Genomic DNA, 72,089 nt, shown 5'->3' on the forward strand with positions numbered 1-72,089 from the left:
ACACCCTGAAGGCTTCAGTTTGACATTAACTTTTAGTCCTGATATAAGCTCGCCCAGGATTGCTGCGTTTGGCACAATCAAATTTAAAATAGTGCAGCCTCCTTCGAAAGGAAACGCATATCAGAGGCAGAGACAAAGCACAAGCAGAGGAAATCCTGAGGCAGCAACTCATCCAAAACTCAGTCATCTGCAGTATCCTGTCTTATTTTCAGTGTAACCTTCTGGGCACAGATTGGCCTTATCAGTCACCTACATGCCCACCAGAACTCTCCCACCCACCGCGGGTGATGAGCATGGTCATCTTTCCCTGTAAGCCCGAATAGGAATAGGAGAGAAGACAATTCTGCAGCCGTGCCCCAGCCTCCTCCCAGAGGGAAAGGGGGACAAAATTCTGTTCGATCGTATGTGGTTCTGGTTCATAAAATGGATACGTCGAAAGGCTCAAAAGTGCGAAAATGATTTACAAAGCTGCCATCAAAATTGAAAGGATGGAACTATCAGGGACGATGGAGAAGTCTTTATCTGGGAAAAGAGAAGATAGAAAGGAGACCCACTATTAGAGGTTTTTAGAGTTGTCAACGGAGGTTGGGAGGGTGGTTGCTAGGGTGAATGTCTGAACAAAGGATGTTTCCACTTGTGAGTGAGTCCAGAACGAGGAAATATAAGATCAGTGATAACAGATGAACTAAATAATCTCTGAGGAATTTCTTCACAGAGAGACAATGAAACTCACTGCCATGGGGAGTGGCTGAGGGACGTGGACAAGATGTAGTCAAAGAGAAGCTTGCTGTACACACCACGAGATAAGGGGAGGGGTGGGTTTCAAAGTGATTATTTCTTTTTAATCATTCACGGGAGGTGACATCATTGGAAAACTCATCCCTAATTGACCTGGAAAAGGCGGTAGTGAGCTGCCTTCTTGAACACAGTAAGAAGTCTTACAACACCAGGTTAAAATGCAACAGGTTTGTTTCAAATACGAGCTTTCGGAGCACTGAGGAAGGAGCTTAAAACAAACCTGTTGGACTTTAACCTGGTGTTGTAAGACTTCTTACTGTGCTCACCCCAGTCCAACGCCGGCATCTCCACATCATGCCTTCTTGAAGGCAATGGATTTGGATTTGTTTATTGTCATGTGTGCCGACGTACCAGTGAAAAGTATTTACCTGCGAGCAGCTCAAACAGATCATTAAGTACATGAAAAGAAAAGAAAAAGAAAATACATAATAGGGCAATACAAGGTACACAATGTAAATACATAGACACCGGTATTGGGTGAAGCATACAGGAGTGTCGTATTAATCAGGTCAGTCCATAAGAGGGTCGTTTAGGAGTCTGGAAACTATGGGGAAGAAGCAATGGAGTGGCTTCCTCCACCATTTTAGGAGATGGTTCTGAGTAAACCACATCGCATATAAGCCAAGCTGGCTAAAGGCAGCAGATTTGCTTCCCAAGGGTTATCAGTGAACCAGGAGGATTTACTTTAACATTTTGTTGGGTTTTTTTTGTGAGGGCCACAAAGAATCCAGCAGGAATTTGTAGAAAGTAACTTTGTTTACAACAATATGTACACAGGGCCAGTAGTTCACTATCGGTTCCCTCTCTAGCTGGTACCGCACTGGCCAGTTCTATTTAGACAGCTGCACTGCCAATGATTACCCCCCCCCCTGCCCACCCCGCTCCATCAGTGGAGGGGGGGGGGGGGGGGGGGAGCTCATATTACGCAAGGATTCATTGGGGAACCAATTGTTCCCAGCCAATAGGATCCAGGCTATAACAGTTTTGCTTAAGCAAATTTAAACTCATGTCACCAGATATAGCTGAGTCCTCTGCATCGCAAGTCCAGTAACTTAACCACTATCCTAATACACTCTCTCACTTAGGTAAAACCCCATATGAAATGTAATATCAGCATAGAGCAGTTGGGGAGAATGGCCACTTTCTGGGTTGCACATTCAAAGCCTTAAGAAAGTAACACAAAGGATCTCTGTCACTCAAATGTCGAAAATAGGGCTGAGATTATGCTGCATTCAGTATGACTGTACATGCTGGTGATTTCTTAACCTTTATAAAGCGTTTTCTTCAGTCCCCTTTTGAAAGTTGAATCTGCTTCCACGCCCTCTCAGGCAGCATGTTCCAGATCACAGCAGTTTGCCCAGCAAAATTGCAACTTTATTCTTTGCTAGTGAGTTTAAATCAAAGGGGCCGGATTTTCAGCAACCCCGCCTCAAAGAGAGTTTTTGCACTTCCGGCCTGCCATTGGCCGACGGCAGGATCTTTCACTTCCATCGCTATAAATGGGGTCTCCCGTTGTTCGCACCCTCTGACACCGGGGAAACCATGGCAGCGGATCACCATCGGCAGCACCGGACGATCCCACAGACGGGAAGGGCCGTCAAAATCCCACTCTACGTCTCTGACTATCGACCCTTATGCCAATGAAAACACTCTTTCATTATTTACTGTGTCAAATGCAGGCGATAACGGTGTTATTACTGCTGGAGTTGCGGGTTACACACACAATCCAACAGTCCTCCCAGTCAGGAAAAAAACAATTTGCTCCAGTATTCTTATTTCCCAGTTTTTATTCCCCTCCTGGAGATGGCCATTGGAAAGGGGGGGCAAGTAAATTAGAGTGTGTTGTGGATTGTGGAGTTCAGCCACTGGCATGAGAATGAAAGTTGCCACAGTTCCCCGAGGACAATAGGCTGCTCTCCCCTTTGAGAGCTGACTGGTGGTGAATTAACCTGAGGGTTGCCACATCTCAGGCGAGGGGGCGAGGTTGAGAAGGCGGGGCCTTCATGGATAACCCCCAGCCAGTACGAGAATCGAACCCACGTTGTTGGCATCGCTCCGCATCACAAACCAACTGTCCAGCCAACTGAGCTAAACAACGAGTGAACATTTGCCAGGCGCTCACTGTCTCAGCCCAGGTATGAAGCAGGGACATTTGGACGGCAGACCCTCTACCGTCTCCAGAGTAGGAACGCAAAGAAAGAAGATTTTTAAATGTAGGTTAAGCAAAGCAAGATCTGCCTTTTTTTTCAAAGCGTAACCCTGAGTACATGCAGATTGGGAGAGGTACGATTGCGGTTTGAGTCATTGAAACAATGACTGTGCTCACGTCGCTGCGGCAACTGCCCAGCACTGAGATCGTGTACAAGCTTTAAAGGTTCACCGTTCAGAAGCTGAATCTCTCACACAAGAAATTAAATTTAGCAACAGAAATCGACCTGCCAGCGGAAAAATTGAGACCCAGATTTTAAAAAAATTACAGTATGAGAAACCCCAGGCCGTGAACACAGCAAATGCCATGAAAGACTGAGAATTCCCTTAATAGAATGAAAGATTAAAAAGATGAAATTACGTACCTTTATCAGCCGTATTATTGCGTCAAGTTTAACCAAAATGCCAGCTGGAAAGCTCATGGGTTAGTGGTGCCTTCCGTTTTGACACTCCATCCCATTTTCCTCTCCATTGCAACTCCAATGTATCTCCATTTGTTTCATAGTTCACATTTATGCCACCCAAGTGCCAGCAATGACCACCTCCATGCATTGTTTAAAGGAGACCTCAGCTAGAGCAGTGATGGGCAACCTAGACAAGTGAGTGGGTTGTATGAGTGGCCCTCCTTCCCCTCAGCGGGCTGCAAGATTGAAATCCGGCATGTCAGCTTACTATCACCCTTGAATAAGAGCGAATACGTTTAGTACACGCTGAACATTTCATAACAAGTTGTAAAAGATGCTTAATCATTCATATATTAATAGAACCATCATCCACTTCAAGTGGTAAGACCAATGGTATATTTACGCTTGATTGGAGCACGGCTCTCACTGTCAATGTTGTCCTCACATCACTTGCTTTACATGCATATCACTTCAGTTATACTGGTAGGAAAATAAATAACCAGATGGAAACTGGCGGAATGCGGTAATTCTACCTCTGGACGAAAATCAACAATATCTCTTGAGGGCCGCATTCATAAGCCTGATGAGCCACATGTGGCTTCTGAGCTACAGGTTGCCCATCACTAAGCTGGAGGGTTGCAAAGATACACTTTGGGGTGGAATCTCCTCTATGGGAGCAGAGTTCCCGATGTGGCAGAGAATCGAGTGTTGGATAAAAAAGGGAGCATCGCTTTGGAGCGAAGCTCAATGTTTATAAACATCTGGCTATGATTGTCAGGTTGCCCCCACATCAAAAGTAGCCAAGTGCAGGGCAGCACGGTAGCACAGTAGGTTAGCCCTGCCACCTCACGGCGCCGAGGTCCCGGGTTCGATCCCAGCTCTGTGTCACTGTCTGTGTGGAGTTTGCACATTCCCCCCCCACCGTGTTTGCGTGGGTTTCTCCCCCACAACCCAAAGATGTGCAGGCTAGGGGGATTGGCCACACTAAATTGCCCCTTAATTTGAAAAAATGATTTGGGTACTCTAAATTTATTTTTTTAAAGTAGCTAACTGCTTTCTGCTGAGAATAAGGGGATGTGAAAGCACTTATCCCCTAGATTTTATAAACATTTCCATTAGCTTTCCAGCAGGATAGTGAGATGCATTCAAACATGAAGGGAAAATGAAAATAAACATTCCAGACACCTGACTGTCTGGAATCTATAACCCTATCAGTTACAGCCTACTAAAAGCTATTTATTTTTGAAAGTGAGTAGAAGCCTCACAGATCAAAGGATCGGAGGGGGTGTAAAGCCCCTGTTTTGGCTGTCTATGAAATAACAGCTGGTGGTTTCAACACTTCTGTCTGAGGTAGCAGGTGTAAGGGACTGGTGAGTGAACAGGCAGTGATTTTTTACTGTTTCTCCCTGGACTACTCTTTAGCTTCTGGGGAGGGGTGACAGTTGGGGGCGGGAGGGTGGTCTCTGATATGGGGGTCTCTAATTATTTATTTATATGACAGACATCATAGGATCAAGACCAGGGCCGGGATTCTCCCCTAACCAGTGGGACGGGGGTCCCGGCGTGTTGGAGTGGCGTTAACCACTCCGGCATCGGGCCACCCCAAAGGTGCGGAAGACTCCTCACCTTTGGGCAGCACGGTAGCATGGTGGTTAGCATAAATGCTTCACAGCTCCAGGGTCCCAGGTTCGGTTCCCGGCTGGGTCACTGTCTGTGCGGAGTCTGCACGTCCTCCCCGTGTGTGCGTGTGTTTCCCCGGGTGCTCCGGTTTCCTCCCACAGTCCAAAGATGTACGGGTTAGGTGGATTGGCCATGCTAAATTGCCCGTAGTGTCCTTTAAAGTAAGGTTGGGGGGTTGTTGGGTTACGGGTATAGGGTGGATACGTGGGTTTGAGTAGGGTGATCATTGCTCGGCACAACATCGAGGGCTGAAGGGCCTGTGTTCTGTGCTGTACTGTTCTATGTTCTATGTTTACGGGCCAAGCCCTCACATTCAGGTGCTAGGCCCGCGCCAGAGTGGTTCCCACTCCGCTGGCTGGCGTGAACGGCCTTTGGCGCCACGCCAGCCGGGGCCGAAAGTACTTCGCCGGCCGGCGTAAGTCTGCGCATGCGCCGGAGCGTCAGCGGCTGCTGACGTCATACCGGCGCATGCGCAGGGGAGGGGGTCTCTTCCGCCTCTGCCATAGTGAAGACCATGGCGAAGGTGGAAGAAAAAGAGTGCCACCATGGCACAGGCCCGCCCGCCAATCAGTGGACCTCGATCGCGGGCCAGGCCACCGTGGGGGCACCCCCCGGGGTCAGATTGGCCACGCCCAGGACCCCGCAGTCCGCCCGCGCTGCCAATCCCGCCGGTCAAGTTGTTTAATCCACGCTGGCGGGAGAGGCCTGTCAGCGGCAGGACTTCGGCCCATCGTGGGCCAGAGAATGGCTGCGGGGGACCCGCTGACTGCCGCGGGGTGCCCACCGACCGGCGCGGCGCGATTCCCGCTGAATCTCGGGGGGCAGAGAATTTGGGACACGGCGGGGACGGGATTAACGCCGGCCCCGGGCAATTCTCTGACCCAGCGGGGGGTCGGAGAATCCCGCCCCTGGAAAGTAAACTCACCATCGCAAAGAATGAATACCGTACACGTAGGGAGGTTGTGTTGGCTTTGGAGGGGCCAGAGCCTCCTACCCAAGGTCAACACCTCCACCCCATCCCCATAACCCCATAACCCAGTAACCCCACCCAACACTAAGGGCAATTTATCATGGCCAATCCACCTAACCTGCACATCTTTGGACTGTGGGAGGAAACCGGAGCACCCAGAGTAAACCCACGCACACACGGGGAGAACGTACAGACTCCACACAGACAGTGACCCAAGCCGGAATCGAACCTGGGACCCTGGAGCTGTGAAGCGATTGTGCTATCCACAATGCTACCGTTCCAGGGTTTTGATACAGTGACAGTAATGGTGCGTGGCTGGGAGGGGGTGGTGATCCCATGCGCCTGGTAGGTGGTAGAGGTTACGGGTCTAGAACATGCTATCAAAGGAGATTGGTGCATTGCTACAGTGCTCTACTTGTAGATGGTATGCAGTGGTGCCACTGTGAGTCAGTGGAGAAGGGAGTGAATTTTTAAAGTAGAGGATGCGGTGCTGGTTTGCCCTGGATGGTATCCAGATCCTTGAATGCCACGAGAGACACATTCATCCTTGCAATGGGAGAGTATTCCATCAAACTTCTGACTTCTGTCTTTTAGATGATGGACATGTTTTGGGGAAACAGCAGTGAGTTACTCCCCTAAGAATTTTCAGTGTCTGATCTGCTCTTGTAGTCGGAGTATTTATAAATCTGGTCCAGTTCAATTTCTGATCAATGGTTATCTCCTACGATGTTCGTAGTGAAGGCTCAGTGATGGCAATGCCATTGAATGTCAAGGGAGATGGTGAGATTCTCTCCTGTTGGAGGTGGTCATTGCTGGCACTTGGGTGGCATGAATGATCAATTGTGAGGACAGGTTGCAAACTTGGTTTGAGATTTCCTTGAGGTTAGAAAGCTGAGGGATGATCTAATTGCGGTGCTCAAAATGGTAAAGGTGCACAATAAGATAAAGGGATACAGAGGCGATCTTGTGGCGCAGCGGGTAGCACCACTACCTCTGAGACAGAAGCTCCAGGTTCAAGTCCCACCCCGGGACCTGAAGGTCAAGGAAGGTGCGTTCATCACGCAGTCAAACAGGCAGAATCCTTCCACACATGCCAAAGGCTGGTGGTAAGAGTGAGAGAGACTCCTGGTCAGCCAGGCTTGATGTGGAGAGGCTTCCCTCAAGCTAAAAGCCTCCAGCGGCAAACTGCCGACCTGTTCCAGGAATTACAAGCCACGGAAACCACACAAACGTCTGCCTTAGTTCACCATCAGGTGCGGGAAGAGAACTGGAGAGAGCTTCGGAGAAAGAAAATCATCTTTCAGGGGAATCCAAATACAGTGAGTATAATCGTCAAATCAGAGCTCGTAGGAGCAGCACATTCTCACACAAATGGCCGGAATTGGTCATTCAAAGATCATGGCTGCTGGATCAATCAATAAAATTCAATGCGGAGATTGATCTATTTTTGTTGGATCAGGGAATGAGGAACATGAATCATTGGGTAAGCTGAATTCAATTATTGATCACCCATGATCTGACTGAATGGCACAGTAAGCTTGACCAGTTAAATGGTCAGCTTCCATTCCTGTAGTCGAGGACACATCTTTCAGATGGGGCAGGCCCGCAGTTGGAAATGAAGGGTTGACTTTTCATCCCAGGGGCCTGATCTGAACGCCAGGCTGAATCCCGACTCTGCAGCTCGCAAGGCCAATGGGAGGGCCCAAGGCTCCGGGCGGCCTGTTGGCCTTCCATCAAAGGTGGGCTCTGTTGCAGGAAAGCAAGAGGGCATCTCAAGTTGGAGGAACCCTCAAAATGCTTGCAGATGGTAAAAAATATACTGTGGCCACAGTCACCAGTTTATCATTGGAGAGGGGGAGCCCCGCTGCAGGATGGCCTATGCATCTGGATTAGTCTGAAGGTTCTGGTGCTCACAGTCCAGTCTATCAATCATGCTACCTTGCAGGATATACCTCTGCTGGAGTTCCCAGGTAGCTGCCGCTCTCGTCCTTCCAGATGGTAGTGGTCGTGGGTTTGGAAGGAGCTGGGAAAGGAATCTTGGTGAGTTCCTGCAGTGCATCTTGTTGATGGTACACACGGCTGCCATTGTTTGCCGGTGGTGGAGGGATTGAATGTTTGCCAAATAGGTGGACTGCTATATCCTGCACTGAGGACCAACCCTGGCAGGTTGGGGTGGGGCCCTGTGATGTCTCTTCCGGTCATTCCCCCCCCCCCCCCCCCCCCCCAGCACTCCCCACTTCTGCTAGGCCCGTGACCATCCTTGGGTCACGGTCACTGCTGCTGGCCATCCTCGCAGCTGGGGCCTGAGCTTATTTTAAATGCTCCAGAACTCTCCGAAGCACACCTCAAGATGGAGGTGGATTCATGTTGTGTCGAAGGCGGGTGGGGCTGCCTTCCTGCTGAAGCTGCAGGCATTCTGATTGGGCCACCTTCCCCGCCATCTTGAACTGGGCAGGCCTGCAGGTGTTAGCTTGATTGTGTGCTTCCCAGGCAGGTCGCTCAGGCAGGCTGGCGGAAGGCAGAGCGAGGGACGGGACGTGGAAATAGTCCTAACTCAGGCGTCATAACCAAACAGAAGGATCTGCCTTCATGGAGCTGGTACAGGACCAATGTGCCCAGTGGTCATCTTCAGAGCCGTTCGATTCTATCTCGCAGCACTGGACCTGCGCAGGGCACATTGCCGCACCTGCAATCATTTCAGCAGTAAGCGTCATTTTTTTTGGTTTTGAAGTGAATGAAAAGATGTTGAACTCCTTCTGGGAGATGCAAAGTAGAGATTTCAGACCAAAGTGATTGAAGACTGAATGCTCTGCAGTGGGCTGCAGCTGGCTGACTCGTTGTGATGCTGACCTCACAATGAGGAAAGTTATGTGGCTTGCACTGTCATATCCTGTGGGTTTTCTGCTCTGGCTTGTACCTACTTTCCTCATTGTGAGGTTCCAAACAGCACATGTCATCAGCAAACTGCCTCTTCAGGTAAGCAGCAAAACTACTCTTCTGTGATCGCTAACTATGTGGTATTAACGGTTATCATCCTTTAAATTTCTCTGAGAACTGACTGGATTCTTTACAATGTCTCTTAGAGCTAACCCCAGCATGAATGACCGAACAGCAGCAGCCAGTGGCAAAGAAAGGCAAATAGGAAGGGACTAACATGCTATTATATATATATATATTTTAATTCCAGCCCTTTCGAAACTGCTTGCTTTGTTCTGTGAAAGGTCGCTTAAATTCAACGACGATTTTCACAACTTGAAGACAAGTTGGGTTCTAAGTATTTTGGGGGGGTTGCAGTGCACATTTTTACAATAAAGCAGTTCAATGTGAATTTGAGTAATAAGAAAATAATGGAAAAGCAGAGTCTGTGGCAGACTGCCCATTGTGGACAAGGAGAGCGGAGGGGGCTATAATGAGTCAAAATATGAAGGCGTGGGTTACATAAACTAGACCAAACGCTCAAGTACAGAAGGTGAAGTGGTTATTTAATTGAGGCGTTTAAAATTATTGAAGGAGTTGATGAAGTAGATCCCGAGAAACTGTTTTCCCTGCGGGAATCCAGCACAAGAAGTTCAATTTTAACATTTGAGACAGGCCATTCAAGGGCGACTCCCGGATGCGCTTTCACTGCCTGAAAGGGCAGTGGGGGTAAATTCAACCTTGCATTTTGAAAGATAATCAGATAAACCCCCAAGGGAGGTGGGTGGGTGGGTGGGGGGAGGAGGGGGTGGGATTTCACGGCTACAGGGAAACATCAGGGGAGTAGCACTGACTAACTTACTCTTTCAGAGTGCTGACACGGGCTCAGCAGGCCGAATGGCCTCCTTCGATGCTGCGACCATTCTCTGATTCTGTGACATGAAAAGAAAAGGCTAGAAATACTCAACATGTCAGGCAGCATCGGTGGAGAGGGAAACAGAGTTCGATCTGTGATCTTTCAATGTTTCGCTTTTCTATGATAGAATCAAACTTAGATGAGAGGAGGGCAAAGGCATGGTAGCTAAATTTACAGATGATGTAAAGATAGGTAGGAAAATGTGTTGCGAAGTGGACATAAGGGATTTGCAAACAGGCATCCATAGAATGGAATCCACAGAATCCCTACAGTGCAGAAGGAGGCCTTTCAGTCCATCGAGTCTGCTCCGGCCCTCCAAAATAGCACTCTGCCCAGGTCCATTTTTTCCTCCTATGTCCATAACCCCAGACATTTAGCATGGCCAATCCATCTAACCTACACGTTTGGACAGTGGGAGGAAACCGGAGCACCCGGAGGAAACCCACGCAGACACGGGGAGTCCACACAGACAGTCACCCAAGGCTTGCATCGAACCTGGGTCCCTGCCACTGTGAGGTAGCGGTGCTAAAGAAGTGAAATTATTCACCTTGGCAAGAAGAATACAAAAAGCAGAGTATTACTTAAACTGAGAATAACTGCAAAATTCCAAATTGCAGAGGGATCTAGGTGTTCTCGTGCATGAGTCGCAAAGAGTTAGCATGCAGGTACAGCAAGTAATTAAGTAGGCAAATGGAATGCTATCCTTTAGAACAAGGGGACAGGCAGTGGCAAAGTGATGTTGTCACTGGGTTCGAATCCCACCATGGCATATGGTGAAATTTTAATTCAATAAAAATCTGGAATTAAAAGTCTAATGATGGCCATGAGGCCATTGTTTATTGTCGTAAAAACCCATCTGGTTCACTAATGCCCTTTAGGGAAGGAAATCTGCCATCCTTACCTGGCCTGTATGTGACTTCAGATCCACAGTAATGTTCTCTGAAAATGGCCTAGCCACCCAGTTCAAGGGTATTTAGGGATGGGCAACAAATGCTGGACCCGCCAGCCACACCCATATCACCATAATAAATAAAAAGAAAAACTGAACATAAAAATAAAGATGGTTCAGTATCTAGGCAACTGATGAGACCACATCTCGAATACTGTGTGCAGTTTTGGTGAAATGAAATGAAAATCGCTTATTGTCGCAGGTAGACTTCAAATGAAGTTACTGTGCAAAGCCCCTAGTCGCCACATTCAGGCGCCTGTCCAGGGAGGCTGTTACGGGAATTGAACCGTGCTGCTGGCCTGCCTTGGTCTGCTTTCAAAGTCAGCGATTTAGTCCTGTGCTAAACCAGCCCCTTATTTAACGTCCTTATTTAATGTGTTGGGGGCAGTTCAGAGGAGGTTTATTAGATTGATATCAGGAAAGGTTGGGCAGACCCGTTTGTTTCCACTGGAGATTTGAAAAATGAGGAGGAAATTGATTGAAGCATTTAAGATCCTGAACAGTATTGGCAAGGTGGACGTGGAAAGGATGTTTTCCTCTTGTTGGTGAGTGCTGGGGGCAATGTTTTAAAATTAGGGGTCACCCTTTTCGGAGAATATTTTCCTCTGAGGGTTGAGCAACTGGAACTCTGTCTCAGAAGGCAATGGAGGAGGGGGGGGGGAGGGGTCACTGAATATTTTTAAGGTGGAAGGCAGATAGATTCTTGTTAGAAAAGGGAATCAAAGTTCATCAGGGGTTGAGGGGAATGTAGAACTTAAAACACAAACAGATCACTGATCTTATTAGATGCTATTTCATACGTTTGTCAATTTATTTTGTTTGATTATTTCCAAGTAGATGTACCGCTGACTTAGGTCAAATTTTACAAAGCTCTGGTCGCTGTATTACAAAAGGCTATAGAGAAGCTGGAGAAAGTACTCAAAGAACGTTTAGAAATTAGGCCAGGAAAGATTTTCAGGAAAGATTGACAGGTTGCAACACATTTCTCTGGAGAAGAAAAGATTGAGAAGCAACCTGATAGACTGTTTGAAATTATAGAGGAGATAGACACAGAAAATATTTCCATTTCGATCGGATTCCAAAACCATAAAACTTAATTACTTTTAAAACTGCAATGGAACTTTCCATTAATGGAGAACCCTCTTTACTCAAAGGCTAGCAGAATGTGATACTCGTGGAGTGGCTGAGGTGATTCGCGTAGATAGTAAGGGAAAGCCAGATTTACGCATATGAGGCTGATGAGTATTGACTAATGCGCTGATGGGGTGAGGTGACGTGAGGTGGGAGGGACCTCATATGCCACACAAATTTCAGCATACATCTGGGCCAAATGACCTGTTACTGTACTGCGGAATTCTATGGGTGGGATTTTACAGCTCTTCCAGCCAGGGCATCTTCCGGTCCCACTGAAGGTGACCACCCCCCCCCCCCACGGGTGGGACGAGCGAGCCACCCAAAGTGCCATAAACACCAGCGGGACTTAAAGATCCTGTTGACAGCCACCTCCGGCACCAGAAACCATGCCATGGCGAGGCGGGGCCGAGAAAACCCTACCCTGTGCAAAAAGGGTCATTCTGCTATGCTCAATAATAATGAGAGCTTGCATTTATAAAGTGCCCCTAATGTGGCAAAATATTCTGATGCCCCCCATAGGCACGTAATCAGACAAGAGAAACTGAGCCACATAAGTAGACATTAGGACAGATCACCAAAAGCTTGATCAGATTTTAAGGAGCAAGTGAAAGCAGGAGAGGAAACTAGCGGAAAAGAACGTGAAGAAAGAAATTCCGGAGCTCAGGACCAAGACAGCTGTAGGCACAGCTAGCAATTAAGAGGGTGATGAAAATCGAAGAAGTATATGACGCCAGAATTGGAGGGGTGGGGCGATGGGTGCAGTTGTTGTGAGGCTGTATAGTTGGTGGAGGTAAGAAGAATAAAGAAGTTGTAACGTCCTGGAGGGATTTGAAAACAAGGATGAAATATTGCTCAGCTGTTCTCTCAAGCTAGGAAGGCAAAAAGCAACAGAATAAAGAAGTGCAGAGAGAATAGGAATTCAGTGAAGGGAAAAAGCGCAGAGGAGCAACACGTTACTGGAATGCATGTGTATTAATGTGCGCTGTGCTTACAATAAGTTTGATAAGTTGGAGGCTGAAAGTTATATGAGGTAGTTTATGTGATGCAGTAGCTGCAACAGAGACTTAAATGTGCTCAAACATGGTCAGGTGGAGGAATTAAAACAAAATTGGCAGAAGTGAACTAATTTGCCTAATATAGACTGGGGTATGAAACATATAAAGGGCAAGGACGATGAAGAATTTGTGAAATAAACACAGGAAAACCTTCTTACCCCAGGGGTAGTGAAGTATATTGCAGTGTGCAAGGATCTGGATAACGGTGAGCATAATATAAATTTGTTTTAAAGTAGTTATCGGAAGAAAAATCAAAGATGAAAATGCTTGACTGAAAGAGAGATGGTATTAATTGTTTGAAAAGGGATCTAGCACAGATGGACTGGAAACAAACATGGTTAGGGAAGATGTAAAAAATAAGCAATGGCAGATCTACGAGACAGACGTATTTCAGATACAAACCAAACAAGTACCCAGAAGAGGGACGTTGGGTCATTCAAAAACAGAGCTCACTGTTTGATGAAGGATATACAGGTTAAACTAAAACTGAAAACAAAAATTTTTTTTGACAAATTTTGGGTACAGAATACCGTCAAAAACCAGGCAGAATGCAAATAGTGCAAAGGAAAATATATAACTGCAAAAAAGGCAGACAGAAGATTATGAGGTGACATGAAGGGGAGCTGAATAATGTTTTGATCAATGTATAGAAAATAAAATAATGATTAAAGGAACATTGGAATCAATTAGGGACAAAACAATAAGCAGAATGTTGACTTTGCATCCGTCTTCACAAAAGCGAATGAAGACTATTGGGAAGTAGAGACATTGTATTGGATAAAATAGCTAGCAGGAAGTGCCTGCTGTGTCTCAGTTGGTAGCACTGTTGTCTCTGAGTCACAAAGTTCTACATTCAGAACCTGAACACCTGTTCAAGGTTGAATACAAATATCAAGGTAATGTTGGGCACTGAGAGTACATTACAACAGTGACAATTGTTACAATTCTGAAGTTTGTAAAATGTTGCATTTTGGGACTGCAACTTTAAATTTGGGGTAACTGAAGGGGGTTCATGATATCTGCCTAACAATGCGCTTGGGTGGTTTGATTGTTAGAGATCAAATGGATGCTTACATTGTTGTTACTGAGAAGGAGTTGCAAGGTAATTATGCTTGGAGATACTGGCTGCAGTCTCTGAGTTTACAATTCATAAACTCTGAATCTCCCAAAGTCCCAAAACGTTGTCGAAGGTATTAGGCTGTAAACAGTTATGCTGTAAAACTATCAATTTTCATTTAAAAAAGTTGAGGTTAAGGATAGCTAATCAGCATCTACCTGAAGGAAAGGTTAATGTGTTTCACATTATCGTGGGGAAAAGGGCAAAGAAAACCACTTTTTGAGATTAGGTTACAGGCTTCCCTAAAAATGAATGACTCTCAGACAGGCAGCGACTTCCTGTGCAGTCAGCAAAGGGAAACACTGTTCAGCTTTGCAAGTTACCTCAGCCAGATATGGGAGGGAAACAGTCTCTTGTTGAAGAGACGCATCCAGCAGCTTTCTAAGGAGTCCAGGAAATTTGTCCTGGCTGGGCCAGGGGGAAGAAGAATCATTAGAACAAGTTTTACTGGTAGTGGTGGATTTAAGAAACTCCTGAGACTGTCTAAAATTAGTACTCCATGAAATAGGCATATGCAAATCCATTGGAAACTGGGAGCAACAATGGAATATTTTCCGTAAGGAATTTTACGTAATTTTATTTAATTTTTTGTAATTTTATGGCGAGTGCATAGTGCACACAGTGCAATGATCCTTTTAGTAGTTAAAAGAATAAGTTGCTTACAAAAAGAAAATAGTGTTTAGTCAATGGTGCTTTTTTAGTCATTTGAAAATGAAAATCGCTTATTGTCACGAGTAGGCTTCAATGAAGTTACTGTGAAAAGCCCCTAGTCGCCACATTCCGCCGCCTGTTCGGGGATCGAACCGTGCTGCTGGCCTGCTTGGTCTGCTTTAAAAGCCAGCGATTTAGCCGAGTGAGCTAAACCAGCCCCATTGTTGCAGTAAATGTTTTAAAATGTTAAATCTTGCCGTGGATGTGTCATTCTTTCAGCTAGTAGCGGGAAGATTGGATCTCTTTTGAAAAGATATTAGTCTTCAAATGTACTGCCCTGGCTATAAAGTGCTCAGATATCTGTATAAAGGCAGGACTTTGTTTTAATAAATTGTTGTGGGGCGGGCGGGTCACTCAAAGGTAATAAGCCACTCGGTCGACAGGAATGGGATGCATGTTAGGTAATGTAACACACAACGGACATCTTTGAAAAATAGCAACACTTAGAATTAAAGGGATGTTTATAACTTCAAGAGACATTTGATAAAGTATCACACAACGGACATCTTTGAACAATAATAATGCTTAGAATTAAAGGGATGTTTACAACTTGGATATGTATTAGTCAAAAGGTGCAGTGCAGAAACAAATAGATACTTTACAAGCTGCAACAATTTACACAGTTGAGCTCCCCCAGGGTCATAATTTGAATCATAGCTTTTATTATTAAATATCTCTTTTTGTCAGCCACTAAATGTTTGCCCCTGCTCCCTCTCTGTCTCTCCGTGATATCAGGGTCCTTAAATCTTTCTTTATCCAGGGATGCTGCTGAGAATTTTCAGCAGTTTCTGTTTGTTTTTCCTTTATTCATTTCCTGTGGGTGTAGGCATAGCTGGCTGGCCCAGCATTTGTTGCCCATCCCTAATTGCCCCAGAACTGAATGGCTTGCTAGGCCATTTCAGAGGGGCAGTTAAGAGTCAACCACATTGTTGGGGTCTGGAGCCACATGTAGGCCAGACCAGAGAAAGGGTGGCAGATTTCCTTCCCTAAAGGACATTGGTCAACCGGATAGGTTTTTATGGCAATCGATGATAATTCCATGGTCACCGTTACTGAGACTAGTTTATATTCTAAATTTTATTAATTGAGCTTGAATTGCACCAGCTGTTGTGGTTGGGTATCTCCCCCACCCCCTCCCCAAGAGAATTAGCCAATTAGCCTGGCAGCTCAGACCCTTCAGCATAACTATATAATACCTCCATACTCCCAGAACGCCTTGAATCACTGCAATTCGCATACCGTCGCAACCATGGACTTTTGAACCATAATCTTCCCATGAACTTAATGATCTGTTGAGCTGCTCACAGAAAATTACTTTTCCCTTCACCTCGGTACACGTGACAATAAACAAATCCAATCCAATCCAATCCAAATCAGTGATGAAGGACCAGTGTTTTCCAATGAGGAGATGCACATTTCAAAAGTTAATCTTTTCTTTCCCTTTTTCTCAAGCAAGGCACGGTAGCACAGTGGTTAGCACAGTTGCTTCACAGCTCCAGGGTCCCAGGTTTGATTCTCGGCTTGGGTCACTGTCTGTGTAGAGTTTGCGCTTTCTCCCCGTGTCTGCGTGGATTTCCTCTGGGTTTCCTCCCACAGTCCAAAGATGTGCAGGTTAGGTGGATTGGCCATGCTAAATTGCACCTTAGTGTCCAAAAAGGTTGGTGGCGTTACTGGGTTACGGGGATAGGGTGGAGGTGTGGGTTTCAGTAGGGTGCTCTTCCCAAGGGTCGGTGCAGACTCGATGGGCCGAATGGTCTACATCTGGGGTGAAATTCTCCGACCCCCAGCAGGGTCGGAGAATCGCCTGGGGGCGCCTAAAGTCCCGCCCCAGCCGTGGCAGAGATTCTCCGCCACCCAGGAAGTGGCGGCAGCGGAATCTCGCCACTCCGATCGGAGAGGCCCCTGTGGTGATTCTCCGGCCCGGATGGGCCGAAGTCCCGCCGCTGGGAGGCCTCTCCCGCCGCCGAGGTTTAAACCACCTCTGGAACGGTGGGCTCAGCGGCGCGAGCAGGCCCCCGGGGGGCGGGGGGCGATCGAACCCCGGGGGGTGCCCCCACGGTGGCCTGGCCCGCGGTCGGGGCCCCCCGCTCAGACTCCGGGCCAGTGGCCTGGCTGCTCTATGTTCTTCCGCGACCGCCACGGCCTCCGCCATGGCGGAGGCGGAAGAGAACCCTACACGCGCATGCGCCGACAGTGACGTCAGCGGCCAGCTGCCACTGACGTCACTGCCGGCGCATGCGCGGAACGCGAAAGCCTTTTGGCCAGCCCCGCTGCCGGGGGCGCCGGTTTTTTGCGCCGGTCTTCTGGTGGCAACTGCTCCGGCGCGGGGCTGGCCCCCAAAGGTGGGGAGAATTCCCCACCTTTGGGGAGGCGCGACCCCTGAGTTGTTGGCGCCACTCCCCTACTCCGGCACCCTCCGTCACGCCGGGTAGGGGAGAATGCCGCCCCTGGACTGTAAATTCTGTGATTCTAAGTGTCATACAAGTCTCTGGGTGCGATTTCCTGTATCTTCCCACTGGTGGGATTTTCCAGACCCACCAAAGGCGACCCGTTCCCCCCCCCCCACCGTCCCCACCGTGAAAGGTTCCCAGATGGCGGGACGGCCAAGCCATGCAAAACACCGTATACATTGGCAGGATGGGAAGATTATACTGGAGGCCAACGACGAGCCACCCGAAGACACGATGCACGGAAGGGCGGGGAAATCCTGCCCTTTGCATGGGAAGGTTTATACTGTTGAGACTTAAGCACATAGAACATAGAACATAGAACAGTACAGCACAGAACAGGCCCTTCGGCCCTCGCTGTTGTGCCGAGCAATGATCACCCTACTCAAACCCACGTATCCACCCTATACCCGTAACCCAACAACACCCCCTTAACCTTACTTTTAGGACACTACGGGCAATTTAGCATGGCCAATCCACCTAACCCGCACATCTTTGGACTGTGGGAGGAAACTGGAGCACCCGGAGGAAATTCATGCACACACGGGGAGGACGTGCAGACTCCACACAGACAGTGACCCAGCCGGGAACCGAACCTGGGACCCTGGAGCTGTGAAGCATTTATGCTAACCACCATGCTACCGTGCTGCCCCTATGATCTACGCTGACACTTCAGTGCAATATTGATGGAGTGTTGCCCTGTGGTAATCATTAATGATATTGATAATTATTATTAATTTTAGAACGAGAGCTCAGAGTGAAGATCTTTAAAGTTGAACAACGTGTCTCATCAGGTAACCTTTCAGTCGATGGGAGGATGACAAGAAGACTATGAGGTAATTCAAACTTTTCGTTGAATGCAAAGAGAAAAATAAAAGTTTTAGAAATTTAAAAATGGTGCCTTGATCTCTTCCTGCACAGGTGCATGGAGCTCGTTAATTCAGAAAGTGGGACGAAGTGCGGCCTCGGTGGGGCGCTCCTCACCCCATCCCAGAAATGAAGCAGAGTCCCATTTAATAGCGGGGTCATTGCCGGTGCTGCAAGCCCCAGGAAACACCCAGCTAAGCGCGCCTGACATGGAACGCTGTATCATTTCCGTTAAATCACACTCTTGAGCATTGCTGGCAAGGTGACCATTTGTTACCCATCACTAATTGAGTAAACCCTTTGAGCTGCTATGTTGAGTTGCTGTGGTCCATGTGGTGGCGTTGTATGTACAAACTGCTGTTTGGGAGGGAGTTCCAGGATTTTGACCTAATGATAAATGATATAATTCCAATGTGTATGATGGGGAGGGGAACTTGCAGATCCAATGTGCCCACTTTCCTTGCCCTTCCAAGCGGTGGAGGCCACGGGTTTAGGTGTTGCTGTCATAGCATCCCTGGAGAGTTCCTGCAGAGCATCGTGTAAGTGGTGCACACATAGTGCAATGGTGGTGGAGGGAGTGAATGTTCAAGAGCATGGATGGGATGCTATTCAAGCGGGATGCTTTGATCTGGATGGTGTTGAGTTGCATTCATCCCAGCAACTTTGTTTGTGCTCTGAGAGTCATTATGGTCTAGCATGCACCATCTCAGAGGCTGCTGAAAGCAGATTCAGTAGTAATATTCAAAAGGGAATAGGATAAATACTCGAGTAAGACTTTATGTTTACTAGTTTGAGCAGTCATACTGAATACTGGTCATGCTCAATCTCAAACCGATACTTCAGTAGAACTCTCAGTATTTATCACTAAAATGCTTTCAGGTCTATTTTCAATAGTCTAATGCCATCATTGACAGAGATTTAAAATGTTAGTCTGCAGCTCAGAAACCATTCAGCCCCAATATGTATGCTCCACATGAGCATTTTTCCCCACATTAATGACCTCTTCCCATCCTATCCGTGTATCATCCTGGTCCTTTCTCTCACACAAACCTCAATTGCATTTGCTCCATTGCCTACAAATATCTCACAGTAACCACTTTCATATTTCCCTGTGTCAGGAAATTCTTTATTCAATCAGTTGCTGGCTACCTTCTTTGTCTGCTCCCTTGCTCTGAGCCGACTAACAAGTGGGAAACTCTGGGTTGAATCTCGTCAGCCACACAGAGTTTGCTTTGGAGGTAGGGAGGATGGGGAATTTCAGAAGGTCGCAGGTCAGCTCAGTTCCCTGACCCCACAGCCGGGGCCACTTTTACCTTGACTGATTTTAGAAAACGTCAGCTGTGTCTTGAGGCACGTTCGGCACTGCCCACTTCCACTGACGTCTGAGCCCACATCTCCTGCAGGGGTGGCCAGTTGCCCACGGCCTCTGGTGCTCCGATTGGCTGGATTGTCTGTGCAGGATCCTGGGCAAGACTTTCCCCAAGACACCTCTATCATAGATTCACAGCATCATACATAGCAGCAGGAAGCTACTCAGTCTATCCTTCCTGTTCCAACTTCTGAAAAGATCCAAAAGACTCTCCTGTCATTTAACTTTTTAATCCGAGGTCTGATTCCCTTTTTTAAAAATTGCTTGTTCTTTGTGTGGCAAAATAAATTAAATTGCAGCTGTTGGATGTTGGTTGTTGGGGCAGGGGGGCAGTGATGCACATGATACCCACATGCTTTGCAAATAAATGATAAATGACTGCCAACACAAGATACTTAATGCTGATCAGAAGATGAAAGGGAGATGAACATCTTATCTGCCAGGGTCGTTAGATGTCAGATCACTTACCGCACCAGGAAACAATCATTTACAGTAGACAGGATGTAAAGTGTTATATTGCCAAGTCAGCCTGATTTAAAACCCATGCTGAATGTGTCTGTGTACGTCTTTGTGTGTCACTGTGCAGAGCTGTGTTTTCCAGCTCCTTGGCATAACTGAGTAGTATAGTAAGAAGTCTTACAGCACCAGGTTAAAGTCCAACAGGTTTGTTTTGAATCACTAGCATTCGGAGCACTGCTGCTTCCTCAGGTGAATGGACAGGTAGGTTTCAGAAACATATATGTAGACAAAGTCAATGATGCGAGACGATACTTTGAATGCGAGTCTTTGCAGGTAATTAAGTCTTTGCAGGTCCAGATGGAACAGGTTAAAGAGGTGTCTCAAGCCAGGACAGTTGGTAAGATTTCACAAGCCCAGGCCAGATGGTGGGGGTGAATGTAATGCGACATGAACCCAAGGTCCCAGTTGAGGCTGCACTCAAGTGTACGGAACTTAGCTATAACTTGGCTATCCAACGCCGGCATATCATAGGGTGATCATAGGGTGATCATTGCTCGGCACAACATCGAGGGCCGAAGGGCCTGTTCTGTACTGTACTGTTCTATGTTCTATCTCGACATCATAACTGATAGTGGCATTGAGATTTGACCAAGTATGGGAGTAAAACAAAAGAGACTTTAACCAACTGGAATAAAACAGCACGGGAAACGTAACTACTGAGGGAACAACATTGCTATATTCCACGGAAATCAAATCTAATATTTCCCTTTTCTGCTGTCACTTGACTCTGCTGTGGACTGCAGTCAGTATACCCCCACTCTGCAGGGCAGACTTTAGCCATGATGCAGAACCTCACATCTAAATGAGCTGCCCATGGAAATAATGGATGCATTGGTTGTCACCTTCCAAAATTCTGTAGATTCTAGAACTGTCCTAGTAGATTGGAGGGAGAAAACAGGGAATTATGAATTGGTTAGCTTACCATCAGCTGGAAGGAAAATGCTAGAGTCTATTATAAAGGATGTGATAATTGGACACTTCGAAAATATCAATGGGATTAGACTAAATCAACATAGATTTACAAAAGGGAAACCATGTTCGACAAACCCACTGGAGTTTTTTGAGGATTTAATGAGTAGAATAGATACGGGAGAACCGGCGGATGTGGTTTACATAGTTTACATAGAATTTACAGTGCCGAAGAAGGCCATTCGGCCCATCGAGTCTGCACCGGCTCTTGGAAAGAGCACCCTACCCCCTACCCAAGGTCAACATCTCCACCCTATCCCCATAACCCAGTAACCCCACCCAACACTAAGGGCAATTTTGGACACTGAGGGAAATTTATCATGGCCAATCCACCTAGCCCGCACATCTTTGGACTGTGGGAGGAAACCGGAGCACCCGGAGGAAACCCACGCACACACGGGGAGGATGTGCAGACTCCGCACAGACAGTGACCCAAACTGGAATCGAACCTGGGACCCTGGAGCTGTGAAGCGATTGTGCTATCCACAATGCTACCGTGCTGCCCCGTGGTGCATTGGATTTTCAGAAAGCTTTTGATAAAGCCCCACATAAGAGGTTAGTGTGCAAAATTAAAGTATATGGGATAATGGGCAATACATTGGCATGGATTGAGAATTGGTTAGCAGAGAGCAAACAGATGGTAGGGTATAAATGGATCTTTTTGGAGGTACAGGCGGTGAATAGTTGAGTCCATCAGGGATCAGAGCTTAAATCCCAGCTATTCACAATATAGATCAATGATATCGAAGAGGGAACCAAATGTAATATTTCCAATTCTGTTGACACGCGACTTAGTGGGACTGTAAGTGGTGAGGAGGATGTTATGAGGCTTTGCAGTAATTCAGACAAGTTGGGCGGGATTTACTGGCTGTTCACGCCGGCGGGAAATTCCGGTCCCATGCCGGTGGGAAATTCCGGTCCACAGGTTTCCCGTGGAATAAACCTAAGCAGCAGTCAATAATTTAGCAACTAGATTTGAGCTTTTGATGGATAGGTTTTTATTGAAACTATTGGTTTTAAGTGTGATTAACTTGTATTCAGTTTCTTAGTATAACTAACTCTAACTTTTACTCGCTGCAGTTCAAAGATAGGCCATTGTGATTCCTCAAGTGACCTGTGAGACTCGTGGTGATATCGACATGGAAACCAACGCAACAAACCTGACGTTGGACAGTGAGACCCTGGAGATGCTGGCCAGCAATGTGATCAAAGTCACCCTTCCCACCATTTACGTAGCAGTCATCCTCATCAGCCTGCCTGGCAACGGCATCTCCCTCTGGCTGCTTTGCTTCCGCACACGACCAAAGACGCCTTTAGTCGTCTTCATGATCAATCTGACCATCGCTGACATCTTGCTGTCCTTTTTCCTCCCCTTTCAGATTGCTTACCACTTGAATGACAATAACTGGGCTTTTGGCAAGAGCCTCTGTACATTCCTCACCACCTTGTTTTACGCCAACATGTATTGCTCCATTTTGACCATGACTTGCATCAGTGTTGAGCGCTATGTTGGGGTGGCGTACCCAATATGGTACAAGCAAGGGTGGAACAGATGGCATGCTGTGACAGTCTGTTGTGGGATTTGGACAGTTTTAATCATTGTTTTATTACCCTTAGAGTACAGTGATTTAACGTTTGAAGTTAAGCAGCTCAACATTACGACTTGCTTTGATGTTCTTAAAAGAAACATGCTTCCCAACACAGAAGCCTGGGGATTGTTCCTCTTCACCCTATTTGTGCTCCTCTTCCTGATCCCATTTACGATTACTGTCATATGTTACACTCTGGTAATCCTAAAGCTGTCCCAAACCTCTCACAAAGAGCACAGTGAGAAGAAGAGAAGAGCTGTTTATTTAGCCGCTACTGTGCTCTTGGTTTTTGTCACATGCTATGCCCCCAACAACATAACTCTCCTGATTCACATTATATGGAGACTTCAGTTCAACTCAGGGTGCTACACAGCATACAAGTTGACCCTGTCGCTCAGCTGTTTAAACAGTTGTCTCAACCCATTTGTTTTCTTTTTCGCGTCAACAGAGTTCCAAAAACATTTTCACCGTTTAATAGGTCGGAGACAGTCGTACAGTCAAAGGACAACTGTAGAGTATTCGACTACAAAATCCGTCTCCTTTCAGAGGTAGTAAAATGCCCAGTTGTACCAAGGGACCAAATCCAATGTTCAGGAAAACCCCCCAAAGGATCTCCGCGATGACCTATAGATTGCACCCCACCTGTAACTGCATAGGGCATGAAGGCTGGGAAAGACCTTGGTCTACATTCAGTTAGTCCATCTGAATCAGGATAGTCCTCCATTGCACTCTAACTGGTTTCAGCTTCAAGGATTAAGGAGGGAAAGATGAGGTAGGATTTTGTTTTTTGATTGATGGCATCTCCTGGAAAGCTTCTCTCACAATGTTGTGAACAGGATTAAAATTGGATCTGGGCTCCATGATGAATAATCTGACAATATTTACTGTCTAGGTTCACTTACGTAGAATGGATACTTGGGTGAAAGATAAGCTCATATGTTCTGAAAGTGATTACGTTAGTGCAACGCCAAAAGGAAATTAATGTTATTGGCAGGAAAACTCTGGCCGTTTGTTGGCGGCAGAGGCATTCTCTGGTCTCCCCGGTACCGCGTCCCCTACCCATGGGTTTCCCGATGGCATGCGGTAGCTTTAGTGGGAATTCCCATTGACAGCAGCAGGAGCAGATAATCCCACCGCCAGTAGGCAGCATGCCGCCCCCTGCCACTGAGACACACGCCGCTGGGAGGCCAGAGAAATGAAATGAAATGAAAATCGCTTATTGTCACGAGTAGGCTTCACTGAGGTTACTGTGAAAAGCCCCTAGTCGCCACATTCCGGCGCCTGTTCGGGGAGGCTGGTACGGGAATTGAACCGTGCTGCTGGCCTGCCTTGGTCTGCTTTAAAAGCCAGCGATTTAGCCCAGTGTGCTAAACCAGCCCCTGCCATCGTCTTTTATTGGCTGGTGCAGGTATTAACTTCGCTAGTTTGGTACCATCAATTCTGAAGGTCTCATCGCACTAAAGAGCGTGAGGCCAACATTGAGGAGAGCTGCATCATCAGAGGTTAATTTTTTACTCATGGACGTTTACAGCATAGACGGAGGGCATTCAGCCCATCTTTCCCTGCCAGTCAACAAAGATCTGACAACACTTAATCCCATTTTCCAGCACTTGGTCCACACAACAGTACCAGCTGCTCAGTTCTCCTGCACACTGGGGTCGGTCTCAATGGTCAATCCGATAACAAAGTCCTCTGTGCACATCTGAGCAATTAACCAAATAGCTCCAACCACTGCAACCCCAACGGTTCCCTCGCTCTTGCTTTATGGCTTTTTTGCTCTGGTCTTGTGCCATATAAGGCCAAACCTGCGTTCAGTTTGTTTTAATTGCTTTTTCAAATGACATCACTGTTCATCTCCACGTGTTCTTCAGATGCGCCCGGGCGCAACGACATTTGAAGGTCATACTTGAGGTACCATAGTCAGCATGACTCCTCCTTGCTATCTCCAACACCATTGGTGGGTGTAGAGCTGGGTGAAAGCGACACATGTGCTGGCCCCTCCACGAAGCTCAGTCTGTTTATCTTCCCTGATACGAGCCCACCCACAGTTTTTCTTTTTGCAGAACTTGTTGATTCTATAAAAGCTGTCACTTGACTAAATTAACCATCATGCTTTGTGCTTTGAGCCGACAGTTCAGTGCAGTTCTTTACCTATCTCCATTCTGTATCTTTCTTTTATCTCGACGTTCCATGTTGCCACCATGAGACCTACTCCACACGCAGGGTTAAACCACAATCAGTCTTCATTAATTAATATAAAATAAATAAGAAAATGGTTACCTAGTTAAAAGTGATTGTACATTAAAAAGGTATGTTGGCTTACACTGCCCATCCTTAAATGCCCTTACTAAATCATTAATGAGCCGTCGTCCAATGTGAAGGGACCATCATAGTGCCGTTAGATAGGAACTTCCAATTGTAAATGTGTTATGACTGTTATAAATAGAACATGACCATGCCAGTCTTGTGACACCACATATTTTTCACATGTCAGTTGAGTTTATCTAATGCATGATTTCACCAACCGTGTGCCGTCAGAGGACTCACGTGGATATATTAACAATAATAATCTTTATTAGTGCCACAAGTACGCTTACATTAGCACAGCAATGAGGTAACTGTGAAAATTATAACATGTGTTTTCTTTTATTACAATATTGAATGTGATTTTTTTTTGGAAAGGATGAGGAAGTGGTTAGATATTGTGAAACTCACGTTTAGTAGGAGATGAGGCCGTGCACCATCATATGCTGGGTGGGTCTTTCTGAGGGACACACAGGACTAAGAGGCCTCAAGTAACATCTATTCATTATGTGATCAAAATCAAAGCTGAGAGACAAAACAATCTCTGTGACATTGGTTAGATGACAGCTATTATCTCCCCTACACACCGCTGGCCCGCCACTCTCCTTTCTCCCCACAACCCCTCATGCTCCCAACGCTCTTGGGATATTTCACAATTTGTTCGTGACTCTATTTCTTACATTTTCGCAATTGAAAGAAACTGTTGGAAGTATCGTGCGCAGTTGAGCAACTGGAAGTTAAGTGGGTTTGGATGGTGGGGAATGATTTAGAAATATGTAGAATTTATCAAACACAAACAGGTCACTTGTCCAAGTGTTGCGTGTTCGATGCTTCACACAAGCCTCTTCGTCGAACTGTATCAGCATAACCTTCTATTTGTTTCTCCCTCATGTTTTACCCAGCTCCACCTTTACCAATACCCATGTCACTTGCTTCAACTGTTTCATGTGATAGCACGTCATGAATTCCAACCCTGGGTAAATTTGGAGCTTTGATGATTATGGCAAATGACTTGCATGGCATCCTGTGAATCCCTACACTTCTTGAAGGTGGTATGATTTGCGGGCCAAATGCTGCAAGTTTGCGTTAAATGTACTAAATCTAAGCTGCAGACAAATTCAAGGTTTAGCGGGATTAGGATGCGAGGAGGCGTGTCTGAAGCTTAAACAATGGAATATAGACCAGTTGGGCCCAATACACTGCTTCTGTGTTCGAAGTGCAATGCAACTATATGTAACTTGCCCTTTGATCGTATACTCTACTGCCTTATTTGGAATTAGCTGGCATTACCATATAGCACAAATGAGTGTGTAACTTGCCTCATCCACTGTTTACTGTAAATGATGTTTTTATTGTGTTTGCATTTTTATGTGTTGTTTACAGATTTCTCCTGCTGCTCATTGTAAACGAGGCAGAACCTTTGAGTCCTCTCAGGCATCATTAAATCATTGTAAAATAAAATTTTTGATGAAAGTTTGGTGCTATATTTTAATGCGTTGCATTATTTGTGAACTTTTGCTAATGTCAATTTATGCTGATGTTATGGTACCCAGACAAGACCCCAACAATGTTTCAACTTGTAAACTGTGAGTAAAGGATGCTTTGCTCCAGGGCTGGTACCACTGACAACTGGGGGTCTTTTATATTGAAACAAACTTTATTATTAACACAGGATTAACCCCATTGACATCCAAGAAAAAAAAGCAGTTGTTGAATTGACAGTTAAACAGTTCTTACAAAAAATAAGGAACATTTTTGAGCTTGCTTTACCATCCTCTTCTAAAATGTCACTTCAGCAAAATCCATACACACAGGTCAAATGCCACTTATAAAGTTGACACTCAGTGTTTTACAGATTTATTCACAAAGTCCTTGGGAGAGAAGCTTTCAGAAGTCAGTCTGAGAAACACACATCTTTTCCTCAAGACCCAGAGCAGAACTTTAAAAATGAAACTAACTGCGGGCACAGGGCAGGGCTGAAAGCGAAACTAAAAAACAGGCGCAGCCCCTCCCATGAGGGTGATCACAGCCCACCTAGCTTTTAACCCTTTAATCACAACTTTAACAGACATATAGGACGCAATTCTCCCCTCGGGAGACTAAGTGCAGACACCGGAGTGAAAACCTGAGTGTTTCACTCTGGCGTCAGATGCCGCTCCCAGCCCCATATACTCCCGCCCCCGGGGGGATAGGAGCGGCGCCGCAACATTTACGCGCACCGGGCCTTAACGCCGCGTAAAAGCAGCGCCACGTAAATGACGCGGCCAATGCCGCGTAAATGACATCACCGCGCATGCGCGGTTGCCGTCCACCCCGCGGCTGCCCCGCAAGAAGATGTTGGAAGGAGGATGTCCTCCTTCAGAGAGGCCGGCCCACCGATCAGTGGGCACCGATTGCGGGCCAGACCCCTTTTGAGGCCCCCCCGGTGCAAGAACGCCCCTCCCCCTCCCACAGACCGCCCCCCCCCCCCAGCATTCCCGCGCTGTTCCCGCCGGCAGTGACCAGGTATGGACGGCGACGGCGGGAACCTGTCGTGTTGGGCAGGGCGCTTGGCCCAACCAGGCCGGAGAATCGCCGCTCGCCCGTTACAAGCAGCTATTCTCCCAGCGGCCAGTCGTGAATCTCGCCGCGCCGGTTTGGGGGGGGGCGGTTGGGGGAATCGCGTGCGGGTGCCGGGGCGGCATGACGGCACTCACTTGGCGCCCCAGCGATTCTCCCACCCGGCGTGGGGGGCGAGAATTCCGCCCATAATCTGGATATCTTAACCTAAGTTCTTTCAATAGCATTACTGTAACAGGCGCACAATACGGTATATATATCAAAATGGCCTACACTTGTCACAGTTGGAGTATTAATGACACCCAGTGTTAATGTGTATGTAAACATGTATAATGTGTTGTGTTGCACAGTATGCCATGGAGAGATTGGACCAGAGTCTTCCCTCAGAGTGAGGGAGGTGAAGAGCTCTCCTATGGTGTAACATTGCAACGTATATGCGCAGATTTACTTTTCTCCATTTCTACCAAAAGTGAAGATTACTCACTCTCAACCAGGCCAAGTTGGCTGAGATGCTGGGTAAAGTTGCAGTGAATCCTAGCGAGAATCAGGATACTTGTTAATTAGCTTAACAAATGCATGAAAATAAAAGTGAACTGTCTCAAGAGGGACCCAGAAACATCAAATAAAAATTGGAATCCACTGTGTGAAATAATGAACTGGAAATTCGCTGCCCTGGTTGTCAACAATCTGGGAACATAACACAACCATGTATGACCTTGACCGCTCCAACGTCCAAACTGATAAGTATTGCCTTTGGTGAGAGAGAGAATGACTGGTCTCCATGGCGATGCAGTCACAATCATACCTCTCTAGCAGAAGGCTGCGGGGATGATGCGTCACTGCAGAAACCTGAGCAGGAAATCTGAGCTATCTCTCCAGCGCAGTACTAAAGAGGAGCTGCACTGTCAGGAGTGCCGTCTTTCAAGTGGGACACGAAACTGAGGCCTTGCCTGCCCTCTTGGGGGGGGGATGAAAAAAGCCCTCGGCATTTTTGGGCAGGTTCTCCTGAGACAATATTTCTGTCTCAACCAACATCATTAAAATATATTAACTGGTCATTATTGTTGTATGTGCTGTGCACAAGTTGTCTGCAACATTCCTGACGTTTACATCAGTGATTAAACTGCAGAAGTACTCCCACCAGAAGTGCTTTAAAATGTCCAGCGGTCATAATAGGTGGAATGTAAATGCAGGCTTTTCCTTCTCTGTACCATGGATTGTGAGACTGCAAATGAAGCTAATACCTTGAGTTATAAACCCTTCCCCATTCCCTCTCTGCTTTGGCAGCAAATATGGTAATCATCTCTTAATCAGGTACCCACCTAGGTACCTCAGCTAAAAATTTATCGAATGTTAAGGTGCTAATGCCCCTCCATCACCACAATATTTTGCATAGAATTACATAGGATTTACAGCACACAAACCAACCATTAATTGTGTTCAATGGTTTGGTGTTTGATTGTGGTTGTCCATTGAATCATCACTGTGCTGTCCGTCAAACCTGTAGGTGTAGTGAGAGAAAATGAAACAAGCAGACATTTTAAAAACATTGTAGTGAACTTCCTGTTCACCTCCAGTGCGTCACCTCTGCATATCTCTGAGGCGCAAAGCACAATTCCATTCATTGCAACTTGTCTCTGTCAGCCCTTATCCTCCACACGAGCCTCCTTCCACCTCTCTTTTGTCTGACCATATCCAAAAATTTTAGAATGTTTTCTCACTCACAGGCTCAGCTAATCTCCGGATAAATGCACCTCTGCCATTCATCTCAACTATTCAATGTTTCGTAACCTCATTTTCTTTGGGAAAAGAAATGCATCCCGAATTCCCTGTTATGTATGTTTTGGAATACTAAATTGCTCGACCTCCTCAAGTACTGGCAGTTCAAAGGGCTTTAGTTCACGAGATCAGAATTAGAAGGGAGAAAATGCTAAGAACGTTGACCCATCTCTGAGATTCCCGTAGTGGCCGAAGGTTTGGTTTACCTCAATAAAACATTTAAATTATTAATGTAGTTCCCAGACATCGAATAAGCTAAAAGTAGCTTATAAACGATGCACTTTCGTGGTGGGACCACCAAGTGTGGACACCATCAGAGGTGTCATCGCTGGTCAATCTGTTATTATTAACTTCTACAGACAAATGATTCACAAGATTTTCAGAAGCAGGTTTACGATCATTTATTCAGGCATATGCAGGGAGAGATACCTCAACAAGCAAGGACCCTGAACCAACTCAATTGTTTGCAAATAAAATGATATTTTTTTTTAACACTTGCACAGTCATTGTTTAAAGTTTGGATCTAGAATTGCCTATAAACAAGCACTTTCACCTACCCTTGCAGGCACCTTTTATCTTGGTATTTGTCTATTGTCACATCGGAAAGTCATCACCTTCTGTTCGTTGCTGCTGAAGCTCGCAGTCCTTGCAGCTGCACATTCTGCTAACTTGTGCTTTAATGTTTACAAGGATAAATTAGAATTTTTAAACAATCTGTAACCCCTTTTCTGTTATTTTATTAATACTCAAACCCAATTCTTAAATCGTACAAAAATCTTAACCTGTACTACTTATTTTCCCCTTACAGATGCATCAATTATTCATGTTGTCACAGAGTCAAAAGAGCTGTTTTGAAGGTTATAGATAGTTAATTTAAATTTCTGTTTGGAACATCCCTGGTATGCTTCTTTTCCATGGAGATGGGTTACAAGGAACTGACCTTTCGTGCAGGATTTATCTCTGTGTTTATCTCACAGAGACAAGGAGTTCAGCCTGGGAAAAGCAGAGAGAGAGAGAGAAATAGTAAGGTGTCTGTGGACTGGTAGCGAAAGGGTTATCAGAAACCAGGGGTATTTCTGATGTGGAATCACAAACAAGGGTGCAGTGATGCTTGAGCTAGAGTGAGCCTTTTTCCTCGGATGGTGATGTCCAGCACGAGGGGACATAGCTTTAAATTGAGGGGAGATAGATATAGGACAGATGACAGAGGTAGATTCTTTACTCAGAGATTAGTAAGGGCGTGGAATGCCCTGCCTGCAACAGTAGTGGACTCACCGACACTAAACGCATTCAAATGGTCATTGGATAGGCATATGGGCGATAAGGGAATAGTGTAGAGGGGCTTTAGAGGGGTTTCACAGGTCGGCGCAACATCGAGGGCCGAAGGGCCTGTACTGCGCTGTAATGTTCTATGTTCTATGTCCACGATCATGAAATGTTAAAGAGTGGTGGAAGGTCGTTTAGCTGCAGGCTAGTGGAAGGACCCTAAGAGAACGCATACCGCAATGATAACAAGAACACTGAAGAGATTCAAAGTGAATTCCTGAGTGCTGTGGCACTTTGGTGTGGTCTCAGGCTGTGAAGGAATCGTCAAGAGCCTAATAAGTAGGCAAATACTTTCTAGGGGGATGTCAAAGTGTAATGGGAAAGGTTCAGTTGAGGATTTCAGTTTTAAGTATAAGTTATTGTTTTATTTTAAAGCACCATTGATAACCCAAGTTAGCGTTTAGGTCATAGCGTTTTGCGCTGTTTGAATCCTGTTTTGTAAAATCATTTGTTTAAATCATGGAATCTTGTGGCTTCATCCTTTCAATAAATAACAGGGAATTCAATTTTCTCTTTAAATGTGAATGGTCTCTACAGGGACCATACAGTGACTATCTTACATTGATGATGCCGAATTTTGGTCACTCCTTGAAGTGGAAACATGATTCTGACATTTGCTCCATCAAACCGCTTCATAATCTTAAACGTCTCCATCAGGTCACCTCTCAGCCATTGCTCTTTCAGAGAGAAGACCCTGAGACAGTTAGGTCTTTACTCCGGAGAATAACTTCAGTCCTGGCGCCATAATTTTAGCTGGCAAATAATTTCCTCTCAGGGGAGTGCATTGAATTCCCTGACCACCCTTTCTTCAGCACCTTCAGGCATTTTTGCTATCAAGTCGGAATAATATGCTCACGGGCGCAATTCCCCCAAAGGGAGACAAACAGCCGACGCCGGAGTGAAACCGGAGTGTTTCACTCCGGTGTCGGAGGCCGCTCCTCGCCCCCTATTCTCCCCCCCCCCCCCCCCCCCAGGGGGCTAGGAGCGGCGGCGCATGAATTCCGAGCGCCCGGCCTTGACGCTTGCGTCAAAGCGGCGCGCCGGGAATGACGCGACCGGTGGTGCCTAAGTGACGTCACCCGCGCATGCGCGGTTGCCGTCTTCCCCTCCGCTGCCCCGCAAGACATAACGGCTTGATCTTGCGGGGCGGCGGAGGGAAAAGTGTGCGTCTTTTAGAGATGCCGGTCCGATGATCGGTGGGCACCGATCGCGGGCCAGACATCTCCTGAGCACACCTGTGGTGCTCGATCCTCCCTCTGCTCCCCACAAGCCCCACACACAGCGGTCGCGCACTGTTCACGCCGGCAGCGACCAGGTGTGGTTGCTGCCGGCGTGAACTGGTCGGGTTCGGCAGGCCGCTCGGCCCAAACGGGCCGGAGAATTCCCGGTCGCCGTGAGAAACAGCGAGCGCCGATTCTCCAAGCGACATGTCGCAAAACGCAACACGCCATTTGGGTGGGGGGGGTGGGAGATTCGCAAAGGGTGCCAGGGCGGCATGGCGTGATTCATCTGGCCCTCCCGCGATTCTCCCACCTGGCATGGGGTGCGGAGAATCGCGCCCCACATTTCCCACTGCCTCATGAAGTGTGTACACAGCAGTAAAATTTACTTCTTTATATGGAGTAAACACAACAAAAAAGTCTGAGGTTGCTACCTCGATTTGAATGAAGGCATTGGCCTCTTCACATATCTCTGCACAGGATTCACAAATAGCATCACCAAGTATCGAAATAAACAAATACTTGACCTTGCTGGTCAAAGGAAAGTTAACTAACTTGTTTCATGTGTCCATTGATGGCCAGTGTGATTGCCCTTTTAAGCAGTGCTTGGATTGGATTGGATTGGATTGGATTTGTTTATTGTCACGTGTCCCGAGGTACAGTGAAAAGTATTTTTCTGCGTGCAGCTCAACTGATCATTAAGTACATGAAAAGAAAAGGAAATAAAAGGAAATACACAATAGGGCAACACAAGGTATACAATGTAACTACATAAGCACCGGCATTGGATGAAGCATACAGGGTGTAGCGTTAATGAGGTCAGTCCATAAGAGGGTCATTTGGGAGTCTGGTAACAGTGGGGGAGAAGTTGTTTTTGAATCTGTTCGTGCGTGTTCTCAGACTTCTGTATCTCCTGCCCGATGGAAGAAGTTGGAAGAGTGAATAAGTCGGGTGGGAGGGGTCTTTGATTATGCTGCCCGCTTTCCCCAGGCAGCGGGTGGTGTAGATGGAGTCAATGGATGGGAAGTAGGTTTGTGTAATGGACTGGGCAGTGTTCACGACTCTCTGATGAATGTGCTTTTTGCACATTCAGTTGCTGAAGGGTAAATCAAATCACATTTTCCTTGATTTAACAAAACAAAATCAAAGTATGTTCTGGGTTGGATTAGTGGGGTCGTTAGCATGGGAACGACCCGGCTATCTAATGGCACTTTGTTGCTATTCCGGGAGAAGTGCCGTTGTGCCTGGTCCCCGTTTCTGGGGATCAGTGTTAAACGGTCCATGGCCGGGGTATCCTCGGCGAGATCATGACGGATGGCCTTCTGATCCAGTGTAGACATGGCGAAGTGGGCTTTTAAGCTAACTTAGCGGCAAGTCTGGATCCCACCCATAATGGTCAAGACGTCTCGCGAGATGTAGTTAGACCTCGCAAGGTATAACGATCATTGGGAATCTCCAAAGAGGCCCCTTGCGGGATCTACCAGCCGCGTCCCATCCGATTCCGGCCGGATGAGGCCGGTGAATCACGCCCAATGTGATGATACAGAACACAGAGAACTTAGCAAACGTGAAACCAATACAGAGGGAGTTAAACAACTGCATGTGTTTTCAACTGGCCACCCTACTTTCTAAATGTGTGTGAGTTAGATTCATCTAACGCAAAATGTACATTGTTGTGGTCTATCAAATGTGGTGAGCGACAGGCAGGCATGAATCTATGTTTACACACTCCCAGGAATTGGCACCATGCCCGGTTCGACATGTCTAATCTCACATTTCCCTCTTCATCACGTGAGTTAAACTTGTTCTCATTCGCTCCCGTGATCACCGGACATTTACTCCATTCTGCTGCCCCACTATGCAGGAGAGCAGTTGGCTCCAAAAATGGTCCCTCTGTCATTGTTATTCTAGGAAGTCTTCCAACACCAGGTTAAGGTCCAACAGGTTTGTTTCATACATGAGCTCAAACACGAGCTTTCGGAGCACTGCTCCTTCCTCAGTGCTTCGAAAGCTTGTGTTTGAAACAAACCTGTTGGACTTTAACCTGGTGTTGTAAGACTTCTTACTGTGCTCACCCCAGTCCAACGCCAGCATCTCCACATCATTGTTATTCTAGAAAGGCCTCCAGATTGTGAAAGGGGCGGTTCCCAAAGCTAATCCAACCACCTCATGGAGTCATAGATGTTTACAACATGTAAACAGGCCCATTGGCCCAGCTGGTCCATGCCGCCCAGTTTCTATCACTTAGCTCGTCCCACTGGCCTGCATTTGGCCCATATCCCTCCATACCCACCCTGCCAATGTAACTGTCTAACTGCTTTTTAAAGGACAAAATTGTACCCGCCTCTACCACTGCCTCTGGCAGCCCGTTCCAGATGCTCACAACCCTCTGCGTGAAAATGTTTCCCCTCTGGTCTCTCTTGTATCTCTCCTCTCTCACCTTAAACCGATGCCCTCTAGTTCTAGACTCCTCTACCTTTGGGAAAAGATATCGACTATCTACCTTATCTATGCCCCTCATTATTTTATAGACCTCTATAAGATCACCCCTGAGCCTCCTATGCTTCAGGCAAAATAGTCCCAGCCTATCCAGCCTCTCGTTATAACTCAGACCATCAAATCCTGGTAGCATCCTCGCAAATCTCTTCTGCACTCTTTCTAGTTTAACAATATCCTTCCTATAATAGGGTGACCAGAACTGAACACAGTATTCCATGTGTGGTCTTATCAATGTCTTGTACAACTTCAACAAGATGTCCGAACATATTCAATATTCTGACCAATAAAACCTAGCATGCTGAATGCCTTCTCCACCACCCTGTCCACCTGCGACTCCACCTTCAAAGAGCTATGAACCTGTTCCCCTAGATATCTTTGTTCTACAACTCTCCCCAACTCCCTACCATTAACTGAGTAGGTCCTGTCCTGATTTGATCGAGCAAAATGCATCACCTCACATTTATCCAAACTAAACAGAAATTGAACAGAAGCCAGCCTGCAATCAACAGGGCCTTTCCTCTTTACTTTAACAACAACAGCCAGCCCCTTAAGAACTGAGAGTTTTGGTCCTTCTCCCCAATCTCATGGGATGATAAATATCGCTCAGAGAGATTAGGTAAATGATTTTACCCCCGCAGAAGGTGATGAAGAAGTTTATCCTCTATCACCACAAACATAACGGAGATTTTTGCTAATAAATCAGAATTTTTATTTATTTATTCTTGGAACGTGGGCCTCTCTGGCTGAGCCAGCATTTATTACTCATCTCTTATTGTCCTCGACCTGATAACATGCTCACTTTATGGAACACCGTAGATTGCAATCACACCAACCGAGAGGGAAAGAAAGTTGGAAGAAGAATCACCATATGACACAATCATTGCAAATCTATTTCTAATAATTTTTTTCGATTAATCTTTATTCTCACAAATTAACGTTGCAATGAAGTCCCGAAAGGCATGTTTTTTTAGGTGAATAGTATTTTCTGAATTCTCCCTCTGTGTACTTGAACAGGCGCCGGAGTGTGGTGACTAGGGGATTTTCACAGAAACTTCATTGCAGTGTTAATGTAAGCTACTTGTGACAATAATAAAGATTATTATTATAAGTTACTGTTAAAATCCCCTAGTCGCCACACACCGGCGCCTGTTCAGGTACACTGAGGGAGAATTCAGAATGTCCAATTCATCTAACAGCACGTCTTTCGGGACTTGTGGGAGGAAACCGGAGCACCCGGAGGAAACCGACGCAGACACAGGGAGAATATGTAGACTCCACACTGACAATGGCCCAAGCCGGGAATCAAACCTAGGACCCCGGTGCTGTGAAGCAACAGTGCTAACCACTCTGCTACTGTGCCGCCCAGGACGGTATTACACAGCATCACTGGCAGAAGTCATTTGCCCACCCAATGTTGGAGCTGGGCTAAAATACCTGAAGAGTGAGAAATCAGGTCCACTTCTACACTTGTCACTTGCTTAACTTGGAGGGTTGAGACGTGATGCTTAATCCCTTAATCCTTCACATGGATTGTGGAATACCCTTATCCCAGAGCAGAGGTTTACATTCAGACATTTACATATTAATGATCCTGCTATTGGGATGAGGGAGTTGGATTTGGCAACGTAAACGTGGGCAGAGAGCACAAGTCTTTGGTGCTCCTATAATCTAAACTAACACGGCAGACTAGGCACCTATCCCAGGAATAAGTAACTGTAGAAACAGACAAAAGTCTGCCTTAGTGCTCTACTAGGTGCGGGATGCGAACAAAGAAGTATCTAAAAGAAACATGCAGCAAATATATGTACTTGCCAAATGACTTTCAATACAGACAAGCGTGAGGTATGATATTTTGCTTGGAAGTCTATATAATGCTTTGGTAATAAAAGCCGAATTGGGGTAGCAGCAGAAAAGGATCTAGAGGTACAGATACACCATTCACTAAAAGGAGTGATGCAGGTTAATAATGCCATTAAAAAGGACTGGAATTCATTTCTAGAAGGCTAGACTTAAAAAGCAGAGAAGTTATGTTTGGCTGGCAATGAACATTGATGAGACCTTTCAGTACAGTTCTGGCCTTCATATTTTAACAAGGATCCAATGGAGAAGATGAAAAAATGATTCCAAGGATTACAACCAAAAAATACATATTGCGAAAGACTGAGCGAACTCGAGCTCTTTTCTCAAGAAATGAGAAGTTTAAGGGAGTGACCTGATAGCGATCTTTAAAATTATGACAGGAATTGGATGGCAAGCGAGCTTCCTGGCCAGTAATTGGCCAGCTCGTCAACCATTGTATCAGACGTCAGACGCCTGCACAATATGCAGGGTGGGAAATCTGAAATGCGCCAAACATCAGGGTCTTATAATCCATTTCAGGGTGTCAGCTTGGATTTTGTGCTCTGGTCCTTGGAGTGAGGCATGAACCAGAAACAACATGGGCAACGTTTTCCGGCCATTCCCAATCCCGTGACCGCAAACCCTGGATGCACGTTTCCTGGCAGCGGTGGGTGCATGCAACGGGGAACCTCGTTCACAGTGGCAGGGCCAGAGGATCACGTCGCTGGAAATGGCAGGCTGCCTCTGTTGCAACTAAACACGCGGCGGGGGGGGTCACAGGAAATCTCACCCTATGTCTCAGAGATTCTTTCATCGCAGGAACATCAGAATGGACCAGCTGAGGCACATGATCTGTTCCTGTAATGTATCTCACTGTATCTCTATACAAATAGCATAAGTGTGTAGCAGTGATTCTCTGTGGCAGGTCCAGCCTGTACATGGATCACAATATCTTGAGAAACTTTGAGATATAGTTGAGAGAAATCATTAATTCTCTCTGTCCCAATAAGTTAGTTACTTTGGCCAAGTAGCTGAAAACAGATGCAAAATGGATGCCACGCTAATCAGACATATCTGTTCAAAAGTCTGGATTTAGCACACAGTTTTGGTTCAAATTACTGATTACCATCATTTGGATTTGCCTGGATCTGCTAAGCGAGGCCTTTCCAGATTTCATACTCAAGCTTAACGGAGCAGTATATGTTGGTACTCTGGCTGGCACACAGCGGCAGGTTTATAGGGCAATTCAGGGACTGAGAGAGAGAGAGATAAACCAGGTTCGTGGACATGGCACTGGAGATCCTAGAGAAGGAGGTCCAGAGAAAGATAAATTTTGGCAGTGGTGAAAGGTGCCACCTCCCCCTTCTTGCCCTCCTGTCCCACCCTCCGCATGTCCTCCTCCCATTCCTTGCCCAGGCCAACTCTAACAAGGTAGCAATGTTCAGACACTTGGTGACGCCTATAAAGATTTCCGATAAGGTGGAATACCACAGCACTTACTCTTCTGAGGGGAATTTCTCAGGAGGTTTGTGGAAGAACGTTGTTGAGGTGTGGGTGAAGAGTGTATCAGAAAGTCTCCCTGTGTCTCAGAGGGTGCTCTTCACAACTCCACTAGTTAGTGAACCTGAAATGGTGAGGATTTCTTTAAATGTAACTTGAAACTAATATCAACATCTAGTTTACTCCCAAATAGCTAGTCATTATTTGCAGATGACATCAGGACAAATGCTAGCTCCCAAAATGTGTGCAACCTCTTCAATGAGGGCTAGCAACTAATTAATTGACAATGAACCTGTCATGGGGCCTCACGGTAGCATGGTGGTTAGCATCAATGCTTCACAGCTCCAGGGTCCCAGGTTCGATTCCCGGCTGGGTCACTGTCTGTGTGGAGTCTGCACGTCCTCCCCGTGTGTGCGTGGGTTTCCTCCGGGTGCTCCGGTTTCCTCCCACAGTCCAAAGATGTGCGGGTTAGGTGGATTGGCCATGCTAAATTGCCCGTAGTGTAAGGTTAATGGGGGGATTGTTGGGTTACGGGTATACGGGCTACGTGGGTTTAAGTAGGGTGATCATTGCTCGGCACAACATCGAGGGCCGAAGGGCCTGTTCTGTGCTGTACTGTTCTATATTCTATAACGCCTTTGTGAGCTTCCCTGTCGTTGTTACCAGTGAAGGCTTCAGTAAGGTGGTCTCTTGCACCAAACATTGGCTGAACTGGCTTCTCAGCTTGGCCATCTCGGAGGATCATTAGTGCCTGAATTGTAACTTAAATGGAAATCGCTTATTGTCACAAGTAAGCTTCAAATGAAGTTACTGTGAAAAGCCCCGAATCGCCACATTCCGGTGTCATCCCTGTCGAATCCTCAGCATAGAAGATGGACACTTGGTCCAACTTAATTATGTTGGTGCCTCACAAAAGCTGTCACAGGTCATGGGATTAGGAGTAGGCCATTGAGCCTGCTCTGCCATTCAATTAGATCATGGCTAATCATCGACCTCAATGCCACTTTCCCATGCTATCTCCATATCCCCTGATGTCATTAGTCTCCAGAAATCGACCTTGAATATATTCAATGATTGAATGTCCACAGCCCTTTGAGATAGAGAATTCCAAAGGCTCACCACCACCTGAGTGAAGAAATTCCTCCTCACTGTAGTGATATACATATACATAGTAATGCATATAGTTAGATATATGACCTCCGACCAGTAGGTGGAGACAGAGATCCACCAGGTGACTCCACAGAACCCGGGGAGAGTTGGTAGTAAGTAGTACTACAGGACAATCACATTAGAAATAGCTCCAGGAGAATTCACTTATTCGTTACCGTTTGTATATTTTGTTAGTTATCTTTCCACATGTTCATTTTGTTGATAAACTATCTCACTAGTCAAAAAACTAGATGTTGTGTGTGCATCTTTACCATGGCCACAGCACAGAACGTAACACTCACCTCAGTCTTAAATGGCCTTCCCCTTATCCTGAGAAGATGTCCTCTGGTTTTAGACCCATCAGCCAGGGGGGAGCATCATGTCTATATCCTCTGTGTCACACCCTGTAAAAATCTTGTGAGTTTTAATGAGGTCATCCCTCATTCTTCGAAACGCTCGGGCACATAGACCCAGTCTTCCCAATACCTCCTCATGAGGCAACCCTGCCAAGCCTGGGATTAATCTGGTGAATCTCCATTGCACTCCCTCTGTGACAAATATATTCTTCATTAAGATAAGGAGACCAAAACAGTGCACAAAATTCCAGGTGAGTTCCCAACAAGGCACTGTATAACTGTAACAAAACATCTTTACTCCTCTACTCAAATCCATTGTGATAAAGGTCATTATGCCATTTGATTTCCTCATTGCTTTCTGCACCTGCATAGCATCTTTTAATGAGTCATGAACAAGGGAACCTACATTTCTTTTAATATCAACACTTCCCAACCTCTTACCATTTAAGAAATAATCTGCCTTGCTATTTTTGGTACAAAAGTGAATAGTTTTACACGTATTCACCTTCTGGTCCATCTGTCATGTTTTGGCCCATTAATTTAGCCTGCCCAAGTCATCTTGAAGCCTCCTTGTAAGTTCGCCCCCCCCCCCCCCCCCCCCCCACCCCACATCCCCCAATTTGGTATCATCAGCATATAGATTGTGGTCAGCTGTGGCCTATCACTGATCTTTGCGGAACCGCACTGTTATATTACCACAATTTTATTCCAGAATGGTCCGATGCAGTGTTGACAAAGAATATACCAATCCAAAGATTGAAACAAAACGAATTTATTATTACACTACTAATTAAATGGAGTTCGCACACTCGACTGAGCTGTAGATGATAATAAATGATATTGAATCTGTCTTACAGTACTCGATATTCTATATAGTCACTAACTACACTATGATATAACCTCATGCTATTTATCTCGAATTAACATTCAATCTGCTCTGACTTCTCACCATGCTTCTCTTCATACACCTTCTTCCAGCATCTCCCAGAATTCCCTGAGAGTGTCTTAAACACAGTGAATTACTAATGCCCCCTAGTATTTGGTTTACACAGAGATGTTATTATTAACCCTTCACTAACCTGACTATATCCACATCATTACACGCACCAGTAACAGCCTGCCATCCTGAGGCTGATCCATTTATTCCTGCTTTCTGTTTGCCAGCCAATTCCCAATCCGTACGCGTATATTTCGCCTGATTCTGTGTGCTCTAGTTTAATTTACTAACCTCCTGTGTGGGGCCTTCTCAAAAGCCATCTGAAAATACAAATACACCACATCCACTGGTTCTCCTTTACCAATGCTACCAGCAATATCCTCAGCAAACTCCAACACGTTTGTCAAACATGATTTCTCTTTCATAAACCCCATGTTGACTCTGCCCAATTTTACCATTAATTTCCAAACGTCCAGGTATCACACCCTTTATAATAGATTCTAACATTGTCACTACTGCTGACATCAAACTAACAGGTCTGTAGTTCTCCATTCTCCCTTTCCCTCCCTTCTTAAATAGCGAGGTTACATTTGCTACTGAATTGGTGGTTGATATACAGACTTGCCAAGCAATAACCTGCTCACTGACGCTTGGGTTGGGTACAGCCAGTACCGTTCAGCTCCTGACCTTTGTTCAAACATGGAAAAAAGATGTGAATTCCAGAGGTGAGGCGAGAGTGACTTCGCCGGACATCAATGTCGCCATTGGCCGCGCGTGGCATCAAGGAGCCCTGGCAAGGCTGCAGTCAATGGAAATCACGAGGGATAATAATCCCTTTGCCGGAGTCATACCTGTCACAAAAGGAAGATGGTTATAGTTATGGAACACGCGGAGGAAACCCACGTTGACACGGGGAGAAAGTGCAAACTCCACACAGGCAGTCACCTGAGGCCGGAATTGAACCCGGGTCCATGGTGCTGTGAGGCAGCAGTGCTAACCACTGCACCACCGTGCCAGAGTTATTGAAGGTCAATCTGTGACGGAGAGCCTTCAGCCACGCTTTTGAAAACAAGCATACCCTCATCTACATGCAGCCACTGCACCTCACTGCTGGCAAGTCCTATACTGCTTGTTTATGTTTTCCTGTCCAAAAGCTGCACATGTGCAGATCTCCATGGCTGGGAGACACCATGGTCATGGTTATTCTTGAAAGTGTTTTATTAACTTATGGTACCGTTAAACTTTTATTTAGGTTCATTCTGTGTTTTATGTACATCCACAATCCCAATGGTTAATTTGCACGTGATTACATTGGTGTAAGACTTTTTTTATTGTTTGTGTCTTGGATTCTTCCATGTGTCGGGAAATGTTCTGATTGGTAGAAAGGGGATTGTTTTTACATTGGCCACAGAGACAGTAGCTCATATCTATACAGATTATTATTATTATTACTGACAAAGTGCTTGTTTTTGTGTTTAATTAACATTGTTTATTTTGGTCCGTCAAAACGTCTTTTGTGGTATATTGTAAACTTCTGTGCATTGATTGTGGAGTATAAGTAATCACATTTGCATGAAGGTGTCATTGTGTGCTTTGCCATTATCAGTATATACATATAATTTTTAGCCGACCTTGGCTTGGGTGTGATATTTGGTGGCAGTGGCTGGTTAGCAAGCTGTAGAGTACTCCGATCCTGTAGAGGTAGGCCGGGGCTGCACTCTGGCAAAGGCTGGCCTGCAAAGGATGAAGATGAGGACTGGCACACGCTGGAAGGAGACCCAGCGGAGCTTCGAGAAAGACCAAAGGTTGGAAGGAGCCACTCTGAGAAGGGTGCGCCGCTGCCTTTGCTTCGGGTGCCCATCGCTGCCCAGAAGGACAGAGAAGGGGGGACTGACGGAAGAACTTGGGGGCTGGAAGAGAGCAATGATGCCAGGCCCCACTTTGTCCGCCATGGCCTGAGACCCCCAAGCCGCACCATCACGCGGTGCGGTCTGCGACAGTGATAGTCCACGGTGCACCCCCCCCCCCCACCCCCAACCCCCCCCCCCCCCCCCCCCCCCCCCCCCCCCCCCACACACACACACCAGCACCATGACAACGCAGTCTGAGGAACTCAACTTCAATTCCAGTTCAGCCAGACATGCCGCGCAGGAGGCTGAACAGAGGACACTACAAACGTCCGACCGGAAGGAACCAAAGATGTTTGCCTTCAAGGCAGGAGAAGACATTGAGAATCATCTTCTCAGCTTTGACCGTTAGGCTAAGAACTTGAGTTGACTAGAGACAGAGTGGACCTGCCCTGGGTTCCATTGCTTTCTGGCAAGACGTTGGAGGCCTATTAGCGATCGATAAGGATCAGTCCAACAGCCAGCCTGACTTCAGGGAAGCTGTTAGCCAAAATCCACATTTCAGCTGAGACATATCAATTGCGATTCGGATTGTCCACCATACCAGCAGAAAAGACTACCCGAAGAGAACTACACCCATTTGTAGGGATTGTATCACAGGTGGATTAAGCCAGAGGAGCTGTCCAAAGAGAAGATTGGAGGAGAAAATTATCTTGTAGCAGTTTTTTCAGTTCTTCCTGTGGATAAGCAGACATGGGTGAAAGAGAACAGGCCCAAAAATGGGCTCTAGGCAGCTAGGTTGGAGCAGTAGTATTTGGATCCACGTCGGCACACACCCTGATCCTACCATCAGTGTACAGGCCAGCCAAAGACAAAGAAGCTAATACCAAATCACTGGGCAACAGGGCTAAGAGGGACAGCTCTAATATCAGAAATGCTGAACCGCTCTGTTTCTACTGCCAGCAGGAAGGCCAAAAGGCCTTTGTGTGCTTCCTTGAGAACCAAAAATATCCAGTTTTGCTATGTATGTGCCTCGTGATGGTGAGGGAAGCACGCTAGCACAGTGGTTAGCACTGTTGCTTCACAGCGCCAGGTTCGATTCCCGGCTTGGGTCATTGTCTGTGCGGAGTCTGCACTTTCTCCCTGTGTCTGCGTGTGTTTCCACCGGGTGCTCCGGTTTCCTCCCACAAGTCTTGAAAGAAGTGCTGTTAGGTGAATTGAACTTTCTGAATTCTCCCTCTGTGTAGCCGAACAGGCGACGAGGGGATTTTCACAGCAACTTCATTGCAGTGTTAATGTATGCCTACTTGTGACACTAATAAAGGTTATTACGTTGATGTGGGAAAAAAATAACATCGATCCTGTTGAGTTCTTAGTGAATGTTAATGGGAAGACTGTTACTGTACTACATTCAGCTGAGGAAGGAGCAGTGCTCCGAAAGCTCATGTTTGAAATAAACCTGTTGGACTTTAACCTGGTGTTGTAAGACTTCTTACTGTACTGCACTACTTGACACATGTTACAGATCCCAACTTTGATTACAGTCATTATGCCCTCATATAATATGTACAGAGATTACTGTTGCTGTCCATGACCAAGCTTTTCTGTTAAGCATTGCTGTGGTGGAAAATGTACCTCGTGAGCTTGTTCTGGGCAGAGACTTTCCTATCCTGCATGAACTGTTGCGAAGAGAGACACGGGTTGAAGTGCCCCCCCCCCCCCCCCCTCTCAGTGTCATTCGGTGATTTGAAGTGTGCTACCCTGTTACTACTTGCTCACAAACTAAAGTAGGCTTACAACCCTTACCAGATATGTGGGACAGCTTGTTTGAGGCCCAGAAAATCCTGACAACAACGCCCCCTAGAGAAATGAGGGGTCTCACCTCCTGTTGAGATTAAATGTTGACTCCTGGCCAATACCTTCAGACATACGACAGGTCCAACAGTCTGATTCCTCATTAGCACCATTACTTAAGAGGGCAGGGAGTGGGGAGCTTGCACATTCTCCCCGTGTCTGCGTGGGCTTCCTCCGAGTGCTCCGGTTTCCTCCCACAGTCCAAAGATGTGCAAGTTAGGTGGATTGGCCATGATAGATTGCCCCTTAGTGTCCAAAGATGTGCAGGTTCGGATTTGGGTTTAGGATTTGAATTTGGGTTAATTGTTACGTGTACCAAGGTACAGGGAAAAGTAGTCTTCTGCGTGCAGTCCAGACAAATGTTTTATACATGAAAACACAAAGGACATATGGCAGATACACATGTAAATGCATAGACACAAACATCGGGTGAGGTTACGGGGGAGTGAACCTGGGTAGGGTGCTCATCAGAGCATCGGTGCAGGCTTGATGGGCCGAATGGTCTCTTTCTACTGTCGCAATTCCATGGTTTAATTGGATCAGACTGATAAGCACGGCAGGGGCGGATTCTTGGTTGTGGGGGTGGGTAGGGGGGAGGGGTATTCTGTATGTAGAGGGGGTAAAGATCAAATGCTGTGATGAACTGACCTCTTGTAGACCACTCATCCCACAGCTAGCACATACCACACCATGGGCAGTTCATCTGGGTCAGGAGAAAACTCACCAGAGGGTCAGTTCACATTTCTTTTGGTTTCACCAACATTAAGTCGTCCTCACATACTGCGAAAAATGGCAACAGTGCCAGAAGACAAGTGCTGTCCAGAAGGTTGACAAAGCTCCACTTATCCCCCTGCCAATGATCTCCACTCCTTTCCAATGCCTCGTGATGGGCATAGTTAGTCCATTGGAGAATATCAATACATCCATATATGGTCATGCAACCCCATTCATAGAATCAGAGAATTTACAGTGCAGAAGGAAGCCATTCGGCCCATCAAGTCTGCACAGGTCCTTGGAAACGGTTTACGCCCACACCTCCATCCTATCTCTGTAACCCAGTAACCCCACCTAACCTTTAGGACACTAAGGGGCAATTTAGCATGACCAATCCACCTAACCTCCACATCTTTGAACACTAAGGGCTAATTTATCATGGCCAATCCACCTAACCTGCGCATCTTTGGTTATGGGAGGAAACCGGAGCACCCGGAGGAAACTCACGCAGACACGGGGAGAATGTGCAGACTCCACGTACACAGTCCCCTGAGGCCAGAACTGAACCCCGGTCCCTGGAGCTGTGGGGCAGCAGTGATAACCACTGTGCCACTGTGCCACACATCGGCTTTTCCCCCCTGCTCAATGCCACATGCAAACTCATCAGTGCCCCACTCTAGCTGTTCTTTCATTACAGATCAGGGAACCAACTTCAATTCCAAGTTGATGAATCATCTTGCCCACCAGCTGGGCATCAGAACCGTCCTCATACCATCCTCAGATGGACTTGTTGAGTGCTCTAACAGGACCCTGAAGAGCATGGTCCAAACGTTTGTGTCTGACACACAGAAGGATTGGGATAAGTGGCTGCCATCTATATTATTCACCTCCTGGGAGGTGCCACTTGCGTCCACCAAGCTTTCCCCTTTCACGCTGCTTTCTGGGCGGACTGTCCAGGGGCCCCTCAACTTGCTGCGTTCAAACTGGGATGGCAAAGGCACACCACAGAAGTGTGAAGTCCTATTTCCTGAGCATGAGAGCCTGGTTGGAGCAATACCATGAGGAAACTCAGGAGAACCTCCAGAAGGCCCAGCAGTCACAGAGAAGGTGGTATGATCGGCATACCTGTATGCTGACAGGTATCAGCATACCTGATCAAAAGGTACTGCTACCCTCATCCACCAGCAAGCTCCTCGCAAAGTGGCAAGGACCCTGTCAGATAACAAAGGGGTGGATTTGGTTGTTTACGAGGTTGAGCACCCAGACAAAGGTAAAACAAGGCAGGTTTAACACGTCAATCTCCTGAAGGAGTGGAAGGAGAGAGAACCGATACCTGCATAGCCCTGATGGTGTGCCAGGTGGAGGGCGATTATATAAAATGTTTAGCCCACATCATTCTCACCCAAGCCAAGGGTGTGACACAGTCATCTCAGTCCTGGACATCACTGCAGTAGTTCCTCAGGGTAGTATCCTAGGCTCAACCATCTTCATCTGCTTCATCAATGACCTTCCTTCCATCATAAGGTCAGAAGTGGAGGGGCGGGATTCTCCAACCCCCCGCCGGGTCGGAGAATCTCCGGGGGGCGGCGTGAATTCCGAACCTGCCGGCCACCGAATTCTCCGGCACCGGAGATTCGGCGGGAGCGGGAATCGCGCCGTGCCGGTCAGCGGCCGCTCGCAGCGGCCCCACCCGGCGATTCTCCAGCCCACGATGGGCCGAAGTCCCGCTGGTTCTTTGCCAGTCCCGCCGGTGTAGATTAGACTAGGTCCCTTACCGGTGGGACCTGGTGGCGCGGGCGGGCTCCGGGGTCCTGGGGGGCGCGGGGCGATCTGGCCCCGAGGGGTGCTCCCACGGTGGCCTGGCCCGCGATCGGGGCCCACCGATCCGCGGGCGGGCCTGTGCCGTGGGGGCACTCTTTTCCTACGCGTCGGCCGTGTCAGCCTCTGTGATGGCTGACACTTAGGTGAACCCCCCCCCCTCCCTCCTGCGCATATGCTGGGATGACTTCAGCAGCCGCTGACGCTCCCGCGCATGCGCGGACCCGCGCCGGCCGGCAGAATCCCTTTGGCCCCGGCTGGCGTGGCTAAAACGCCTTCCACACTGGCTGACAGGGCGCAAACCACTCCGCCGCCGGCCTAGCCCCTGAAGGTGCCGGGTACGGGAGAATCCAGCCCGAGATATTTGCTGATGATTGGACAATGTTCAGCATCATTCAATCCATGTCCGATTGCAGCAGGTCCTGGACAATATCCAGGCTTGGGCTAAAAAATCACAAGTAACATTCATGCCACAAAACTGGTATGCAACGACCGTCTCCAGCAAGGGAGAATCTAACCATCTACCCTTGATATTCAATGGGACTATCATCACTGAAACCCCCACGATCAACATCCTGCAGGTTACCATTGACCAGAAACTGAATTAGATTACCCATATAAATACCATCGGCGGGATTCTTCGTTTCAGAGACTTTGATGCCGGAACAGAATCAGTAGACTTCTACGACAGCAAAATTGGCGCCGGTCCCCACTTCTGGAAATGTTAATGGACACCAGGTGCCACGTGGAACACGAGCGATTCCAATGAAAAATGGTGTCGAATTCACCGGAGTTGTGATTAGCACTCGAGAGGCTGACAAGCTGCAGCTGTATATTGGCACTCCACTCCCCACACACACAATGATCCCAGCAAACAAAATGGCGGCTGTTTGCCTTGCGGGCTAGAGCAATGGTGCTCCGTGCCCGTCCACCCAAACCCCATGGCCCACTTCCTGGCCACCCCCCATTATTCTCCCAGGCCCTGGTAGAAGCCCCCCCCCCCCGGCCAGCGGCTCAACTGTCAGCAAACTATGGCGATGTTGGACACTTACCGTACCCCCTCCCCCTTAGCAGCTACGGCACCTGTTTCCCGATTTTTGAAACCGCAAGTGAATCCCACCTTCGGTAATTCCCCCTGGCAGGGGCGGAGCATTGCAGAGGCCCTGGAGAATAGCGGTCCACTATTCCTATGGCAACAGCGGTTACTGTACGTGCAGAGTAGAATGCACTGACGCCTCTGTCGAGGCACCGGAGTATGGCATTCTGTCGGGCGCCCGGCGCCGGCCATGATTTTCACCTCATGCGCCATTTTTCAACCAAACGCGTTTCCCAATTCCTGTGGCGGCCGACAGACAATCGCGCCCCATGGCTACAAGAAAGAGCAGGTCAGAGGCTAGGAATCCTGCAGTAAGTAACTCACCTCCTGACTCCCCAAAGCCTACCCACAATATGCAATGCACAAGTCAGGAGGGTGATGGAATACTCTCCACTTGCCTGGATGAGTGCAGCTCTAACAACACTCAAGAAGCTCAGTGCTTTCAAGACAAAACAATACTTTTAATTGGCACCCCATTCATAAATATTCCCTCTCGCCATTGCCGACACACAGCAGCGACAGCGTGTACCATCTACAAGATGCACAGCAGGAATTCACCAAGGCCCCTTTTGACAGCATCTTTTAAACCCACGATCATTACCACCGAGAAGGACCAGAGCAGTAGGATTTTCTGTGTGAAGACCCCGGTTGTAAAAAGTGAAAGTGACTTACCAGACAGCATTCTACAGCCCGCAGGTTCTGGTTGAAGACCTCCATTAGAAGATCATTGGCTACAAAGACCACCACCTCAGCAGCAATGAACCATTACACGCCTTTTAACCTGTTATTTTCAATTATTTCCCTACCCCCACCGTATGTTTGTCTTGTTTTTTCAGGGTGAAGGTTTCCCTCCAAGTCACTCACCATCCTGACTTGGATGTTGCTTCACTGTCACTGGATGAAAATCCTGCAACACCTTCCCTAACAGCACTGTGTGTGTGCGGATATATCAGAGACTGCAGCGATTGAAGAAAGCAACTCAGAGATGGGTAATAAATGCTGTCCTAGCCAGCGACAGCCACATCCCTTGAATTAATTTTTGATAAGCCACTCTGTGACATCCTTGACCCTGGCATCAAGAAGGCAACATACATGGCGATAAACATGGGGGCAGCACGGTAGCATTGTGGATAGCACAATCGCTTCACAGCTCCAGGGTCCCAGGTTCGATTCCGGCTTGGGTCACTGTCTGTGCGGAGTCTGCACTTCCTCCCCGTGTGTTCGTGGGTTTCCTCCAGGTGCTCCGGTTTCCTCCCACAGTCCAAAGATGTGCACGTTAGGTGGATTGGCCATGATAAATTGCCCTTAGTGTCCAAAATTGCCCTTAGTGTTGGGTGGGGTTATTGGGTTATGGGGATAGGGTGGAGGTGTTGACCTTGGGTAGGGTGCTCTTTCCAAGAGCCGGTGCAGACTCGATGGGCTGAATGGCCTCCTTCTGCACTGTAAATTCTATGATACCATCTGGAGTTATGTCTATGACCACAGAAACGTCTGTATCTTCTTTTAACTAACAAATCCCCTACCACCTCTACTCTTCCCCTCTTCTCCTTCCCTTTTGTACAGCTGAGCCACCCGTGGTGCCAGGAACTTGGCACTGATTGGACTCCTCTGAAGAACCAACACTCTCACCAGTATCGAAATGGAAAACCACTTAACCAGCAGGACGCTAGGATATGCCTGGACGACCTTCCTGGTTCTCTTGGACGGCCTAATGTTCAGCTGTTTCCTTTCTGCTTCCAGGCTATAACCTTCTGGTGTGACCACCTCTCTGAACATGCTATCCACATGGCTGTCAGCCACACGGATGGACCGCAGTGACTCCAGCTGGAGATCTGGAGCTCAGGTTTTTTGCAGTTGGTGACACGTCCAATGAGTCCGACTTGCCGACTCTGCGTCCATACCCCATCAATTCCACAGACCTCGGGTCATGCTCTGGGGGCCCGGGTTCAAATCCCACCATGGCAGACGGTGAAAGTTGAATTCAATAAAAATATGGAATAAAATGTCAAATCTTGAATCCCTACACTGAAGGAGGCCATTTGGCCCATTGCATCTGCACCGACTCTCTGAAAGCGCACCCTACCAAGGCCCACGCTCCCACCCTATCCCTGTAAGCCACCTAAACCTTTGGACACTAAGCTGCAATTTATCATGGCTAATCCACCTAAGCTGCACATCTTTGTACTGTGGGAGGAAACCGGAGCACCCGGAGGAAACGCACAGACGGGGAGAACGGACACACAGACAGCCACCTGAGGTCGGAATCGAACCCGGGTCCCTGGCGCTGTGAAGCAGCAAGGCTAACCACTGTGCCACCCTGTTAACCATGAAACCATTGTCGATTATTGTAAAAGCCCATCTGGTTCACTAATGTCCTTTAGGGAAGGAAACCTACTGCCTTACCTGGTCTAGCCTACATGTGACTCCAGACTCACAGCAATGTGGTTGACACGTAATTGCCCTCTGAAATGGCCGAGCAAGCCACTCAATTCAAGGGTAGTTAGGGATGGGCAATAAATGCTGGCCCAGCCAGTGATGCTGGCATCCCATGAATGAACATTAAAAAAATTATTTTCTGAGGAGCTGAAGTGAAAGTGGTAGGAGGAGCTGGGGGGAGAGATAGAGGAGGGCCTTTAGAGTTGAGTAGAGTCAACGTGACCTCAACATGTGCCAGGCTCAGCCTGATTCAATTCAAGGTCATTCACCGGGCTCACATGACAGTGGCCCGGATGAGCAGATTCTTTGGGTTGGAAGACAGATGCTCAAAATGTGCGGGAGGACCAGTGAACCATGTCCACAGGTTCTGGGCATGTCCAAAGCTGAGGGGATTTTGGCAGGGATTTGCAGACGTAATTTCCAAAGTATTAAAAACAAGGCTGGCATTAGGTCCAGAGGTGGCGATTTGTGGGGTGTCGCTGGATCCAGGAATCCAGGTGGAGAAAGAGGCAGACGTCCTGGCCTTTGCTTCCCTGGTGGTCCGGCAGCGGATATTACTAGCATGGAGGGACTCAAGGCCCCCGAAGTCGGAGACCTGGCTATCGGACATGGCTAGCTTTCTCTGTCTGGAAAAAAATTAAGTTCGCCTTGAGAGTGTCACTGTTTGGGTTCGCCCGGTGATGGCAACCATTCATCAACTTCTTCTCGGAGAATTAATCATCAGCGGGAGGGGGTGAGGGGGTCAGGTTAGCATTGGTTAGGGGGTTAATTAATGGTGGGACCTGTTGGGGCAGGAGGTAGTATTTGCACTATGTTTATATTTTCATTTACATTGTTTATATTGCTGCTGTTACAATGCCAAAAAAACCCTCAATAAAATGATTATTAAAAAAAATATATTTTCTCTTTTCTGGCAGAGAAGATTAAGAGGTGGTCCACCTGATTAATTCCTGGGATGGCAGGATTGTTGTATAAAGAGAGATTGAGGAGACTGGATGTATAATCTCTCGAATTTTGGAGAATGAGGTGGGACATAAGTAAAAGTGGTGCGAGGGTAGATTTTTACACTTTCAGGGTGATTGGAATCTGGGACGGACTCCGTGCGAAACGTTCAATTCTATTCAAAAGGAAATCGGAAAATGAAGGTGTTACACACCCTGGGCGAGTGCACAGCCATATTCCAGACCCACAGACCCCAGAGTCCCAACACAAGTGAATTAACCAATAACTTGTGTATTTTCCCGAGATCTTTAACCCTTGACTGCACCAATGAGTTACAGATACCAGGGGCGGGATTCTCCAATCCCCCGTCGGGTCGGAGAATCGCCCGCGGCCGATGTCAATCCCGCCCCGCCGTGTCCCAATTCTCCGCCACCCGGGATTCGGCGGGGGAGGGAATCGCGCTGCGCCGGTCGGCGGACCCCCCGCGGCGATTCTCTGGCCCGCGATGTGCCGAAGTCCAGCCGCTGACAAGCCCCTCCCGCTGGCATGGATGAAACCACCTACCATACCAGCAGGATTGGCGGCGCGGGCGGGCGCTGGGGTCCTGGGGGGGGGGGGTGATTTGACCCCGGGGGGGTGCCCCCACGGTGGCCTGGCCTGCGATCGGGGCCCACCGATCAGCGGGCGGGCCTGTGCCGTGGGGGCACTCTTTTTATTCCGGCTTCGCCATGGTCTTCACCATGGCGGAGGCGGAAGAGACCCCATCCCCTGCGCATGCGCCGGGATGACGTCAGCAGCCGCTGACGCTCAGGCGCATGCGCGGACTTACGCTGGCCGGCGGAGTCCTTTAGGTCCTGGCTGGTGTGGTGCCAAAGGCCGTTCATGCCAGCCGGCGGAGTGGGAACCACTCCGGCGTGGACCTAGCCCCTCAATGTGAGGGCGTGGCCCCTAAAGGTGCGGAGGCCTGACGCTGGAATGGTTCACGCCATTCCAACACGCCGGGAGAATCCCGGCCCAGATTTAATACTAAAACATTGAAAAAAATGTTTATTTGTAACAGGGAAAGCTATTAATATATAATGGTCAGAATGGAACAATCGTCAGCTCATCTAACTACTCCGCAAAACCCGTCCCACCCTCCACCCAGAAGACAACACACAAGACAAATATAAGGTAGGGGTAGGGAAATGATTGGAAATAACAGGGATTAAAAGGCGTGAGGTGGTACGTTGCTGCCGAGGTAGTGGTCTTTGTAGCCAACTATCTTCGAATGGAGGTCTTCAACCAGAACCTGCAGGCTGTAGAATTCTCTCAGGTAAGTCGCTTTCACTTATAACAATCGGGGTCTTCACACTGAGAATTCCCTCCTCTGAGGAGTGTGTAATTCTAGCCTCCATCCACCAGGTGGACTATCAGCCTCACTGAGTGAAAACTACAGTTCTCTGCATGAGGGTTTGAAGTGGGCTTTTGAACAGCCTCTCTCCTTGTTCTGAACCCAACGGTGAGAGAGAATGTAGAGCACTGATTTCCCAGTTCTCAATCAGGATCAAAATGTCTACTTGCCGACAGTTCCTCTCAGAGATCACTTTCACAGGCTAGCTGGAGGTATTTAAATCACCTGATCTCCATACAGAGTTTTTACACTTCCACCGACCTGGCTGCAGACATTTAAGGCAGAGGTTGCTTCCCCAGGCTGGTTGAAAGCATTCCAATCACCCGGCCGAGAGCTGATAGAGAGAGCCTTGACTGGCTATGTGCTGCTTCCTAGGATTTCACAGAAATGAAGACAAAATGAAAATGAAATGAAATGAAAATGAAAATGAAAATTGCTTATTGTCACAAGTAGGCTTCAACTGAAGTGACTATGAAAAGACCCTAGTCGCCACATTCCGGCGCCTGTTCAGGAAGGCTGGTATGGGAATTGAACTGTGCTGCTGGCCCGCCTCGGTCTGCTTTCAAAGCCAGCGATTTAGCCCCGTGCTAAACCAGCCCCAGCTGGCCTGGGTTTTCCAGAATCTTCCAGCAACTCTCTGACAAGCTCGTCCAATCCCAAATGAGAACAAAAGATGTCCCACAGTTCCAGAGGCACCCATTGGCTGCTTTCGAAGTCCATCAAAATGACAACACAGGCTATGCCTCAGAGCAACAAGCGGATATCTGAGACCAAGGGTGCATCCAGATTTACATATTTAAGTGAGATGTTAGTTTCACTAAAATACGTCTAGGCCGGACTCTCCCAAGGCCCGGGATCGAATGCTCTCACCTGGGAGACTTCACCATGTCGCCATTTGGCACTAGTTTCCACAAACTTGGACCAGGCACAACCTCACTTGGAGGGGACTCCCAGATGATTGGAGTACTCCGGTTGGTTGGGCTCTGGGCAGGGTGGTACCCTGGCACTCTCGATGCAACCTGGGCAGCTTGGCACTGCCAGCCTGCCACCCAATTGGCACTGCCAGGATTGAATGGGCACTGCCAGGGTGCCAGGCTGTTGGTGCCAAGGTGCCGGACACCAGTTTTCCCATGGTGGGGATCGAGCCTGGGGGTGACCTGTCCTTATGAGGTGCGGTGAAGTGGGGGGGGGGGGGGCTCAAGAACCCCCAATCGGTAAGTTGGGGAGTTGGGGGAGTCCGGACGCCATGGTGGAAGAGATCAAGGCGGCATTTTAAAAAGGTGTAATTTGAATTCAATTAAAATAATAATCATTTTTTTATTGAAAAAATATTATTACTAAAATCTGGAATCAAATGATGACCATGAAACAATTGTCCATCCGGCTCACTAATGTCCTGCAGGGAAGGAAATCGCTCTGTGCTTACATGGTCTGGCCGAAATGTGACTCCAGACCCAAAGAATGGGGTTGAATCTTAACTGTCCTCTGAGATGACCTAACAAGTCACTCAGTTCATGGGTAATTAGAAATAAATGCTGGCAGCGACACCCACGACTCATGCATGAACAAAGAAAAGTGAGTACCAGACTCAACATGAAGAGATGTGGAAACTTTTGCTGGTGTGAATGATGCAAAGGAAAGTTGCGGCTTTGAAGCATTTAATGGCTGAAACAGATGTTATATTGAAAGATCAGCAGTCCTGCACACTATGCAGGTATATTGTTAAACTTGTTATAGCTGGATAAAGCAATGCAGTTATGAAAAATGGCATCTGATTAAAAATAGGACTGTCTGTGATTTGCAAAACAGAATTGGCCGGTAAGAACATTGATATGGATACTTGAGCCCCACATCATAGAATCATAGCAAAGTGACAGCACAGAAGGAGTACATTCAGTCCATCTTGTCCATGCCTGCCCAAGGACACCCAGGTGCCCTTTCTAATCCCACCTTCCTGCACCCGGTCCTTAGCCCTGTATCTTACTGCACTTAAGATGCAAATACAGGATCATCTGGTATATTTCCCCTGGTGTGGGGAATCACAAAATGCAAATGAATTTACACTTAGTCAGTAAATATAATGATTATCTTGAACAGGAGCTTCAACCCTGACCAGTAAAAAATGTTTGGCGTTCCCGACTACGAAATGAATGGGAGTTTTACTGTATCTATCATGTGTTTGCATTTGATGACCCAGTTTAATGGAATTTCTGAATAACCTGGTAAAAATGACATAAGGAGTCACTGTATCATTTTCTGTCGATTGGAAGCTTCAGTTCAAGCAAGGTCAGATTTTTATCGTTCAGACACTACAGCTTATTCATCGTCTGTGATGACTTATCAGACCTTTATCTGGTAGTTGATCAGTTCTGAAGCCAGCATTTTAGTTTCGGCACCCGGTGCATCATTCGAATCCTGAATGTTGTGAGCATAGATGTTGAACAATGTTTCCTGTCTGGAATTGTGGAACCGTGCTGAAATATATTGGCTGCAATGTGTGAACTCCAAAGAAATTTTCCAAAACCAGCCTCTCCAGTAGCCCATGAGAAATTGGATGGGACTCAAAAATGGCTGTGGGTAGTGCAGTTCACTCACAGCTTCCTAATGTGTGTGACGGATGTATGGAGCTGGTGTAAAACGTGGACTACATGCTTCAGCAGGGCACCTACTTTTTTCTGTGGCCACCACTACTCAAGGCTACTTAAAGACAGCCTGCATCTCTTAAAGTGACAGTACTGTAACTGTTGTAGAGAGTGTTCTCTAAGTTTCCCTGTGGCTGCTGTGCTTGAATTGGTAGAGGAAGTGGACACAAGAGACATCCCCTATCCCCATCCTCAAGGGTCTAGGAAGTCCTCCGGGCGGAATGTGGGGAGACAATGGGAGCCAGGTAGCCATCGTGCGATCAATGCCGAGGACCTGAATGAAGTACTGCAGGACGTCCAGTGACATCCGACAAGTGGTTAATGTCAGTGAATGCACCCTATACCCCTACAGCTACTAGTGCCTCACATGTCCTGCAGGATGCACTGCACACCTACACCCACCGATACCAGCAATCGCTACCAATCGCAACTCCGGCACCCTAACGTTCGCAGCTTTTGCCTCACCTCACCTAACTCAGCACTGCCGCAGGTCTCACAGCCACATCTCGCAGCTTGCACACACCAGTCAGTTAATCAACCACAACAGATACATTGCCTAAATGGATTGCACCACCCTCACTGACTGACCTCACTCTCTCTGGTTGAACAGCAGCAGGCAGCTGCAGCTAAGCAGTGGCGACAGGCGAGTCAGCATGTCCTCACCCAATGCCACCGTCAGAGCAGTCAGACTGAGGACTTGGCCTTCGTTGGAGCTGAACCAATCAAAACCATGTCCCAATTTAGATTTAGATTTATTGCCACGTGTACCGAGGTACAATGAAAAGTATTGTTCTGCGTACAGCCCAGGCAGATCATTCCATACATGAAAAAACATAGAACATATGATCAATACGCAATGTAAATACATAGAAACAGACATCGGGTGAAGCACACGGAGTGTATTACTATTCAGTAGAGAGGATGGGTAGAGAGATCAGTTCAGTCCATAAGAGGGTCGCTCAGGAGTCTAGTAACTGCAGGGAAGAAGCTGTTTTTGAATCTGTTAATGCGTGTTCTCAAACTTTTGTATCTCCTGCCCGATGGAGGAGGTTGGAAGAGAGAATAACCCGAGTGGGAAGGGTCTTTGATTATGCAGCTCGCTTTCCCCAGGCAACGGGAGGTGTAGACACCTCGCTCATCCTACCATCTCTCCCATTTCTCCCTCATTTCTCCCTCATCCCACCACCTCTTTTGACATGTGAACGGCAGCTGACGTAAGCATGCAACCCTTGCTTTATCACACTCCCCAGCAAACCCCCCCACCACCACCATCTCCTTCACCTTTCCTAACCGCAACCCAATCCTTGCCTTTCTCCTTTAAGATACCCAAGATCGTGCCGCCCAGTCGGGCAGTGGTACAGGAGAAATAGGTGTGACAGTCCCAAACACGGCCGCCATAATTCTGATTGTGCAACCCTCTCTGAATGCATGCTGCTGCTCACCCGGTGGGAAAAGTGGGGCTAGTTTGCTGCTACTTCACCCAGTGGGGGACCTGGCCATCTCACCTCTGCACCGAGCCAACCAAGTCCTAAATGGCTTTGTACCACCAGTGGCTGCATGTTCTGGGCCATAGGCCAGCTTTCCATTGTATAGAACAAAATGATGCCTCAATGCTTAAAATAGAGTTGCATAAAAAGTCAAAAGCATGATCAACTAATGCGGCATAAGAACAAGACACAGGAAGGGGCTTGGTGGTTTATGACTAATTATATCAAGGATTCACTGAAGATATTCTGCCCATGAGCTACATTACCTGATAGACATGGTGGTAAACCGCTGAGCCTCAATTGATGTCCTCTGTGCACGCAACAGTTAAAGAGGTGATTTCCTCCTGTCCGTCAGAATGCAACAGGCAAAACAAAGCACCAACCGTACACTTAATGGTCGATTTCCATACAGTGGACAGAAGTTTTTACTAGCAGGAGGGTCTGTAACCAGAGGACACAGCTATGAGATAATTGGCAAAAGAACCAGTAATGTACTCGTTGAATGCTGGCAGAAGCAGTTTCAGCGCTAACTTTCAACTGGGGAAATGGTTATCAATTTCAAAAGGGGGGAAAAAAATGCAAGGCCAAGGGGGAAGAATGGGGGAGTGAGGTAATTCTTTTACTGAGCTGACATCGGCAAGATGAGTCACATAGCCTCCTTTTATGCTGTACCCTTCCATGATTCACTGATTTTCACATGTACTGGAAATATGGATTGTATCAAACTGCATACTGAATCTATCTGTCTGTGCTGGGCAGATAGCAATGTTGTTGTGCTGTGTGATCATCGGAATCGTAAGTCATAGAGAAAATTGTACCATTTAGGATATTACCAAGGGTGAAGCCAGTAAGAGACGAGAATGAGGAAGCAACCTATAGATTGAAGGGACAATCGAGGAAGGTAGTAAGTTTTAAGGTTTAAAAACCCGGGAGAATTTGAATAGAAGCAGGAGACAGAGCAAAGAGTACTAATTTAATCGTAAGGGAAGTGCAGGACATGGGTAAAGCAGAAAAAGATTGGTGTTTTAGCACTTAATAAATTTCTAATAAGGGATAGCATGGTGGTTAGCACAGTTGATTCACAGTTCCAGGGTGCCCGGTTCGATTCCTGGCTTGAGTCACTGTCTGTGCGGAATCTGCGCATTCTCCCCGTGTCTGCGTGGGTTTCCTCTGGGTGCTCCGGTTTCCTCCCACAGTCCAAAGATGTGCAGGTTAGGTGGAGTGGCCTCGTTAAATTGCCCTTAGTGTCCAAAAAGGTTAGGTGGGGTTACTGGGTTATGGGGACAGGGTGAAGGTGTGGGGTGTTCTTTCCAAGGGGCAGTGCAGACTCGATGGGCCAAATGGCCTCCTTCTGCGCTGTAAATTCTATGTGTATGTCTAAGTCAAGAATATTACCAACTTCTGCATTTCATTTTGCGCAAGTCGTTTAAGAGCATCAATGATTTTGCGAAGCACTAGGCATGAAAAGTAGGCCATTCGGTTGGTACAGCAGCTGGACCTGATATTACAATAGGGTTAGGGTTAGGGTTAGGGTTAGGTTAGCTTCGGCAACATAAATAAGACAAAAGCAAATTACTGCGGATGCTGGAATCTGAAACAAAAGCAGAAAATGTTGGGCAATCTCAGCAGGTCTGACAGCGTCTGTGGAGAGCGAAGGGAGCTAACATTTCGAGTCACTGCAAAAATAGTTTGTTGCTTTTATATCGAGAAGGGCTCGAAGCAGAAGTTTCCCAATCAGTGCAGGTGCTTCCTCAAGCGTCTCAGCATTTTATTGCTTTCAAATGTGCGTGAAGTCAAGCGCTAAATGTTTATTAAAATGGGACTTTTTTTGTTGATTGTGGCATTTATATGGGTCTGTAGCAAACCAACTAAATTTTATGAGAAAGCAAAAAAAATCAAAGTAATATTAGCAAGGTAGGACAATTTTGGAAAATTATAAATGAAACCATAATGTAAAAATTATTTCTATGGATAGAATATGAATAAACATATATACTTTAAATTGTAAGGGAGTGTTTGCAATTGTTCAGAACTTTAGACTACTGAAATATATTTTCAGCTATTGATTTATACCAAAACCTAATCAAATTCAGTTCCAAATGCAACATTTAATAGCTATGATTTAGAGTGGAAAAAAAGCAAACCAGCTACGGCGAAGGCGGACCAGTTCACCATGAATGACTTTGTTCTTACTTTGTACATTATTGATTTTTCAAAGAAATCGTTTCAATTTAGAATCTAGCTATTACAAATGGCTCTGTGCTTCATTTGCCCACACACTGACAACTTCATAAATTTTAGGTTTTGCTATGACCGAAAGTAGTCATTCTAAATCATATCAAGATTCGAATTTTCATTAATCGTCTGCTGAGTCGCAAGTGCTAGTTTCGACGTTTTCATCGTTTAATAATACAGCATTTGTCTGAGGCAATTCAGTCAGATTTATGTATGCTGCTCAACAAAATATTCGTGAAATCATTTACCTTTCGTTTGTGCGCAGAGGTTTTGTTTCAAAGCGAAGTCGAAGCGCAAGCATAAATTCATTTCGAATAAAGTTTCAAATTAAAGCGTCTCAGAGGACTCTGCTCTCCTCATGTTGGCAACAGTTATCTTGTGGGTGCTTCTTTATGTTCTCCGTAATCTTCCTTTATGACATTGTGCCCTGCTGCATTCTGAACCCTCCAAGTGCTTCAGATTGACCAGTAGGATTGTGCAAATGATTCATAGCTAAATGCCAATGTCTTATCTGTTAAACGTTTAAATGTCGTCTTCCTGAATTTGTCATTTACGCATAATGTCTGTGCTTTTGATATCTGTATTGGTTGCCGTTTAGTTTCTGCTACATTCTTATAATAGTTAAGAAAAAGCACCAGAGATTTAAAATGAAATTGACATGGATTGAATAGCGCTTCTGGGAATAGGCACAAAACTACAAACAATACGTGACCCAAGTGCTGATGGAAATGATTTGATGTCGGTTGAAACATTTGCAAATGGTCGCAATCAGGAATAAAGGCAGAAAATGATGGGCGATGAGCCAAAAAAACACTGCAAATGGTAAACTCTGCTTTCTCGCCTTGCAGATGCTGCCTGGCCTGCCGAGTTTCTCCAGCACGGTGGCACAGTGGTTAGCACTGCTGCCTCACAATGCCAGGGACCTGGGTTCGATTCCGGCCTTGGTTGATTGAGTGCGTGGAGTTTGCACGTTCTCCCCGTATTTGCGTGGGTTTCCTCCGGGTGCTCCCCTTTCCTCCCACAGTCCAAAGATGTGCGGGTGAGGTGGATTGGCCACGCGGAAATTGCCCCTTAGTGTCCAAAGATGTGCAGGTTAGATGAGATTACGGGGAAGTGGGCCTCGGTAGGGTGCTATCTCAGAGGGCCGGTGGCCTCCTTCTGCACTGAAGGAATTCTATGTTTCATCCTCTGTTCTTGTGTCAGAAAATGATGGGAAAATACAAGAGTTTTGTCAGTTTCGGTCAAAAGATATCGGGCTAACATTTTTGCCAATCATTAGAACTAGAAACTGGGACCTGGACATCACTAAACAAGACTGAGAAAGGTGAAGGGGAAGAAGGCCACAAGTAGAATTAAGCAGCGGTGAAGTAGCGGTGAATCGATTTAATAAGATGAGAGCAGGATTTTTTTTAATCAGTAAAGAGTGAAAAAATGCTGGATTTCAGATTAAATGTCAGTCAGAATAAGTGGGTGGATTGTTCCTCCATTTAAATCATGCATTTGGCAGCGTATGATGGAAAATTTTATTAGGTTCAGAGTGGAACATTGAAAATCTGGCATTCATGCACATGTCTGAATTAAATTAGTATTTACAGCACAGAAACAGATCGTTCAACCCAATAGGTTTGTGTCTGTGTTTAAACTCCACAACAGCCTCCTCCCAACCTATTTATATTCTCCAAGGTTTTACTCCCTCATGTGTTTGTCAAGCTTTTCCTCAATTTTTTTAATTGAGGGTGACTGGCTGGGCCTGCATTTATTGCCCATCCCAGAATTCAGTAGCTTGCAGGGCCATTTAAGAGTCAACCACATTGCTGTGGATCTGGAGGCCAGACCAGGTAAGGATGGCAAATTTCCTGAAAGGCAGCTGTTTTTTTAAATGACAATTGACAATTATTTCACAGTCATCATTTTGATTCCAGATATTTATTGGATTCAATTTCCACCTCCTGCCATGGCGGGATTCAAACCAGGTCCCAGATTATTACCCTGGGTCACTGAACCACTTCCAGTGACAATACCACCAGGCCACTGCCTCCCCAAAATGAAGCTTTGCTAGTTGTCTCAACTCCACCTGGTAACAAATTTCACATTCTAACCGCTCTCTTGAGTAAAGAGAATTTTCCTGAATTCCCTGTTGCATATCTTAGCCACTGTCTTATAATAATGGCATCTGATTTTGGTCTCCCCTGGAGGTTCCAAACATCGGTGGAAATTTTCTGACTCTTCCCGCTGGCAAAATCTTCGGGACCTTCCAACAGCGACCCCACCCCCACCTCCACACTGTGGCTCCCTCGTACGAATAATGGGAAAACCCCGGAAGATCCCGCTGTTAGCCAATGGTGGGTAGGAGGGAGGGGATCAGCCATCATCTCCACGTCTGCCTTATTGAAACCTTCCATAATTTTGTGGTGTCACAATGTTGCCTCGCGTTCTGCCCGTTTTAAGAAAACATGCAGCAGTGATATTTGCTTGATCGCTTTGGCTATTGGAGAGACGCACAAAAGGCTTCACGGTTCCAGTCAAGCTGTGCAGTCATTCGTCGGCACCGAAATATCTTGATTGTTGATGTGGTAATTACCTGAAAGTAGGCAAATGGAAATAAAAGATGTTCATCATCAGGGGTTTTCAGTCAATACCAAAAGCAACTAACCAGTGGGTTTAAAAAAAAATATGTTACGCATACTACTGTATCTGGTCAGTACGCTGTTGTTCATTCTCAAATACTCCAACTCAAACAATAAATACTCATTCTCCAAATATCATTTTAAAATCTCATGACAAGCTTTTAGCTCATGTAATTTATGTTTCTAAATCTACATTTTGATGGACTGAATGCGTATATTTTTAGAATGTAGCCAACATGACTGTACATACGTTAAGTTGCATTATGCCGTTCCACTTTTCCACATAGTCATGCTTCACCAGTTTGCACATGCACACTGTGCAATATATCTTTCTCCAAATGTGATTCTTAACACAATACAGTTTTTGGTTCATATTTCTGAACGTGCATATTTCTCTTGTATGATTCCTGTCTGCAACATATATTTTACAATGTGCATGCAGTTTGTGTTCCTTACTTAGTATTTTTATACCGTCCAGCTCAAGTTTGTACAAATAATCACAATAGGTTCTATGGTTTTCATTTATATTTTAGCGCAATTTATCTGTTTGAATGTGTTTTTTAAATGCTGTAGTTCTGCTAAAATATTTTAAGTGCTTATTATTTGTGCTTCCGCCGCACAAGTTATAATGCACAATGGATATATATATTTTATCATGCACATTTCAGCTCCATTTGTGTCTACTTATATTGGATTAGGTAATGTAAATTGCTGCTTTAAATTGCAACATTTAAGTTTCTATGTTTATACAGTTATATATTGTGGAAGTTCTCTTTCTGACTGTGGGTTTTGGGAACGGTACAATTCATATTTCTGAATGTGCCTTGCACATTTGGGAATTGTGTTTACATACGGAACAATTTCTGTGTCTTAATTCTTATGTTAATACAATGTAATTTATATTTCAGGATTTGTATTTTGAAGTGTATACTCATTTATAATATACCATTTGTATGTGTTTCCAATTGAATTATTAAAATTTCCTCATTAGTCTAGTTTCATAAGACCATAAGACATAGCAGCAGAATTAGACCATTAGTCCATCGAGTCTGCTCTGCCATTTAATCATGGCTGATGTGTTTCTCATCCCCATTTGCCTGCCTTCTCCCCATAACCCCTGATCCCCTTATTAATTAAGAACTTATCTATCTCTGTCTTAAAGACACTCAGTGATTTAGCCTCCATAGCCTTCTGCGGCAATGAGTTCCACAGATTCACCACCTTCTGGCTGAAGAAATTACACCTCATCTCTGTTTTAAAGGATCGTCCCTTCAGTCTGAGGCTGTGCCCTCGGGTTCTAGTTTTTACTCCAAGTGGAAACATTCTCTCCACGTTTATTCTATCTGGTCGTCGTAGTATTCTGTAAGTTTCAATAAGATTCCCCCTCATCCTTCTAAACTCCATTGAGTACAGACCCAGAGTCTTCAACCGTTCCTCATATGACAAGTCCTTCATTTGGGGATCATTCTTGTGAACCGCCTCAGGGCCCTCTCCAAGGCCAGCACATCCTTCCTTAGATACGGGGCCCAAAACTGCTCACAATTCTCCAAATGGGAAATGGGGTCTGACCAGAGCCTTATACAGCCTCAACAATGCACCCCTGCTCTTGTATTCTAGCCATGAATGCTAACATTGCATTTGTCTTCCAAACTCCCAACTGAGCATGCCTATTAACCTTTCTTTTTAAATTTAGAGTGCCCAATTCATTTTTTCCAATTAAGGGGCAATTTTAGCGTGGCCAATCCACCTAGCCTGCGCATCTTTGGGTTGTGGGGGCGAAACCCACGCAAACACGGGGAGAATGTGCAAACTCCACATGGACAGTCACCCAGAGCCGGATGGAATCTGGGACCTCAGCGCTGTGAGGCAGCAGGGCTAACCCACTGCGCCACCGTGTTGCCCTGCCTGCCTGTTAACCTTAAGAGAATCCTGACAAGGACTCCTAAGTCCCTTTGTGCTCCTGATTGCCGAGGCCTTTTCCAATTTAGAAAATAGTCTATACTTCCATTCTTCCTACCAAAGTGTACAACCTCACACTTTTCCACATTGTACTCCATCTGCCTCTTCTATGTCCATTCTCCTGGCCTGTCCAGGTCCTTCTGTGGCCTGCCTGCTTCCTCAATACTACCTGTCCCTCTATATATCTTTATATCATCTGCAAACTTAGTAACAGTGCACTCAGTTCCTTCTTCCAGATCATTAATGTATATTGTTTCACTGCACTGTGTAGTTCCATTGCTGGTCATGGCGGGTGGAAATGGGCTTCCAATGCTCGAAGGTGCTCAGGTTAAACCCTTTGAATTGGCATCCTGGGTTTGACAAAGTCTCAAAACATGGGTTTAAGGTCTAGGCATCGAAGACTATTGGTCCAATAGGTCATTCAACCAGAATAGTTTATCTCCACGGATGCTGCCTGACTCGCTGAGTTTTCCAAATGCTTTTTATTTTATTTCAGATTTCCAGCATCTGCAGGATTTTGCTTTCGCACCATTGGTTCAAACCAAATCTAGGTTTGCTGCCATTTGTATTTTCTATGAGAATTAGAAGAAGTACCATTATTTTAGCCAACTGTAAAATTCTTTGTATGAATTTACCTACTGTTCCCCTGTGTACTTACAATAACTCAGATTTAAATGCAGGGACATTATTTTACGATTTTTATTTAAAGGGCATTTATGAAGTGTACACATTGAAAAATAAATAAACCTGGGTTAGAGTGCTTTTTTTTAAGCTAAAAGTCTTCCCAAAAATTGGATGAAAGAAATAATGTTCAAGTTTGATGTATTTTTATTATTTACAAAACATGTCAGGTTTGCTCAGCTATTAGCAATGTTATCTAGTATGCTTGCCCAGGATTGGGCACAAATTCTATTCTGACCTCACTCTCGTACAAAGCTAAGGGAGAGTTACCTTATGTGAGATGTTCCTGCTTGAGTCACTGTCTGTGCTGAGTGTATACGTTCTCCCCGTGTCTGCATGGGTTTCCTCCGGGTGCTCTGGTTTCCTCCCACAGATCCCGAAAGACGTGCTGTAAGGTCATTCGGACATTCTGAATTCCGCCTCTGTGTACCTGAACAGACGCCGGAATGTGACGACTAAGAGATTTTCACAGTGGCTTCATTGCAGTGTTAATGTAAGCCTACTTGTGACACTAATAAAGATTATTAAAAAGCATGCACTGTGATCAGATGAATATTATAATAATAATCTTTGGGCCTACTGACACTCTGGTGCAGTACTGAGGAAGCATTGCACTATCGGGAGGTATCTGGGCAGCACGGTAGCACAACGGTTAGCCCTGTTGCTTCATAGCGCCAGGGACTCGGGTTCGATTCCTGACTTGGGTCACTGTCTGTGCGGAGTCTGCATGTTCTCCCCGTCTCTGTGTGGGTTTCCTCCAGATGCTCCGGTTTCCTCCCACAGGTTCCGAAAGACGTGCTTTTTTGGTGAATTGGACATTCTGAATTAAACCTCTGTGTACCTGAACAGGCATCGGAATGTGGCGACTAGGGGCTTTTCACAGTAACCTCATTGCAGTATTAATGTAAGCCTACTTGTGACAATAAAGATTATTATTATTATAACCTGAACAGCCAATATAGTTTCCTAAAAGACTATTATTGGTCAAAGATTCATTTTTACCCATGCACTCACACAGAGAATCGCCCACACACGCACACACTCAGGATGAAAATCCTGCTTTCAGCACAGGCCGTAAGATTTAAGCCTAAACATTTCTTCAAGCTGCACAGAAAACAGATGCTGACAGGGCTTCCTAAAAATGCCCCTTATGCCAGTCCACATAAGTGACCGCATTTTACACCCTTCACATCACTGTCCTCCACCTTTGATTGATCAATCTTTCCGGCCACCATATCGTTTTATCAATAAATACATTTCTTTTTTATCCTGGGCACAATGTTTGTCACTTAATGTTCTTTACAGAAAGTTAAATTCTCAAGAAACTAAAATGACGCATCGTTTTATTTGCGGTTTGCTGCCAGCACAGAGCTAAGACGAGAGTGCCCTCTAGCTGTCAGCCGATGGATATCTCTTGCAATGGACAAACCAGTGGGTTAGAATTAGAAATGATTCTATGGGGGCGATGATCCGAGCCCCACGCCGGGCCGGAGAATGGCCGTAAGCGCGCCATGATGCCCCGATGCCGGCGCACGATTCTCCGAGGTGCGGAGAATCGGCAGCATTTGAGCCGACGCGTCTGGCACGGCATCGCCCGCGGGCCGCAGGAATTCTCTAGCCCGGATGCCCGAGCAGCCGCTCCAATACAACAGAGTCCCGCCGGCGCCGTTCACCCTTGGTCGCTGTCGGCGGGAACTCTGCGGGAACGGTCGGGGGGAAGGGTCCTTCACTGGGGGGGGGGGCCTCCGATGGGGTCTGGCCCGCGATCAGGGCCCACTGATCGGCTGGCCCGCCGCCCCTCCCCCCTGGGCCTACTTCCTGGCATGGCCAGCCCCTGAACACACCCCATGTAGGTCGGGGCCGGCGCGCAAAAGAAATCCCCCGCGCATGCGCAGGTTGGCGCGGCCATTTGCCGCCATTTGTGGCCCCCCGCTGTGGGGGCCAGGATCGTTTGTAACCGGGCCCGGATCGTGCGTCGTGAAACACAACAGCGTTCAAAACGGCGCAAAACTCTTGGGCCCGATAGTGGAGAATCACTCCCTTTATATTTCAAGGAATCCTAAAACGATAGTGTTCAGCCCACGGTGGCTGTTTTAGATCCATGATGGAGCTACCCAATTAGTACCGCTATCCCTAACCTGTTCTTCTTGCCCTGTTACATTTCCACTGGATGCATTTCATCCACTTTCCCTTTTGCAAGTTGCCGTTGAACCTGCTTCCACCGCTCTTTCAGACAATGTAATGCGGATCGTAACAGCTCACTTCTGTAAATCAATTGCTTCCTCCTATCACCTCTGATTCTTTTATCAATGACCTTAAATCCATGTCCTCTTAAGCCAGGTGTTTTAAGGGAAGCATTGGAAAAGTATATGTAACACAGGAATTCCATGTCATCCATTGTAAAAATGTCAAAACTTGATAGAATTGTTACATTTTGATTCTGTTGAGGCCAAAAGCAAGGCCAGTGTCTATATCAGAGCTGAGACTGGGCAACAGGTTACCTTGCTCAAAGAATTTCAGTCATTTCAGTTGGTTTTAAAAGATAAAAGAGCAGTTTTCCTGATCAAAAAGAAAGTGAACGACGTTTCTGAAGTTACCGCTAGTTTCCTGACAGGCCAGAATCTGCTTAAATTTCCACCCACTAAATATTGGCATGTGGCCAGTGCAACAGAAGTTGAGAAACATAGAAAATAAAAGCAGGAGTCGCTAGTTCGGCCCATCGGGCCTGCCTGGCCATTCAACGTGATCACCGCCGATCCTCTATCTCAACGCCATACTCCTGCTATCTCCCCATACCCCTTGAACTTTTTAGGGTTGGGCAGCACCAAAGATTCAGCCTTTTACAGCCAGTGACCCATTTCCCCAGCTGTGTGGAACTTGTAACGGTCGTCAAGGCAAGTGCAGAGCTGAGATGTCTTTGATCAGTGAAACTGAGGAGCTGCAGCCATGGCCAGGTGAGAGGTGGCCGCTCACAGCTCTGCTTCTCAGAGAGTGCTTTCAGGTCTTGTTCACGTGAGTACCAACGTCTTCGAAATCCCTCCACCAGTCCCAGGTTGCTGTAGGAGGCAAGGGAGGAATTTGCAGAGGCTCTGACCATAATTTTCAAATCTTCTCTGGCTACAGGAGAGGTGCCAGAGGACCGGAGGTCATCTCATGTGGTACCATCATTCAAGAAGGGTGGTCGGGATGTAACAGGAAATTGCCGGCCGGTGAGCCTAACGTCGGTGGTCGGCAATCTATTGGAAAGAATTCCGAGGGACAGAATTAATCTCCACTTGGGGAATCAAGGATTAATCAAGGATAGCCAGCTTGACTTTGTCAAAGGGAGATTGGGGGCACAATCTAATGGCCTCATCACACCCAACGTGGTGACCCGGCAAGGCCGTTAAATCTTGTGAGAGGCCTTTCGTGAGATTGGCGATGCTCGGATCACCTTGTGTAATCTAACGAGATCTTGCAAGACGTCATGATCTGGAGCTCACCGTCACAGGGCGATATCCAGATTAATAAATGTAAGTGAGCCATTAGATTAATTTAAATTTTGCTATGCCAGATTCTCCTGCGGTGTAGGAACTAAAGGCCTCGCCTGGGAGACCTTGCAATGGCATCATTTCGCACTGGTCCACATAAATGTGAACCAGGCACTATGGTGCCTGGGCGGGGGGGGTCCCAGACCTTTGGAGGCCACAGGTGGTCAGGCTCTGGACAGGATGGTATCCAGGCACACCCTCTGGCATCCAGGCACCTTGTCACTGCCAGAGTGGCACCTTGGCGCTGCCACCTGGGCATCATGCCAGTGCCACTCTGGCACTGGGTGGCACTGTCAGGCTGGCAGTGCCAGTCCGCCCCAAAACGGGTTTTTGCGCTTTAAGCCATGTCCCATGTCTTACAAATTTGATTGAACTTTTCGAGGAGGTGACTAGGTGGGTAGATGAGGGTAGTGAAGTTGATGTAGCGTACATGGACTACAGTAAGGTGTTTGACAAAGTCTCACATGGGAGACTGGTCACGCAGGTAAGAGCCCATAGGATCCAGGGCAATTTGGCAAATTGGATCTAAAATTGGCTTAGTGGCAGGAGACAAAGGGTGATGGCCGAAGGTTGTTCTTGTGATTGGAAGCCTGTGTTCTGTGGTGTTCTGAAGGGATCGGTGCTGCATGCCTTGCTATTTGTAGCGTACATTAATGATCGGGACGTGAATGTAAGATATGATCAATACATTCACAGATGACACAAAATGTAGTGGTCTGGTAAATAGTGAGGAAAGGATTGCAGGATAATGTAGGTGGGTTGGTTAGATGGTCAGAACAGTGGCAAATGGAGTTTAATCCTGAAAACTGTGAGCTGATGCATTTGAAAATGAAAAAATGAAAATCGCTCATTGTCACGAGTAGGCTTCAATGAAGTTACTGTGAAAAGCCCCCTAGTTGCCACATTCCGGCGCCTGTCCGGGGAGGCTGGTACGGGAATCGAACCGTGCTGCTGGCTGCTTTAAAAGCCAGCGATTTAGCCGAGTGAGCTAAATCACGTACACACGGGGAGAACGTGCAGACTCCGCACAGACAGTGACCCAAGCCAGGAATCGAACCTGAGACCCTGGAGCTGTGAAGCAATTGTGCTAACGACTATGCTACCGTGCTGCCCAATAACTTTAGATTACCCAATTATTTTTTCCAATTAAGGGGCAATTTGGTGTAGCCAATCCACCTACTCTGCACATTTTTGGATTATGCGGGCAAAACCCACGCAGACACGGGGAGAATGTGCAAACTCCACACGGACAGTGACCCAGAGCCGGGATTGAACCTGGGACCTCAGCGTCATGCGGCAGCTATGCTAACCACTAGGCCACCATGCTGCTCCAGCAAAATGAAAATTGCTTCTTGTCACAAGTAGGCTTCAAATGAAGTTACTGTGAAAAGCCCCGAGTCGCCACATTCCGGCGCCTGTTCGGGGAAGCTGTTATGAGAATTGAACCGTGTTGCTGACTTGACTTGGTCTGCTTTCAAAGCCAGCGAATTAGCCCTGTGCTAAACAGCCTCTTAAATTGCACACAGACGAGAGTTGAATACAACTGAGGCTTTATTACTCTAGGATGTGTGGCCTCCTGCAGCAGCTGGCAAAATGGCTGCTGTACAGGGAGCACACATATTTATACTCTGCCTACTGGGCGGAGCCAGCAGGCAGGGATTACCCCTGGACCTGTAGTACAGGGTCTTACCACACATCTCCTAATATACACAACAGTGGTGATTACCACATTCACCGCCTGTTAAAATTGAGTCCGGCGGGGGTGGCGGAGAACTATATACAGTGCAAGTTTAATATACAGAGGCAAAACAAATTTTTGAAGTCCAGTACAAGGTGCTTTAACAGTCCCGAACCAAGTACAGGTTTAGCCGGACCGGGGCCTTGATGTGACGTTGGGAACGACACAGTGGTGGCGGCGATTCCGGTGGTGGTCTGCTCCTCGGTGACTCCGGGAGCATGCCGAAATCCTCTTCATCCTCGGGCGTGGGCAGGGGAAGGACGGATGGTCCTGGGGGGGATGCTGCTGGGTGCGCGGGGGGAGGGGAGGGTGGCGCCGGGCCGGAGGTGTGTGTGTGTGTGTGGAACCTGCTGGTGCCAGGTCCCTGAGGGAGACAGAACCCTGGCAGCCATCGGGGTATGCCACCTTTGGCATACTGGGGGTTAGTGTTGAGTAACTGCATCCTTTCAACCAACGGGTCCGTCTTATGGAGTCATACGTGCTTACGGAGGAGAACGGGTCCTGGAGCTGCCAGCCAAGTCGGGAGCGACACCCCGCATGTGGACTTCCTGGGGAAGGCAAAGAGACGTTCATGGGGTGTGTCGTTAGTCGCAGTGCATATGAACGACCGAATGGAGTGCAGTGCATTGGGGAGGACCTCCTGCCAGTGGGAGGCCAGGAGATTTCTGGACCATAGCTGGAAAAAATTATTTTATCGGCCATTCCTAGTTGTTGTGAGAAGCTCGAGGCTGTTGTGCTGATGGTGCTCCCACGCAGGGTGGCCAGGATTTGAGCCCAGTGACAATATATTCAAGACAGGATGTTGTGTGGCCTGGTGGGGAACATGTTGGTGATGGTGCTCTGCACACGCTGCTGCTCTTATCTTCAGCAGTGGAGGTCCTGCGGCTCGGAGGCCCTGTCAAAATAAACTTGATGAATTGCTGCAGTGTATCCTGTCGATAGGACATATCTGCAGTCGCAGCAACTCGGTTAATTAATCGTTAGTCATGGAAACATGTAAAAACTGGAAAAATCAGGCTTGGAATGTTCATTTCTGTTAGATCAGGGAGTTGAGTGAGCCATTTGTGAATTTTAAATTAATCATCGACAAACCAGAGTGAGGATGTGTAGCGTAAGGATTGCAGACTTACTACCAGACCTGCTGGCAAGGACCGTCTTCTAAATCATCTTATTCAAATATCAGAAACTATTGACTAAGGATGTGGTGGTGGAAGGCGGGGTTACGCTATTGATTTGGATGATCAGCCATGATCACAATGGGTGGCGGAGCGGCTCGAAGGGCCGAATGGCCTCCTGCTGCTCCTATTCTCTATGTATTTATTTGTGTTGGTTATTTCTCTTTCCCTTGTCTCCCTCAACCCTTGAAGGGACTGGTACCATATTTGAAGTCAGCTCTATAAACAATTGTCACAACCATGTTGTATCTTTCTCCAAGTGGCCATCTTACATGAGGATAAACGTCAATGGGGAAAAGAAAAATCAGATCGACTGTAAAACTTTGTTTCTGACGCGCTGTGGCGTTCGGTGTTACTGCCCATTGGCCACATTGGATATCGGGGATTCTGAGTATAATATAAGGCACACAAGATACGGCCTTAAGCTGTTAAAAACATTATTGTTCTGTTCCGTGGCTCTTAAGATTATATAAATTACACTGTGGAAAAATTACTCCTTCTTCACGCTTAAGGAAAAGCAGGTTCTGAGGAAGGACACTTAACTAAATAGATTCCTTCCTTTTATAAGGGATGATGAACCATCAATTGGACCCGAGACACGATGAAGATCCAAACTGTGGCTTTATTCAGCTAATTGTTAGCCCGGTGGTCGACTCCAGAGAAAGGCCGACCGCCGGGAAACCTGGGTACTTATACCCCGCCTCGGAGGCAGGGTCTACTTGCCTCTCGACCAATTCGTGATCAGTCAAGGTGACCAAACAGGTGGATGAGGGTAAAGCGGTTGATGTGGTGTATATGGATTTCAGTAAGGCGTTTGATAAGGTCCCCCACGGTAGGCTATTGCAGAAAATACGGAAGTATGGGGTTGAAGGTGATTTAGTGGTTTGGATCAGTAATTGGCTAGCTGAAAGAAGACAGAGGGTGGTGGTTGATGGCAAATGTTCATCCTGGAGTTCAGTTACTAGTGGTGTACCGCAAGGATCTGTTTTGGGGCCACTGCTGTTTGTCATTTTTATAAATGACCTGGAAGAGGGTGTAGAAGGATGGGTTAGTAAATTTGCAGATGACACGAAGGTCGGTGGAGTTGTGGATAGTGCTGAAGGATGTTATAGGTTACAGAGGGACATAGATAAACTGCAGAGCTCGGCTGAGAGGTGGCAGATGGAGTTTAATGCGGAAAAGTGTGAGGTGGTTCACTTTGGAAGGAGTAACAGGAATGCAAAGTACTGGGCTAATGGCAAGATTCTTGGTAGTGTAGATGAACAGAGAGATCCCAGCATCCAGGTACATAAATCCCTGAAAGTTGCCACCCAGGTTAATAGGGCTGTTAAGAAGGCATATGGTGTGCTAGCCTTTATCAGTAGGGGGATTGAGTTTCGGAGCCACGAGGTCATGCTGCAGCTGTACAAAGCTCTGGTGCGGCCGCACCTGGAGTACTGCGTGCAGTTCTGGTCACCATTATAGGACGGATGTGGAAGCTTTGGAAAGGGTTCAGAGGAGATTTACTAGGATGTTGCCTGGTATGGAGGGAAGGTCTTACGAGGAAAGGCTCAGGGACTTGAGGTTGTTTTCGTTAGAGAGGAGAAGGCTGAGAGGTGACTTAATAGAGACATATAAGATAGTCAGAGGGTTAGATAGGGTGGACAGTGAGACTCTTTTTCCTCGGATGGTGATGACCAACACGAGGGGACATAGCTTTAAATTGAGGGGTGGTAGATATATGACAGATGTCAGAGGCAGTTTCTTTACTCAGAGAGTAGTAGGGGTGTGGAACGCCCTGCCTGCAACAGTAGTAGACGCGCCAAATTTAAGGGCATTTAAGTGGTCAC

The 72,089-nt window shown here is 46.9% G+C and overlaps 1 protein-coding gene across 3 annotated transcripts; it reads left to right on the forward strand.

Moving 5' to 3' along the window:
* The first annotated feature begins 8,696 nt into the window (after window positions 1-8,696).
* Window positions 8,697-23,828, forward strand: LOC119977598 (P2Y purinoceptor 8-like). 3 transcript variants are annotated; one of them, XM_038818722.1, is made up of 3 exons: window positions 8,697-8,763; window positions 18,049-18,141; window positions 22,110-23,828. In XM_038818722.1, exon 3 carries the CDS (start codon window positions 22,169-22,171, stop codon window positions 23,168-23,170), a length of 1,002 nt encoding a protein of 333 aa, XP_038674650.1. In that variant the 5' UTR covers window positions 8,697-8,763; window positions 18,049-18,141; window positions 22,110-22,168; the 3' UTR covers window positions 23,171-23,828. The 3 variants fall into 3 exon arrangements, with proteins under 3 accessions (XP_038674650.1, XP_038674649.1, XP_038674651.1); XM_038818721.1 differs by lacking the exon at window positions 8,697-8,763 and adding an exon at window positions 8,977-9,036; XM_038818723.1 differs by lacking the exons at window positions 8,697-8,763; window positions 18,049-18,141 and adding an exon at window positions 18,392-18,434.
* Window positions 23,829-72,089: the final 48,261 nt, after the last annotated feature.

Source organism: Scyliorhinus canicula, chromosome 14 (assembly GCF_902713615.1).
Source record: "Scyliorhinus canicula chromosome 14, sScyCan1.1, whole genome shotgun sequence".
Lineage (NCBI taxonomy): Eukaryota > Metazoa > Chordata > Chondrichthyes > Carcharhiniformes > Scyliorhinidae > Scyliorhinus > Scyliorhinus canicula.

Excerpts from the sequence above, each read along its gene's own strand:
- LOC119977598 (XM_038818722.1), top strand. The coding sequence starts at position 22,169 with ATGGAAACCAACGCAACAAACCTGACGTTGGACAGTGAGACCCTGGAG.